Genomic DNA, 71746 nt, shown 5'->3' on the forward strand with positions numbered 1-71746 from the left:
TCGGCCAAAGGGCTTCTGGGAGGATGCTCAGGGGCGCTGGTGTCCTCTCACTGCTGATCATGTTACAGTAGGACACCAGGAACTACTGCCACCACCCTAGAACAATCCAAAAGACACAAGCAATGTCAAGGCTCCCAAGCAGAGGTATGGGAAGGACATGGGACCTGGAGGATGTAGGCTGCAGCCTCATGGCTGCCTGTCCTGTCCATGCTCTGTAGGGCTTGGCTTCTGTGACTGGTAGAAGCCCAGAAGATGAGGCCATATAGTACTTTGCCTCACCTAAGCAAGGAGTCCCTTCCCCTAGAGCGGTGGTTCTCAACCTTCCTAGTGCTGTGACCTTTTAATACAGTTCCTCATGTTGTGGTGACCCCCCAACCATAAAATTATTTTGTTGCCACTTCATAATTGTAATTTTGTTACTATTCTGAATTGCAATGTAAATATCTGGTATATGATCCCCAAAGGGATCACAACCCACAGATTGAGAAATTGCTGTCCTAGAATGATACCCAGCATGGGTACAGAACACAGATTCCCTAACACCAGGAACCTGTCCAGGAAACCCCAGACAGAGCTGCCACCAGGGACCAGCTGCAACCCCTGTGCCATCTGCCAGCCCAATGCACCTGGCAAGATGAGGCACTCATTCCAACCCCTCAAGGTGATTCTAACCTTTGAGAAGTACACAGTGGTGCCCGGGGCTGGACACAGCCCCCTTCCTCCAATCCAAGTATCTTTCCATTAAAGTCATGGGTTCTTGCTCAAGTGTAGTTTCAAGGCTCACCCCTTCCTTTCCAACTAAAGAGACCCTGTGCACCCCATGATGCAATCCTGGACACAGACCTGCCTATGGGACCCCCTGACAACATGCAGAGGAAAAGCAAGTCACAAAGAAAGCCACTTGGAGTAGCTGAGGATCTGAACCACAGGCCAGCGACAGTTGCAAGTTTGCTATGAAATGGCCTCGGTAGACAGATGCTCTCTAAGTGGTTCAGAACCTCTGCCCTGTGAGCCTCCAGAGTCCATCTGGGCCTTAATGACTTAGGAAGTGAGGGGGGTGTCCATAGGGCCCAGAGGGCCCAGGACAGGATGAGGTTCATGAGCTAGGCACGCAATTTGGTCTTGAACTCTGGAGCTCTGAGCAAGAGGCAGCTGGGGGGGTGGGGGTGTCTTGGCTTCTGTTTTCCAGCTGACAGAGAGATAGCTCTGTTTCCTCTTCCTCTCAGGCTGGAGTACACTGCCAGAACGCAAGGGGTCATGGAGAGCCCAGCAGAACCTTCGAAGACCCAAACATAGAGGGCTAGCTGTCATACGTGGGTTCGCTCACTGCCTTTCCCGGCCACACACTTCCGCTGAGCTTCCCCAGCTCACGGCCAGAACCCACGAAGAAGCAAAGATTTGAATTGAGGGGACGGCCTCGGTGCCAGAATGTCTGCTTGTTTCCAGCTGTGTCACCAACAACCTCGAGGAGGTTCCCACCCAGCTCAGGGACCTCCACCCAGAGAAAGCCAGATCTTCAATTTTGCCACAGAAAGAACTCAAGGCCCACACATCCTGGCCCTACTAAGCGCAGTTCACCTCTTTCTTATTCTGAACATCTTATCTTTGCTGTGTTGCCATTTCTTGACTCACAGCCCCAGCAAAGGTAGATGAGACCCCAGGGAGAGGGGCTTCTTTGCCTTCCCAGGTTCCCTTCGCTTTCTGTTCTGCCTCAACATGATCAGCCCCTGCTCAGGTTATCTTTCAGGCACTAGGCCAGCAGCCCTGCTCCACTGAGGCTGGATGCCTCTGACTGCAGGAATCTGTCCCCTGAGGATGGAGGCTATGCGTGCAGAGCTGAGCAGTGCAAGAACAGGGGGAATGTCCTGCATGGCAGGCAGCAGTGACAAATGACATTTGCATTTGTTCATCCCGTGGGATGCTCACCACCAAGACTGCACTCTGATGTCAGCCACACCTGGGTGACAATAACAGGTCCACATGGACCAGAACTCTGGAGAGTGGACCTGTGATGGTGAGGAGTGTATGGGCTCCAGGGTGTATGGGAGCCCTTGGTGTCTCTCACTGTCTTACTGCCCTCCCAAATACAGTTTTTTTAAAATTTTCAAAAGAAGAGAAGACCCAGAGCATTGCCCAGGCTCCAGGTGTCCCTTCAGACCCCAGATCCTATCCCTCCGCCTCCTGGCTTTAATTAGCACTAGTGAAAGTGGCCAGTCCTGGGACCGGTTCCTCCTTGGGCAGGGAAGAAGCTGCGGGCTGGCAGGTGCCGCACCCTCGCACCCCCGTACAGGCAGATGTTTTCACCGTGCGGTCAGGTTTGGGGAAGAAGTGCCTGGAAGCTCTGAGTGGTGGTTCCTTCAGGTGTCTTCAGGGCCACACCTGGGAAGTGTCGAGACGCGGCCTTGGGTCCTGCATGGGACCTGCTGAGCTAAACTGCAAAGGCCAAGCCCGAAACTCTACTCTCTGCAGTCCAGCTGCCATGGCAGGTGGGGCTGTCCCAGAGGGTCAGGAGAAGGTGGAATGTCTAACTCCGTCCTCCCAGCCAACTGTCCTCTGGGTCCTTCCCCACAGTTACTACTTGCTGTGTAATGGCAGGCAAGGCCCTAGCTGCTTGAGCCTTGTTTTCTCCAGCTGTGACATGTCAAAGGGTAAAACTTTGACCTTGTGTTACTGATGTTGTGAGGGTCTGAGCCTGTGGTCCAGCAGCCCAAACAACTTAGAATCCGAAGGTGGCTCAGACAACAATTAATAGATCAATTAAACAGAGAAAGAAGCAAAGCAAACAGGTAGAGAAAGATTCATTCAGTGTGTCTACAATGGAAGGAGGTGCAGTGCCCCCCCCACCCCATCCCTCACGCACAAATGTGTATTCGGGATTCTGAGGAGTTTCATGTTTAAATAGAGGGCAGAAGTGTGCAGAGATCATCTGTCCTGGTCCAGGTGTGGCCTGACCACTACTGACCACCACTGTCTCAGCTCCAGCCTCTCTGACAAGGCTGTGTGAAATCTCTTCCCTCTGGCCGGCACCTGCTTCAGGTTTTTCCTTCCCACAACAGGAGACTCTCCCAGCAAAGGTCTGTCGTCTCCAAGGTCTGCTAGACAAAGGGAGGACTCAAGGCCTCTTTAGGAAATCTTCATGCCTGCCAGGACGCCTCTGTACACCCAAAGGGCAATTGCATTAGATCAAATGACATGCCTCGACTGGAAACCGTGCAGCCCGATAAGTCGGAACCTCCAGACATGGCAGCCAATCGTGGGAGCCTTGTACCTGGCAGCCCCTCACTTGAGTGTTGCAGGATATTTGATCGCACTGTGAAACTCCAAGACTGTGTTCAAAAAATTAACTTTGCATCAGGTACCAGAGTCAGGGACTAGTTGACAAGACTTAGCCATAGGAAGGGTGAAGGACCTAGGAATAAGGATGAAGAAACGCACAGGAAGAAGTAGGGAGGGACTTAGAGATTTGTAGTCCTTTTTGGTTTGGGACAAGGGAACACTCTTCTCTTGCTTGGTCTCCAGCCAAAGACGAGGGTTAACCAGTTGCTTCTTGACTTCTCTGATCCAGAAGGTTTCACCCCAACATCTGACTCCTGAGTCCTCCGCTGTTACCTCCGGGGAACAGTGACTCCCGACTCCTCAGTCCTTGGGAATGAGGGGCATGAATCTGGGGGCCAATGCTAAGCAGCCCAGGCTTAGAGCACCAGGACAGTACTGAACACCCTGCACTAAGTGAATAAGTACCAAGTATCCGCACTGAGGGCTGTAGCAGTCTAAGCCACAGAGACTGAAGAGAAGAAGGGTCTTCTAAAATGGTCTTCCAGGTGGTCGATTCCCTCTAAGCCTGTTGACAACTGCCTGTTGTTTGCCCTCAGGGACTTTGGAGATGTTTTTGTTTAACCACAGCCAGCCAGTGAGACAGGAGCCACTGCTGCCCCACCGCCAGGTTGAGAATTATTAAATGGCTGTGTGACACTCAGCCCAGGCCAGTGACTTTAGTAAGAGACTCCAGGCGCTAGGGTCTGAGTCTCTCCAGGTCCTGGCATCTGAATCCCTCTGGGTGCTAGGTTCCATGACATCAAACATAATAAATGAATCCTAAGAATCTGTGCCACAGGAGAAGTGACAGAGAGCTGGTAGATACTAAGAGTTAGTCCTGTGTGCTAAGCAGGGTGCCATCCTTGACAAGCTCAGCAACCGACAAAGCTGGACAGTGGCTGAGGAGGGGTCAGGGAGAAACTCTGGAGATGTGACGTGGGAGAAGAGCATGGCGGAAGCGAAGAGAAAACTAACTCAGTGAGCAAGTAGAGGGGCAACAGGGTGACAGGCCCGAGCCCCTTGTGACTGCCTGGGGGCTGAAGGGGACATTGGAGAAGTGGACAAGGATCAGGCAACACTACTTCCACCCCACAGCAATTCCAGTCCCTCAGAGACGAAAAGAAGTACTATCCTGAGAGCCAGCAATGTCACACAGCCCGAGTGCGTATCTGTGACTCTCCCTTGCCACTGTCCTAGTGACAGTTGGAAGGTGTGTGGCTCTGAGAACAGTGTGCGAGATGTAACACATTAAAAAGAATCACAGTTCCGATAACAGTCCCAGAATGAAAGCAAAACAGCCCTGGACGGTGAGCAGGCAGACAGGGAAAGCTCTTTTCCCGCTTTCAGATTTTATATAACCTATTTACTTGGCACTGTTTTTACAACTAATTAAAAAAAAAAATTGCTAGGGAAGATGTGTTCCAACCAAGCCGGTGACTGGTGGGGGGGGGGTAGCCCAGTTTGGTTTCCCTTCCTCGTGAGGTGCCCTTCCACCTGTGTTTCGGGGTACCTCACCACTGCTGATGGAAGTGAGCCAGCCCCAGGGATGCTACACCCACAGGGAACATCCTCCAGCCGCACAGCCAGGTGCTGCAGCCCCTGGGTTCTCCAGAAAGGCCATCTTGACCCCAACAGCCTCCTGCCCGAAGCTCACACCAATGTTAGCATGGGTGGGGTTCATGTGCTCCACAGGACTCCTGACAAAATTACAGTCCAAAAGTTCCCTTGGCCTTGGCCATCTGAGGCCAGACTGTTTGGTTGTTAGAGTGCCCCTAATCCCAGATGGAGCCAGCCATCTCCTTCCCAGGTACCTGGAGGCATTTGAGATCTGGTACCAGCCAGAGTCAATGCCATCCCCTCCCCCTCTCTGACCTAGCCAGGTCCCAGCCACCTTGTGAGGGTCCCCAAACTATAGGCCACAGTCAGGGGCAGGAGCCCACGGCTCCACATCCTCCATGAACCTCCCACAGAGCAGAAGTTCCCAGAGAGTCTCACTCGGGCCTTGCTCCCCACCAACTTCTCCTGTCTTCCAGGTCACCTTCCCCATGAGGTGCTTGTGGGGCCAGGCCAGAGATTTCTGACAGCTCTCTGCCACCAGCATGCACAGGGAGCTGTTCTTTTTGGGGCTCAAAAATTTGGATTCCCTCATCTGAAGGTTAAATGTCTGCTCTGTCTGCTTTCTCAACAGACTTGCAGCACCTGGCCCAGACCTAGGACCTTTCTAGAAAGATCCCGGTTCATGCCCCCAGGACCGCCCTTTCCCCTGGTACAGTGATCTGTGATAGCTTCTGGGATCATCTGAGGGAGGCAGGGCAAGAGAGAGGAAAGGGGAGCCAGGGAGAACCCCTTGGGCTACGTCCCTGACTATTCTTGCACCATTGACAAGGGGCAGGACCACAGAGGCCTGAGCGGCTCACTATTCTTGGCCATCGTCCTCAGCAGGCCAAATCAACAGTCAGGAAATGGTGAGGAGGGGATGGAGAGTTGGTTCAGTGGTTAAGAGCACCACCTGCCCACCTAAAGGTCCTGAGTTCTGTTCCCAGCAACCATCTATGGTGGAATCTGGTACCCTCTTCTGGCCTGCAAGCATGCATGTAGGCAGAATACTGTATACACAATAAATAAATAGATCTTTTTATAAAAGGAAAAGAAAGAAATGTTGCAGAGCAGATTTATTCAGAGTGGCCTTGTAGGGAAGAGGAGAGAATCCCAGTGACCTCCAAGTCTGTCCTTTGGGGTCCTGACAGGAGGATTCTATTTAAATAGAGGACACAGGTACGCATAGCTAAGCAGTCCTGGTCCAGGTGTGGATCTTACCATCATCGCTGTCTCAGCACCAGCCTGTCCCACAAGATGGTCTGACAGGGACTATGTGAAGTCTCCCTAGGGTCTGCTATTTCAAACATCTGATAGCCAGAGAACAGTTCTTTAAAATATCTTGGTTCCCGTCAGGATAGTTGAAGGAGGCTCTGCCTGCCCTGTCCTCCAGTCTGCAGGCCCTGCCTCAGTTACGAACCTGGTCTGGCAGACTTCTTTGTCTCCAGTCCCTTCCTTTGATGAGTCCCTTGCAGGAGCCTTCTGGATCTTTCCTTTGCAGGTTAGCCTCAAGCTCTGACTCCTGCCTGTTAAACACACTAAGTTCACAGGTGACAAAGAAGACGATGTGACTCTAAAGGAAGGAGCACGTGTCCCTTGTCAGAATCTCCTCTCCTGCTGGAGTGCTGGCTGCCAAAACATCTCAGATGGATGGTTTGGGTTGGAGAGGAGACTCCACAGCTGAGCACACACTGCTCCTGCAGAGGGCTTGGGTTTGATTCCCACCACACACAAGACGGATCACAGCCATCTGTGACTCCAGTTCCAGGGTTCGGACTCTCTCTTCTCTCTGCAGACTCCTAAATACACGTGATACGCATGCATACGCTCTCACACACATATAAAAAGTATTTTTTTAAGTATAAAAAATTGAGTATCTCCTGGGCCGTCGAGATGGCTCAGCAGTTAAAGCTACCTGCAGCCAAGCTCTAGTCCCTGAGTTCAAGCCCCAGAACCCGTAGGGTGCAAGGTGAGTACTGATTCCCACAAGTTCCTCTGACCTCTGCTGGTGTGCTCTGGATGCACATAAGTTAACAAATGTGGCAAGGCTTTCTCCTTTCCTGGTTGCTTCCCCGGGATCACAGTTAATACAGAACCTCTTATTCCACAAAGGCTGTTTCTGTCACCTATAGGAGTGACTTGGGGCTCAGTGACAGCCATCTCCCTACAGTGCCCAGCCAGCATGACACACAGCTCTAAAGACAGGCCTGTGGTAGAAGACTCAGCCAGGCCATGGAGGGATCTCAGAGCCATCGGTTCTGGCTCACTCAGTAGCTGGGAAGTAGACAAAGACAGGATCTCCTGAGTAAATTGAGAGTGTGGGGATCATGGGAGAGGGCAGAAGAGGATAGGGCAGGAAGGGAGGGAAGCGGAGAAAAATATATAGCTCAATAAAAACAACAAAAAATGTAAAAAAAAAGAAAAAAAGAAACCATTTAGAAAAATAAAAACATAACAAAACAAAAAATCTGGAAAAAAAGATAGCAAGAAAAGCTATGTGACTCTAAGTAAGGGTAGGAAGCCTGGACCATCCCCTCAGCACAGGGTCCAGAACAAAGGCTTACAACCTGAACTTCCTGTTCATTCCTAAGTGTGGGCAGACATCTTTTGAATGTCATGGGTTCTGCTCAGTGGTAGAGCCCTGGCTTAGCATGTACAGGACTCTAGGTTCCATGACCAGCACAGGAAACAGAGAGAGTATGTGTGTGTATGTGTGGTAGGGAATACCCAGGTGACTCCAGAAGCATCCAGGCCTGAGACCTAATCTAACTTAGAAAACACCAACCAGGAGTCTGCAGCTGCCTTGGACTGTTTAGACGAAATCATGGCAGGAGTCCTGACAGTCTGCAGATAGGGTGGGTGTAACATTCCCACCCCCACCTCTGCTGCTTACAGTGAAGCAAACGTGAATTCTTGGGAAGGTCACACAACTCTGTGCACACAGCAAAAGTGGCCAGGGTCCCTCCCACTCTGGTCTCTCCTCAGCTTCCCAATCCTTGTCATCTCTTCGGGAAAAAAAAAATAGAGGAGACACAGAGGTACCTTGGGGGACAAAGACTTTTATATGTTGTGGAACACGCTCAAGGGTGAGAGTGAGTGTGGCCCAAGGGACCATTATGGAGGGAAATGCAGCGTGACAATGACCAGAGAGCTGGTCATGCTGTCCCACATGTTTAGGCAGGCTTCACGCTATGCTCCTGAAGTCTCTGGAACAGATGGCTTTCCTGAGAGGTGCCTTCCTGTGCAGGTGATTGACAGGCCAGTGGATTAATCCTTAAGGGACAGGCAAGGTTCATCTTCGATCTTTACCAGGAAGCTAGGGAGAAATCCTAGGATCTTTCTGGCAGTTCAGAAAGTCCTGTCTTCACCCAGGGCCAGTGATAACAACTCAGATCCCATTCTACCAGATCCAAGCCCTGCAGCTTCAGCTCCTGGTTTTACAAGTGGCTGATTGTGATTGTTGGTCTGTCCTCAAGGGCTCCAAGCCTGGTAAAATCTATCAGCCTAACATTAGAGCCCACTGGACTGAAACTTTAGAGGGGTGAACAGGTGAATTACAGGGGATGTGACGTCTCCCCAAACGAGACTATTACAACGTGGTGCAGGTGACTCCGGCCAGGACAGTGTCCTTTGGGCTATTCTTACAACTTTTCTGCATGTTGGGGCTGGAGACTTAGTGGTTTAAAGTAGTTGCTGCCCTTTCAAAGCACGGGGATTCAGTTCCAGTTGCCTATGTCGGATGACTCCCAACTGCCCCTGACTCCAGATCCAGAGAATCCCACACTTTCTTTTTACCATTACAGACAGACAGACACACACACACACACACACACACACACTTACACACACACATTTTACAATAACAACGTGAGTTAGTTTTAGGGGCCCCTCGCACACCACTTTGCTCAATGCCTGCGTTCCCTGTTACCCGCGTTGTGCCCGTCCTCTTGGGGGACACCACACAGGCCTTAACTCTCCATCCTAAGCGGTCCCAGGAGAGGCAGGTCCTGAAGATACACAGGGCTTTGGGAGAGGGAACCAGCTACGGAGGGCAGCAACTGCCTAGATAGGCCAGCCTGAGGGGAGAGAAAGCAAGTCCCACACCTGGGATCTGGCCCTGGGCTTTGGAGGGACCTGATTTAGAGTCGAGGCCGAGAACCAGCTGGAGATCAGTCCAGAACCAAGCTGCAACGTCAGTTACAGGGTGTGGGTCCTGAGGGGAAACCTAAAAACACCAGGCAGGGTGGTGGTTTTTCCACGGGGGTCTAATTCTGTCTCCCACGTGCCGTGCCCCTTCCCTTGGCACCTGGACCGGCCTTGGCTGGAGGGCCACAGAAACCTCAGCGGCTGTGTTGCAATCTCATGGCCCTGCCATGAAGCAAGGGCTGCCAGACACAGGCGGTGAGGAGAGCGCCCAAACCCCGGCAAGGCAGAGTAAGAAATCCCACCTCAAGCCCTGCTAGCCGCCCCCTACTTTGCCCCCCACACACACACACTTAGGTGAGGTGAAATTCTGAAACTAGACCTGCCCCAAGCCAGTTCCCTTTCCAGGGCCATCGAAAACTTGGTGTTTCCTCCAGCAATTCCTTTTGGGGAGTCGCTTGTTCCTTGAGGCAGGGTGAGGACGGCTGGATTCAGGAAGTGGCTGGTGTCTTCAGTGGCCAACTTCGCCTTTCACTTTTCTTATCAGTTAGGTGCGTGAGTTATCTCGGGGCTGATGCTGTGGAACCATCTCGATGGACAGGACCCCTGAAACTCTGCTCCCATCCAGGGCAAGGCATCAAGGTGGGAACCTGAGCCAAACTGAAATTCAGAAGGAGAAGCTGAAATAGGAACAAGAAGAGACGGGGATGGAGGGGGAGCTGGCTGCACACCCCCGAGGACGGCACTCTCTGTCCGAGCCAAGGTCTCCTTTTCGTAGAAGGGAATGGGCCCTCTGGTTCAAAAACCACAGCTCTTATCTCAAGGCAAACAAGAGCTAGTTTGTTCTGGAACCAAACATGAAAGACCATAGCCCAGGAATACAGATTCAGGTTTCTATAGCAGCAGGGAAAAGAAAGCCATAAGCCACAGCATCTTTCAAATGCGTTTGTGGGAACATAAGGCTGGGAGGTGAAAGTCAGTCAGGGAGTCTCCACTCTAGACTTCACATGCCACCTGATTACATTCGTAGCCTTTGTATTGGTGGGAGCCAGGTTCTGTTTGTACAGTTCAAAGAATTTACTTACAAGGGTGTTAGGTCACTCACAGAGGTGAGCAAGACAGGGTTTCTCTGTGTAGCTTTGGAGCCTGTCATAGAACTCTCTCTCTAGACCAGGCTGGCCTTGAACTTACAGAGATCCACCTGCCTATGCCTCCCATGTGCTGGGATTAAAGGCATGCATCACTACTGCCCGGCTATTAAGGTGTTTTTTAAGATGCATTTGTATTTTTATGTCTGTGCCATAGGTGTGCCAGTGCCTGAGGAGTGCGAGAGATGATCAGGTCACCTGGAGTTGGAGCTGCAGGCGGTTGGGAGCTGCTGGGAACCCAGCTTGGGTCCTCTGCAAACACACTCAACCACTCAGTCATCTCTCCAGTCCCTATCACTGAATTTTTTTTAACTTATTTATTTTACTCCGTGTGCATTGGTGTTTTGCCTGCACATATGTCTGTGTGAAGGTGTTGGATCCTGGAGTTACAGACAGTTGTGAGTTGCCATGTGGTTGTTGGGAACTGAGCCCAGGCCTTCTGGAAGAACAGCCAGAGCTCCCAGCCACTGAGCCTTCTCTCCAGCCCCCACCACTGAAATTCTAATCATCCTCAAATCTGTCTCCAAGAATGTTTAACACAGGATGGTTCTTATTTTCCTGGGAACTTCAGTTTCCAGACCTAGGCAGAATTCACTCTCAGCGACTCTGAGGAGCTGTTCCTTTGGAAGGGACCCATGGGCAGCTGCCTCACACCCTTGTCAATTCCCTTTATTAAACTTCAGTGCGGGGTGGGGGTGGGTGGGTGCTGGAGAGACAGCTCAGAGGTTGGGAGCATTGGCTGCTCTTCCAGAGGTCCCGAGTTCAATTCCCAGTAACCACATGTTGATTCACAACCATCCATAATGAGATCTGGGGCCCTCTTCTGGCCTTCAGGCGGACATGCAGACTGAACGTTGTATCCATCATAAATAAATGTTAAAACAAACAAACAAAAAAACGTCAGTGGGGTACCAATGATGCCCATCCCTCTAGGTTATTAACTGCCATTTTCATCACATGATGTTTGAATCTTCATAACGACCATGCCTTTGAGAAGCATCTGTTGAGATGTCAGTCAGATGGTTCACCTCCAGCCACACCATCTACACCTTGCTACCTAACAGCTGCCCCAGTTCTACATTGAATCTGATACAATCACTGCTCTCCTATTCCTCCCTTAAAGATGGGGAAACTGTGGTAGTCAGGCCAAGGGACCTGCCCAGAATGAACCTAGTCTAGGTCCCTGCTGCTCAGAAACCCAAACAGGTTCCTTTTTAAGAGACAGAGACTGGGGGCCTTAGGATGTGACTCAGGGGCAGAGTATTTGCAGAACATCGATTAAGCCCAGCACTCGGGAGGATGCACCAGAGTCAGGAGTTCAAGGTCATCCCTGGCTATATAGGGAATTTGAGAACAGCCTGAGCTACGTGATACCCTGCCTAAGGAAGAAAGGGTGGGAAGGCAGGAGACAGACAGACAGACAGACAGACGAGACAGAGGGAGATAGACAGAGAGACAGAGAGTAAATTTAGCATTGTCAACTGGTTTAAGTAAAGCAAGAATAGAACACTGAAGTTTAACCCCCACGAGCCTGACTGTGTCTCCAGTGACCCCTGCACCATGGGGCCTCGTGCAAGGCAGACCCAGAGGCTCATAGAACAAGAAGCGTCTTGTAGGTAGCTCTACCAGCACACAGCCCCTGGAGAAGCACTTGTGGGTGGGAAGGGGCCATGCAGGGAGTGAAAAGGCTCACCTGGGAGCCACAGAGGGATCACCACAGGAAAAGCTGAGGATGGAAGTCAGGCGCTAAGCTCACAACAGCTAGATTCTAGAATGCTTTTTCTCTTGCTCCCAAGCAGAGCAGGAACCTGAAGCCTGGAAGCCAGCATCCATGGCACCCCAACTCCTGCGCTAAAGCTCTAAGTTTCAGTTGCCCCTGGAGCTCATGAGCACCCCACCCCACAGCCCAGCTCCAAGGGCAGGAAGTGAGCTCTGAGCTGCTGTAGATCCATAGCCAAATATCTTTGGGGGAAACTGCCTTGTCCCCCCATGTCAGTGAGACCCAAGACATGGCAGCAGCTTGGAATAAACGTAAGGACACAGACTGCCATTAAAGCCGACTTTAGCTGAGATGCTGGAACCAGGCCAGGGCCAGGCTTTGGGTTGAGAGGAGACACCAACTATGAGGGGTCCCAGAACAGAGATGTCCTAGCTATTCCCTGGACAGTTGTAAGTCCCTTGCCTCGCACTGCCACTGAAGACACAGGTTTGGATCTTGACAGCTCAGATTGGTGGCTCTGTTGTAGGAGTGGACATGGTCATGGGAGGGCATCCAAGCCAAATCTGGGATCACAACCTAGAAGAGAGCCCAGAAGAGACAGACACTCCACCTGGCCAAACCCACAGCATATATCAGGGGGCTAAAGTGGTTTCCTTTGAATCTGGGGGCTGATTCTGTGGGGTCCACAGTTCTCCCCAGTGCCAGCCAGATGCTCTAGTCCTTCAGCAAATGGCTTTCTCTGGTCACCTGCATCCATCTTGCTACCCGGACAAAGGTCAGCAGTGTCGGGAAACTCACACTGGGGCTACCATGTGGACATGCTACCTTCACATGAATCTGAGAAGCAGGAGTCCCAGCATACAGAGGAGGAAGCTAGAGTGCCCACCACAGCGCTTCCGCCCACAGCTGGGGCAACAGAAATCACTCTTCTCCCTCCATCCCAACCCCACCACACGCCACCCAGCAGCATTCACAGCCACAGTTCTGGCCTCTTGAGTATAACACCTGCTGTAGCCAGCAACCAGCAGAAGCCACCTCCTTGACATTTAGCCATTTTCAGCCATCTCTGGGCTCCCTCAGCTGTTGGCTTTGAACCCCATCCCTGCTCTCTGCCTGTCCTTCATCCTCACTTCAACCACCCTATTTCAAAGGCATCGTTCCTAAGGGCATCCTCTAGTATCCACTCCCCTTAGCGCACGTGCACACACATACACACACACACACTTCTTCTACAGGCCAGGGCTGCTGTTACTACCTCCCCACAGCAGGCCCTTTGGTTCACACTTGAGAAAGACAGAAAGAAAGAAAAAAAAAAGAAAAAGGAGGAAGGAAGGAAAAAACTGAAAGCTGTGTTCAAACTTAGCACCAGTTAACTACCAAGAACACAAGACACGATTTCCTGTGTTTTTTCTGGTTTTTTAAAAGAGTTCCAAAAAAGTTTCCTCTACAAAACTGAGACCGAAATGGCAAAAAATGCAAATGTGGCAGCACTGCTTTAAGCTGTCATCTGCACCCAGCACAGGGCAGTCACAGAGACCCTGAGGGGTCCAAAGCCTAAAGAGAGAATTCCATCAGAAAACAGGACCATTCCCTGCAGAATCACCAAGACTACAGGCTCCCAGAGAGCAGGCGCTATCTCTTGACCCTGTGTGCCAAACCTGTCACTGTGCAAGGCTCAGTAGATGAGTGGGTAGATGATAGGTGAAGAGATGATGGATGGATGGATGATGGATGGATGTTTGGGTGGATGGATGGATGGGTAGATGTTTGGGTGGATGGATGGATGGGTAGATGTCTGGGTGGATGGATGAATGGGTAGATGTTTGGGTGATGGATGGATGGATGGATGGATGGATGGATGGATGGATGGATGTTTGGGTGGGTGGATGGATGGATGGGTAGATGTTTGGGTGGATGGATGAATGGGTAGATGTTTGGGTGATGGATGTATGTATGTATGGATGAATGGATGTTTGGATGGATGGATGGATGGATGGATGGATGGATGGATGGATGGATGGATAGATGTTTGGGTGGATGGATGAATGGGTAGATGTTTGGGTGATGGATGGATGGATGGATGGATGGATGGATGTTTGGGTGGATGGATGGATGGATGGATAGATGTTTGGGTGGATGGACAGACGGATGGATGGATAGATGGATGGATGGATGGATGGATGGATGGATGGATAGATGGATGGATAGATGTTTCGATGGATGGATGGATGGATGGATGGATGGATGGATGGATGGATGGATAGATGTTTGGGTGGATGGATGGATGGATGGATGGATGGATGGATGGATGTTTGGGTGGATGGACGGATGGATAGACGGACGGACGGATGTTTGGGTGGATGGACAGATGGATGGATGGATGGATGGATGGATGGATGGATGGATGTTTGGATGGATGGATGGATGAATGAATGGGTAGATGTTTGGGTGGATGGATGGATGGATGGATAGATAGGTGGATGGATGGATAGATGTTTGGGTGGATGGATGAATGGGTAGATGTTTGGGTGGATGGATGGATGGATGATCAAGTGAGTGGATGAATGGATGATCCTGTGGATTAGGTGCTAAGTGAATAGATGAGCAAGTGATAGGTGGGTTGATAGGTGGATGGATCTAGTTACATGAGCACCTGGACCCTTTGTAATCCAACTGGCTATGGGCTACAGGCCCTGGACATACACAGGGAATGCAAACAGAAAGAGTCTTACCCTCCTTGAGTGTACTGTAGAGGAGACTCATTAACAAAAGAGAAAAGGCCCTACATGCAGGTATCCTTGCCCCAGCTCTGTCAGGGGCAAGGGCGCTCTTCCATTCTGGAGGAGAGCTTTTCTCAAGGTGGCTGTTGGCAGTTGAGTCTGAAGGAGGAAGCTGTCAGCCAGCCTACCAGGGAAGGAAGCAGATTCCAGGCAGAAGAAATGGTGGGCGCTGGCTCTGGGATAGCTGGAAAAAGATGTGGATCTGGGGAAAAGCAAGAGGAAGTTAGCATGGCTGGAGCCCAGCTGGCAGGAAGGAGATGGTGCTCAGGCAGAGAGCAGGCTAGGGCTCCAGAGTATCACAGGCCATGCCCCCAGAGTGTCACGGGCTATGTCATTACAGGACTTTTGAAAAAACTGTTCAGGTTAACTTGTTGAGGAGTGCTCTCAAAAACCAGTATGAAGGAGCTTCTGGAAACCCCAGGAACTGGAGATCTACAGGGCCACAAGAAGGCCTCCCTCTCTGTCCCCTAGCAAAACACCTATCCCAAAGGCCTGTGCTGCCCCCCGTCATTAGCCTGTGAACTTGAAGAATCCTCTGTGGACAGGGAGGACAGTTTTCTGGGAGACCAAGGCCAGCACCCACAAAGAAGTCATCTGAACAGGGTGTTCCTGACAGCCCAGCCTTCATCTGAAACCTGACATCTCATGTTTTTGTTTTATTTTTAATTTATTTTGAGATAGGGTTTCACTGTGTGGCCCTGGTGGTCTAGAACTCATTATGTAAAATGGGCTAGCCTCTAATTCACAGAGACCTGCTTGCCTCTACCTCCTGAACGTTGGGATTAAATGCATGCCGTCTCTGTGCTTGGCCTCAGCACCCTCCTTTAAACAGGAGAAAAATATCACAGAGTGCCAACTAGGAACTCTCTGCAGGATATCTCAAAAACAATCAAGACCATGCGAGCCAAGCAAAGTCCAAATAAGTCATTGCCAAAGAGATGTGACCACGGTAGGATAGGGAGCATGATGGGTCCCAGAATAGGAAAAGGGGAGAGGAGACACTTGAAAAACAGAGAAGTGTGGGATTTAATTAACAAAAATGCACTAAGGTTGGTCAGTTCCCTGCAGGGGTTAGTCGTGTCAGGAGGAGTGGCCACCCTGGGCTGGGTCCATGACCCCCTTGAGTAGACACAAGATTCTATTCAAGACATGTGGTCCTAGGCTTTTGCCTCTAGTTTCCATAGATACAGAGAAGCTGAGATGGAGCTACCAAGAGTGTCACCCCGACAAGCAAGCTTGCCTCTTCTGATCAACTCAGATTCAAATGTTTGTTGCAACCCTTAGGTTGTAACCATCCCGGGCTCTGCAGTGAGCCTCTGTGGAGGTCGGTGATGGCGAATACAGGAGCCTGGCTTCAGACTGTGCCACCTATGGGTCTCTGTGTGACCCCACTGTTCCTCTGCTTCCTTGGCATTAGCACGATAACCATCTTAAGACAGTGTTGGGCAGCTAAAGGAGGTGAGCCAGGGTGGTAAATCAACCCATGATACGGGGCTCACGGACAAGACAGCCCAGTGGGAACTCTGTAGACCAGCCTAAAAGAACTAGAGGAAGACACCCAGGCTAATGTTCAGGGTGTGAGACTGGCTAGTTCTGTTCCAGGATACCAGGTTCTGTACCAGTGTCTACAACAGATCTGCAAGAGTTTGGGGGAAACCTAACCTCTCCCAGCATGGTGGCCTCTCTGAACCCACTTCCCTTCATATGTCCCACCTCCTCCTGCTCTATCCACAGGCATGTGGGAAAGTCCACAATGCAGGAGGCCAAGCAGAAGCAAGAGGAGTTCCCTGTGCAGTGGGTAAGGATGGAGACCCAAGGCTGGAGTGTTCTTGTAGCTGTTTGCTGACTTAGGGAGGGCTGGGAGAACCTTGCAGAAGCCCAATGGATCGTCACTGGCTGTTATCCAGTCACGTGACCCTACTATTGTCTCAGAGACGATCAGGGTCCATAGCAGGGTGAGGATGGGACCCTCCCTGAATCACACAGAGGAAGGCAGGGTGCTTGACACAGTCAGAGTTCCATGATAAGAGACGGACAGGCTGCAGACCTATCACCAAACACAGGGTCACCTCCTGGCCAATTCCAGGGTAAGGCGCTCTGTCATTTAAAACCCATCTCTGGGTCCTGATTTCTCTGTCTGAATAATAAGAGTGATACTCTTGAAGAGGGAGGAGATGAGCTGGAAGACACTCCCTCCCCCCCACCCCCACCCCCGCCACAGCGTCTTCCCGATCACGACTGTGGGGACCTGCCCTGAACATCACTGGGGCATGCCACTCAGGATCGTGGGGTTCGATCCATCATGCTGGAATGAATCCGTGTCCTCATGGGATAGTGGTCTAGTCAGAAGACCCTCAGGGTATTGCTACCCACTGGAGAATGATTTCAAGTAAGCGCTTGAGTCTTACTTAACAGAAGAAGGTGACCATGCATTCTGGAACCTTCCAGCCATGTCAGAACCCGTGTGGCTCACGCTCACAGGCCCCTTTCCCTCACACTGTGGTGAAGACCAGCAAGTGGCAGGCCATCATAGGAAGCTTTGTCTTTCAGGGACTGTGAGCGGGGCACTGTTTCCCCCCGCCTTGGCATTTCAAACGCGATCTGGGTGAAATGAGGCACACTGTATAGCGGGCATTTTCCTCCCACGCACCTAGGGCAATCTGGGTCCTATGGCGTCATTTACACTTTCCAGCGGCAACCAGCCCTGAGGTTAAGCTTGAAAACTTGGTGGGGAGGGGGAGAGATTTCTTGAAAAAGGCCTATGCTGCTGCCCGCACTTTTGAATGGAAACAAGTTATTGGCCATGACACCATCGTGGTCAGAGCTCACACCCCGAGAAAGGAAACGCTGCCACCTCGAACTTGAGAGTGAGGAAGACCCTAGAACAAAAAGACAGAAAATGGCAACAACCCCTGCACCAGCCAGGCCACGAACACTGGGAACTGGGCACTTGCTACAGAGCCCTGTCTGGACCACCCACACAGCTGGGAACTCAGCAGGACAGACCAGACGAGAGCTGCCAGTATGGACAGCCAGGCTGGCAGAAGGAAGTGGCTTTTTCAGCCGGCTGCCCCGAGGCAGCTGATAGCAAGAAACGCAACCAAGAAAAGTGCAGGGCTATTTTCAACCTTGGGGTTTCCACCCCAATGTCCCCAAGTACTGAGGGCAGTGTGGCTCCCCTGTAAGAAAGCCAGGCTACTGATGAAAGAGGAGCAGCTATAGGGAAGTTGAATCTGGAGGAAAAGGGACATGGTACAACCCACCGTGAAATACAGGACCCCCTTCCTCCTCCTGGGAGTCCTGGGTGTCTCTGCTGAACTACAAGGTTCTGTGCAACTTTCCTAGGGCTGTGGGACAAACAGGACAAAACAGCACACATTCATTCCCTTACAGTCCTAAAGGTCAGAATCACAAGGTGACACAGCAGTTCCTTCTAGAACCTTCTGTTTCCCTGCCATTCTCAGCTTCCAGAGTCCCCTCATTCCTTGACTCATGGTCTGGCTTCCATCTGCAAGCCCTCACAGCCGGACTAAATCCTGTTCCGTGGTGTTAGGTGTCTTCTCCGGCTCTGATCTCTATGTCCCCTCTCCATAGACTCTGACTCAGCACTGGGACATCGGCCACTATGAATAATCGAGGGTCTTCCACCGTAAGATTCTTGGCTTATTCACAGGGGCTCTGGCAACAGTCGCTTTGTTCTGACCTCAGGATCTCTAACCTGCTTTGTCCAACAGCTCACTCCAGACAGAGGCAGGGGCATTGCGGAGATTGAGAGACCCCTACAGAAGCTGCAGGCAAGTAGGAAAGGGGCATCTGGGGCAGCTGAGACACTGATTCTTCTCCCCCAAAGCTGGTCAAGGAGCTGCTGTGGGGATCCCTTGTGTCCCTTTGGAGATTCGGGCAATTTTTAAGTTTCCATTTTTGTATACTCCAGACAAAAGCAAAGCGGGGGTGTTATAGTCACCAGACCCTCAGTGCAAGGGTATATGACCCATAAGGCTTTGAGTTCAGTCCCACTCAGTAACACAGCTCCAAGTCAGAATTCAGCCCTCCACTTGTACATGCTTGTACAAGGGACCAGGAGGACCCTGCTCACTGGGCAGCCTCCACAAAAGCTGTTCCTTCCCTATGTCTCGCCACAAGTGATCCTAGACCCTGAGATTCTGCCCTTCCTCTCCTCTCCTGCCTCTCTCCTTCCACCAAGTAGGAAAGGCTGACCTAAAGCACACTATTTCAGTGGTCTCCAGGGAGGTGGTCACAGTGACGTCTCCTTCGGGGTGTGAGAGTCAATCTGACGGCTAAGAAACGGTGGAATGGCTTTCATGCTCCCAACATTTGTCGGGAGAAGGTCGAAAGGGGCTCTCCCTTCTCTCAGCAGCTCTGGGCCATTCTTGAACCCCTTCTTCACGTCACAGCTCTATGGGGATCAAAGACAGCACCTCGCGGCCCCTCCCACCACCTGCCATGTGACCATCAGAGCCACCCTACCACACAGACACAGGCAGTTGGGAGGCAGGAGGTTGTCACACGTCTGGGGCTAGCCTGAACTACTAAGACGAAGACCCTTTCTCAAAAACAAAGAGATAATAAAATGGAGTGCTACAGTACTCCAGGCTTTGGGCAGGAAGCTGGGATCAAAGCAGCCTGGCCAGTAGGCTAGCTGAGACCCTGTGTAAGTAAGCTTCACGAACGAGAGAAGTTTAATCATCTCGTGTGTGTGTGTGTGTGTGTGTGTGTGTGTAAAATATACTGTTTATAGCTACAGCTTTCAGAAGCAATCACACATCATCTACAATTAAATCAGTGTCCATAACTAAAGGGAACTGTATAATTCTACACAGTCATGCATTGCTTTAGCAATTCTAACAATTGAGTATTTATTATTCCATTATTATTGATTTGCTTTGCTTTGGTTTCTTGATACAGTGTTTCACTGTGTGGCCCTGGATGGTCTGGAACTCACCATCTTCCTGCCTCAGCCTCACAAATGCTTGGAAGACAGGAATCCAGCACCTCACCCCACCAACAATTAAATATTGACGTAGCTGACTGACAGACATACCTGAACCACTGGCGTTACAGTTCATTGACAGGAACTATTTAATATTTATAGTGTGACTATTTAATCAAGCAGTTTAATCACAAATGAGTGATAAACGGAAATGCACTTTTGGTCGGGGGCAGGGATATTTACTGAGCAGCAGGTCATTTGCTCCTCACTGTGTGATACTGAATCCCTCTTACTGATGAGGAAACCCAGAGTTGGGAGCATGAGCAGTTGGTGAGCTTGGAGTGGTTGGAACCCTAGTCTGTCCTGTGGCCACACATTCTCCCGCCACCCTCCACCAGCCTAACCAAGTTCTCATACAGCAAGCAGGTGCACCCTGGCCTTGCCCCAACCCACCCAACTCCTCCCTTTTTGTCTCTGGGGTTGGTGTCCTATGTGGGCGGTCTAAGAGAAAACAGAACACTTGCTCCCCAGTGGATCCTGCTCTGGGGTCAGTTGTCCTCGGGGTCAAGGATCTTGCACAGAGGCTCCGCCCTCTTAGTATGCTCCCAGAAAGCTTCACACCAGCCAAGCATGGGCCCCTGCCTCACTTTCCACATCTGTAAGCTGTGACTAACAGGCCTTGTCTCAAAAAAAAAAAAAAAAAAAAAAAAAACTCTTCAAAGTCATAGTGACTCATGCCTATACTCCCCTCACTCAGGAGGCTGGGGCAGGAGGATTGCAATGAGTTCAAAGTCTGGGCTACAGAGTCAGGTCTTGTCTCAATTTTTTTCATCAAAATTTTTTTTTAAATCCTGGAATCTAATAAAAATTATATTCAAGAAAAAGGAACAGACATCACTTTTATGAAAGAGTAATTTACTTTAATAAAGAATAAGATCAATACTTTTTCAATGGATACAAAAATAAATATTTGGATTACAGATTCGTGCGCCAGCACTCACAGAGGCAGGAGGTGACATGTGACACATTGTGACACGTGGCCAGCAGACAGACTGTCCTGGCTTCAAAAGAGATGTCCCTAGCTTTGGCCGAGGGGGAGAAGCAAGCCCTGGGTTCTGTTCGCAGGCGGCACACACTCTGGCGACGATGTCTGTTGAGCTGGCCCACCTCCGCCACCTTCACACAACAGCCATGAAGTTCTCTGCGTTCTCTGGCTTTTCTGGTTGCAAGGCGTGGCCTGCCGAGCCCCTCACTGGCTAGGACTGTCTTCCAAACCCTCATACTTTCCCCCATTTCTCAGAACTGCAGTCAACAGGTAAAGCTTCCCCTGCCCTTCACTGTGGAATGCTGAGCACATTAGGAGGGACCCAGGCTGGTTACAAAGGAGAACAGATCCAGGAGGTCTCTCCTGTCTCCAGACAAGAGTGGAAGGAAGAGGATGCTCCCTACTGCCACACGTGCTTGGCATCAGCACCTGCTGTGCACTGATAGCCAAACTAAATCCTTGGCAGTGGCTCACTCCTACAGGAAATGGCCCTGGAGGCGTTCCTGCAGCCCCACAGCCAGTGATTTAAATTACTTAGATACTAGACTGGACAGCCAGATTGAGGGCACAAACGGGCCTCGGTTACAGAGTCGTGCCCTAAGTTTTCCACCCTGGCTTCTACTCAGCACGCTACAGCTGGGCATTCTGCCCTGTGCTGTGTAGAACATGTACCTTTCTCTGGTATGTGGGTGGGCACCTCTAAGCCTAGAGTGCAATTTGGACATTGCTTTTCACTGGACCTTAGGGCTATATGTGGAGTGGGACAATGGAAGCGATGAGATGCCTATGGACGGGTCCTCTCCACAGTTCCTGGTCCTATCATGCCCCATGCAAACCCCTGCCAGCTGACACAGAGTCATGGGAATTGATGAGCCACAACGAAAATTCATATGAAACCCACAAGCAGTATATACACTCCTATTTATAATCTGCCCTTTACAGGAAAGGTCCAAAGTGATTGACAGAAGGCATGCAATGCAAATATTGTTTAAAAAGTGAAAACAATTTAGATAGAAGACAGAAGTTTCCTGGGAGCACCTCATTACAGAAGCTTTTTGAAAAAAAAAAATGTGTCAACTTACTTTCTCAGCCTTCTGGCCAAAAACTTAAAGAAAAGGGCCGAATAGTAAAAAGATGCATTGTGTACAACCAAGCAGAGGAAGTCACAAATCTCTACCTTCAGTCAGAGGAGGACAAAGATGGCTCTATTGGCAGACTGATTTACTGTCAAAGGGACTCCAACATGCAAAAAGAATAGCCATTAATGGTAAAGGAGAAAACTCATTAAAGAAATGTTTTAATCACAGGGTTCTGGCCACAGCCCCTGCAAGCTTCCAGCATCTGCCTGAGCAGGAGCGTGTCCATGGCTGGGCTTCTTGAGGCCCCACGGGGACACTGCCCACCCTAGTCAGGGGGGTTCACATCCTTCATAATCCTGTCACTCAAAGAATCGTGACACTTGAGTCTCGGGCAAGGTGGAATGCCCGGAGAGAGGCTTAGACGGTGATCTGTTGATTTTCTCTGAAAAAGGGTCTCTGATGTGAGGCACAAATATCTGGAAACATCCGGAAGGTCTGGTCTAGCTGGGGCTCCTCCAGGGCTGGCATCAGGGAGCCAGCACCACAGGTCTTGCCTGCTTCCTCCATCATCTGCCTGGCATACAGCTGCTCCACCTGCAAGGGCCGTGTGCCAAGTCAGAAGAGGGGTGGGAGGAGAATCGGGGCCTTCCTCTGCCACAGTCCTCCGAGCCCCTCAGTGACGAGAAGGGACTGGGCCGGCAGTACTCCTCACATTGCTCAAATAAGGGCTCAAATCGGTCACTTAGCTTAGGGCCACTGGACAGGTGAAGATTTTCTGAAGAGGGAGGAACAGAGGAAGGGAGGAAAGGAGAAGAAGGAAAACACAGACAAAGAGAGCCCCAACTCAGAACACAGAGGAGGCAGGAACTCTTTGCAGTCTGGTTCGCCCACCTCTACCCCAGTCACACAGGTGGAATATTCAGTCCTTGCTGTCTCTATTCACCCTGGGATAAAGTTGATCCAAAATAAACGAGGGTGAGGCTACCTGGGCATGAGACAGAAGCCGCTAACTCTCACCTGCACCAGAATGAGCTTGGAGCGCAAGGGTGCTGTGTCCGGAAACTCCTCCCCGAAGCACAGCACCACCCTGCTGTCGGGAAGGCGACTCTGCGAGGCATAGAACTGCTGCATTTCTGGAAGAACATAGAAATCAGTGAGCCTCTGAGCTATAGTCAGGGTCCGGGGTGGGCTGCAGCACTTGAAAGGGAACCACATGCAGCCCACAAGCTGAGGACTGGACACACAATCATGCCACCTCCCCAGGGACCCTGCCAAGGGCTTGGCTGAGGCCCTGGACTCTGCGTATCTAAGCAGCTCCCAGGCTAGGGAACAACCACGAGCTTCATTAGCTCCACACTCTGGAAAGGAAAGGCTCCAGCTCTAATATCCTGTCTACCCAAGGGAAACTTAGGCAAGGACCCCGGGCTGCTCAGGGAGACCGTGCAGGTCAGGCTTCAAAGGGTTCCCCAGCTACACCATCGCCAAAGCCCTCAATCCCTGAGGAGTGAACTCAGTCCGTGATGCAGGAGGCACAGGGTAGAAGATGGGTGTGAATTCTAAGGCCAGGGCAGCCAGATGACTCGGTACTGACCTCTGAAGAACTGGTTGGTGTCAAAGACCTGCACCACCTCGTCCCGCTCCAGCTTGTTGGGCCTGCCCTTGGACACCACCGCATTGCCGCTGCAGAACACACGGCCCTGGCACAGCCGCTTCACAAACACACCTTTGCGGTTGCTGTGCAGGAGCACACCACGCTCCAGGTGCCCAAACAACTTCCGGGTCACCTGCCTCTGCCGCTCGCTGGGGATGATGTCAGCTGTCGGGAAGCACACCAGCTCCAGGCCATCCGACCCATACAGCTTGGGAAGGCCCGGCTGGCTCAGGGATAGGCGGCAGCCCTCAAGGCAGGTGGTGGTAGCCTGGCCCACATGCTTGCCCCCATAGTAGAAGCTGATCAGCATCTGGGAGAAGGCTGTTGGGGAATGAGAACATAGGGCAGTCAGGGGCCTGGGAAGAGGGGGAGCCCCAGGCCTCCCCTTCCAAGTAGTGTTTGCTTGTGACCCCAGCACCTGAGTGACAGAGAAAGGCCAACTCTGGGGCTGACTGGCCAGCCAGTCTCTCCCACTTGGTAAGATCCAAGCCAGTGGGAGTCCCTGTCTCATAAAATAAGATGGACTGTATCCAAGAGATGATACCTAAGACCGGTCTCTGGCCTACACACACACACACACACACATACAAATATGCATTCATGCACACACACTCATGAACATGCATTCTTGCACACACACACACACACACAAAGATGCATCCATATTCATATGCATCTGCACACACAGGAACACACACATGTGAACATACACACGTGATCTAGGAAGACCTGGGAAATGTACCAAGTTCAAGCCATTGAGGCATTGCCTATGTCATTTCCCATGAAGTGCCCTGTGGCTCTGCTTTCCTTGTCACCCTGGACTCAGTGGCCTTTATTCAAGATGGGAAGACACACCACCTATGAATGTGTGACCATCACAATATCATCTTCGCAACACATGATGACCTGAGATTCCTTGGAACTCGGTGGCGTCTATTCAAGATGGGAAGACACACCACCTATGAAGGTGTGACCATCACAATATCATCTCCCCAATACACGGTGACCTGGGTTTCCCTGGACTCGGGTGGGAAACCTCTGCAAAATCCTGCACACAGCCTGTCCTCCGGGAAGTGCTCTGTCTTGGAGCTACCCAGGGGGGAACTGTGACGGACAGGCTACACCTCCACCACCCCTTCACTGTCACCTCAAGAACTAGAGTGCCATTCAGAGCGAGGACAACTGCTTCACACATGCAAGGTCCTGGGTTACACCCTCAGCACCACAAGTGCAAGCCAATCAGTAAATAGAATTTAAAAGAAAGGCGAGAACTTCAGTTTGGCACCAACAGACCACAATAATCCCAACGATCTAACTTGAGCCATGAGGTTGGAAATTTATCAACGCTGTATTTTGCTTTCGTTGGCTTTGGTTGGCTTCAGCCTCTGGCTTCCTGTATAAGAGGTGTTGCTGGTATCCTCTTACGGGCAAGAGCAGCAGCATTCCAGATAAACTTAGAGTGAAGAGACAAGAAACATACACCGCAGATGGCCCAGCAGGGCCTGAATGACAGCCAGCGTGGAGGCGGGGCTCCAATGCTGGGAGCTAGGCAAACCCTGAGCTACTGTAGGAATAAAGAGCCCAGAGCTAAGGGCTGGAGATGCTCTGTAGCTGCTCTAAACAGAGTTTTCTTTCCACCAACAGCAGCCTGAGGTGTCCTCAGCTTCTCACCAGCCCAGGCTTCCCTCTGGAGCCACAGAAACTGACAGTTCCCCAAACCTATAGTGTCCTGGAGCTGTGCAGTCACCAGCTGCACCGCTGGGCGGGCCTGTGCAAGTAACACACGCCGCTGGGGCCAACACTGCTGTGCATCTGGAACACTCGGACCCTTCCCTAGGGTCTATCTGCTAGAGCGCCCACCGCTGTCCACAGACTCTGTCGTCCCCCGCTGCAGCGACATCGTGTTCTAGAGTCACCTGAGTAAAGTCAGCTATTTGGGTTCAGGTCATCAAGCTCACATTTGGGGAAACTGGGGGCCAAATCAGCCTGGTCAGCAGTTCAGTGATAGTACCAATGCACCTATGCCTCGCTACCTGCACTCCCCACCAGCCAGGTGAGGGCCCTTTGTGTTGGCATCACCAACAAACTGATACATTCCCTCTGCACTCTGGGACAACTGAGGACCTCATTCTGATTGAATGGAGACTCAGCATTGCACCTGCCTCTCACACTGTGCCTTGTGCCCGCACTGTGCCCTGTTCCCACATATGCCTTGTGCCCACACTGTGCCCCGTGCCCACTACATACCCTGTGCTCATGTTAAGCCCACATTGTGATCTTCACCCTGTCATCTCAGAGGAATTTTGGAACCAGAACCCCTCAACACACCCAGGAATAGCAAAATGTCTCAGAGATGTGCCAGCAGGACTGGCTCAGCAACCCCATGCTATAGCATCCTGAGCTTGAAGAAAGGACAGGTAGATGGAGCGTGGGTGCCAAGCTGCCACACCTCACAAGTGACAAGTGCAGACCCAGAGGAGAAGCAGGTGACCGGCGTTCTCCATGCTGTGATGCAAGTTTTCACCCCACCACTGAGATTCTAAGAATCTGGACACGGCCTAAGCCTGCTTTAAATGCATCCGAGGACACTAGCAGCTCGCCCCACATGTGATCCCAGGCCCACCACTAATATCCTAAAATCAGGATCGGCACTATCACCATTAGCATCACCATCATCTCCACCATCAGCACCATCAGCACCACCAGCATCTCCTTCAGCAGGGAATTCCAGCACCACTTCCTCACAACTGTGTGACTTGAGGCAAGTGGCTTCACCCCTCTATCTGCTTTTCATCAACAAGGTAGAGGTGGCAACAGCACCAGCTTTGTAGGGGCTTTTGTGTGACCACATGAGCCAGGGAAACAGGACAAAATACGGTCTACAAATAAGCCTTCTGAGACTGTGCACCACAAACCCTGGTCTGCAGGGATTCTGAGGGGTGCTGAGTCAGGGGCTTTGGGCCCATCCACACACTGGATCCCTGTCGTGTGTTACTGGTCACTGCAACTGTTTTGTAGATGAGGAAGGGAGGCTGAAGAGGCAAAAGTGCAGTGCCTGCCAGTCTAGCTGTTCTGTGGGGGAGCCTAGTCTTGCTCTCCACAGCAGGCTGGCTCTGGCTCACTTTGAAATGCTAAGACATGCCAAAAAGCCTCACTGTTTAATCCATTCATTGAATATACACAGACTGGGAAACAAGCTGGCAGCCTCAAGAGAGTTGGCAGCAGGGTGGCACTGAGATATACTTGGGGGTGGATGGTAAATAAAAAGCGGCGGCTCATGTTCTAGCACTCCAGAGCCCGAGGCAAGAGAGCTGTGAGTTCATAACCACCCCTGGCTACACATTGAGACTGTCTCAGAAAAACAGTTGTTTTAAAAGCCAGACCTCTGAATTTTTCTGATAAATAGGAAGTCCATAGAACACTGGTTACCCACAGAGAGGCAGTTACCATGGGGCAGTCCTCAAGGCCAAGGCTCTCTCCACAGTGTAACATTCTCCCTCATTCCCTGCCATTCCTCCCCACCCATCTCCCTCTCTGTCACCTCCATAGCCCTGGCTGTGGCTTATCTACAGAGGCAGGGTATGTGACCTGGGTTCTGGAAGTGGAGCTCCGAGCAGTGGTGGGGACTCCTTGCTTTTCTCACATCTGCTGAGACAGCTCTACAAGGCTCAAGGACACTTCCTCCTCACAGCCTAACTTTACTGCTCACTCAGTTGGTCACAGGTCTGGGCCAGGCAACGTGGCCCCCAGAATGCATTGGTCAGCAGATTCCCAGGGCCACAGCCAAGACTGACAAGGTCAAAGGCTGAGCCCATTAACCCAGACCTCCTGTGGGGGGTGAAGGGGCCTTGAGAACAGGCAAGGAGGCAAATGCCTCCTGAAACTTGACGGAGGTAGGGTCTCTATCTACAGCCAGGTCTAGAAGGACCCCAACACGCAGGCTGGCACTAGATAAAGCATCATTTCCTTTGTATTTTTCTTACTTGCTGGGCACCCACCTCTGCCCTCATCATGGCCCCCAGGGCATGCTTCTACCTGAGCTCCACTGAGTCTGCCATGAAACCAGACAACCCCTTGGTTCCTGGGAATGTATAGTGATGTCACCAGTCCCACGGCAGGTGGCAGTGAAGATGGGACACCAGGGCAGATCCCTGCTCTGGGGCCTATCAGACTCATCACCCAGGACCTATAAAATAGGAAATAACCTATCTCCATAACCTAGAGGAAGTTGGAGTCATGGGTAGAAAAGGGCCCACAAGAGTGTCAGCCTTAACCCTGGCACCCAAAATTGTACCATAAATACCACCCACCACCATCAGCACCATCACTATCAGAATCATCAGCATGGCTATTATCACCATTATCAGAACTATTAGCTCCAGCACCACCACCATCAGTACCATCAGGACCATTATCACCACCACCATCATCATCAACACCAGCACCACCACCATCACCATCAGCACCATACCCACCATCAGCATCATCAGCAACATCACCACCAACATCATCGGCACCAGTACCACTAGTTTCAGCAGTATTAGCGCCATGTTACCATCAGAAACAACCTCTGTGGGGACAGCTTTTCTCTGGAAATACCTCTTGCCTTAAGAAACTGAACTTTTGCAGTTAGCCTGGCCCTGAAACCAGGTTAATAATTTGCCTTTAAGACCATTCAAAGTTTTGTCGCCATCTGTCTCCCTACTCTGTTCTCTACCCATTTAACATGCCTTTAAGAAAACAATGTAACCAATCTTACTATACCTTGGATTTCCCATGCAATTAGCTTTTAAAACCCAAGCTAAATAGTAGTTTTAATCTTAAATTATGTACTCTCCCATGCCCATGCCAGAATAGTGTGAGTGAGTGTGTGTGTGTGTGTACATGTATGTATGCATGTTTGTATACTATGGTAATCATTTGCTGAAAGCAGCCCATAGATTAAAACCAACCCTAAACAAAACAAATATCCTATAAGTGTTAGAAGCAACATGAGGAGAAAAATTAATAACATATCAGCTGGGCAGTGGTGGCACACACCTTTAATCCCAGAACTCGGATGTCAAAGGCAGGTGAATATCTGTGAGTTTGAGGCCAACCTGGTCTACAAGAGCTAGTTCCAGGACAGGCTCAACAGCTACAGCAAAACCTTTTCTCAAAAGCCCAAAAACAAAAACAAAAATCAATAACATATCAGCTATTCTGGATCAGCAGGGGTCGGCAAAGTAACTTTTTCCCTTATAAAACTCTGCTCAAGATCTCTCTTAAAAAAAAATAATAATTCCCCAGTCTTTTCACACACTATGCTAAATAAACACAGAGCAAAGCACTTTAATAGGGTCAGAGAGACATCAGGCCCACACAACAAAGTAACACTGACCCAAAGACAACAAGACAGTTAGAAGGCACAAGGAGAGAGGTAAAGAATTCAAAGATACAATCTACAACATCAACATTAGCATCTGCACCAGCATCATCACCATCAGTATCATCTGCATCATCATCACCACCAGCATCACTGCATCATCATCACCACCAGCATCACTGCATCATCATCACCACCAACAACACTGCATCATCATCACCAGCATCACTGCATCATCACTATCAGTATCATCTGCATCATCACCATCAGCATCACTGCATCATCATCACTATCAGCATCACTGCATCATCATCACCATCAGTATCATCTGCATCATCATCACCATCAGTATCACTGCATCATCACCATCAGCATCACTGCATCATCATCACCATCAGCATCACTGCATCATCACCATCAGCATCACTGTATCATCATCACCATCAGCATCACTGCATCATCATCACCATCAGCATCACTGCATCATCATCACCATCAGCATCACTGCATCATCACCACCAGTATCATTTGCATCATCATCAGTATCATTTGTATCACCATCAGTATCATCTGCAAAGCAGGCTACATTATCTTCTGCACTGCTGCTTCTGAAGACCCTCTGGACCAACTGTGGCTACCTCAGGAAGATGTTCAGCAAATCTGGGCCACTTGTCTGCTCCCAAAACCACATAGAATAAAGAAGAAAAAACAGTCTTCGAAGCCTATCCCCAGGTCACACTTGTCCATAGAATCTCATGACTCCACCCAGGTCATGAGACTGTTTTCAAACAGAGCCTATGCCATGCCCACCCACCCAGAACACCCTAGTACCTGAATGATGTGTGTCATAGGCAGCATACCCGGTCACCAGTGGCAGGCCTGTAGGCAGAGAATAGAAAGTATAATCCCACCTGGGCTGGTTCTGTGAGCAGGGAGTGACTCAAACGTCCCTGGGGTACGGATGGGACACTAATAATGTTGGTGTTGATGCTGATGGGCAGATCCCACTCTATGTGAGCTCTCAGGCTCACAAACACAGAAACCCACCAGGGCAAAGTGTTTCCTTGGTGCTCTGGGATCCTGTCCTTGTGCCAGAAATCCACAGGACCATGATCCCTTCCTACCACAAGGATCTGGCCCAAATTTCATTGGACTGTACGCAACAACAGGGCTTATCTCACAGGGGAGCCGTCCCAGGCAGCTTTTCCTCTCAACACTGCGTCCCTTGCAAGACACTAACACCCACCGCCTAAAAACCTCATAGGCCTCCAGGGCCAGCTAAGACATCCTGGAAGCTCCTGTCTTAGCAGGAAAGAGGTAAAGGAGGAAACCAACGTGCCTGTGAGCCAAAAAATTTGCTCACACACTATAGCAGGGGCCCCGGTGAACGGCCCTCTAAACATCTACAGCCTGAATGTACCCACCAGATGCTAACAAAAGGGTGAAGCCCTTATTTAACTTTCTAATTCCCCTGGCACCGCTAAGACATGTAACTGCCCATTGTGGTTCCAAGCTATTGCCCTGACTGGGCTCCCTTCTCTCCAGAAGTCCTGGGTCTCTCAGGGTCTGGGAGTGTCCTGATCATCTGAATGGAACAGTGAACTTATGTGAGCTGGGAAGGAGAAGTAGGGTGGCTCAGAGCTGGGGCCTCCCTTGAGTCTTGGGGATGTTGGCAGACTCCTCCTCTCAACTTCCTGGGGGTATGGGAGGAGAGTGGCCATGCATAACCACCTATTATAGACCAAGATACTTGTGCCTTCCTGGGAGCTTGCACCTGGCTAACTCAGCTCATGGCTGTGATTTTTTCACCTATCTGGACTTAGTAACCTTCCACAGGACATAGGGCCTAACAGTGACAAGTACCCCCAACCATAACACGAAGTGCCTAATGGCTGGCAGTGCTGGCCACATACACTCACCTGCATTGGGCTGCTGAACCCACCAGTCAGGAAGGACCTGGCTCCTGCCGGCCTCTGGTGGGGATGGGCTCCTTTTGGTCAGACCCATGTACTCATCCACAGAAGGCTATAGGGCCGGGTGACAGAAAATAACCGTTGAGTCACGGGTCTCCAGCACAGCCCTCCCCAAAGTCCATGTTTGTAAAACCCAATATCATATACACAACGGAAGCCACAAAATCTGTCACCTTTATCTCATGAGACAGAACCTGACCTTCACTTTGCAATTTCTAAGACCCTAGACTAGAAGCCCAGTGGCTGACAGTCTAACCAAGCTTGTCAAGGCTATGAAAAAGCTCACTGATCTTTCGATGCCAGGAGACATGGCCCAGCTCTAGGGCAACCGGTACGGTGACGCTGAATGAATCCTACTGTGCAGTGAGACCCTCACTCAGAGAGTCACATCCAATTACAAGAGGTCCTAAACCTCCTTCACTTGTGACCCTTGTGTGTCATCATATTCATGTAATTGCTTCAGTGAGTTGGCCAAAATATATATATATATACTGAAAACAGGACACAGGACCAAGACCACCTAGAATGTCACAACTGCCATTTGCCAAAAAGCTGGGCTGCACGAGGCAGGTGTTGTTGGCTATCTGCACTATCCCACGGCCAAGCTGCAGGGTGCACAGCCATTGCTAACAACAATCTTGGTTTTGTTTCAGGGACGTCATGGTGCTGGGGATGGAAGGCAGGACTTTGGGCACGTGAGGCAAGCGCTGAGTAGCTGAGATGACAGGTCTGGGTCACCTGTCATCTAAAATGCCCTCCTCTTCCTTTACATGAGCTGAATAGGGTTCTGTTAGCTATGAAAGCCCCACCTTGTGCAGACATTTAAAATACAATAGAGATGCTAAAAAGAGACACACAAAAGGCCATCTGTTTAACTTAAAGAGATCCCATTGCATCTTCAATTATAGGCCACCAACCATGCATGCATCATCAGTGGATTATTTTAAGATCTTGGTTTCGTGTGTGCTGTTAGGAGCTAGACCTTAGGCTTCATGCACCACAGGTGAGCGCTGGGTCACTAGCTAGTCCCCAGTCCAATTAGTGGATCCAAAGGGTCTCAGTCATCCAGTTCCAATGGACATTCAGGAATAAACTTTGTAGGTTAAAAAGCAAGCCATATAGTTACCAAGAGGGCCAATAGGAAGACCAGGAGTGATGGAGAAGGTCATGTTCTATCCTGGAAGCCGGCTGAGAAGCAAGGCTAAGACCACATAGTGACATTTCAAATCTGCTATTCAACATGTTTAAGTAAGCTTGGAGCTTAAGAAAGCTTTGCCAGAGGCTCACAGGAGGAGACAGGACATGCAGGACCTGACCAGGACAGGGAGGCTGGCCTAGGGAGGTCGCCAAGGAGTCATTCACGCTGCCTCCTCAGCTAGAATTGTCACTTTCCTGGAGAGCCTGAGGCACTCAATGCCTATGAGGGGTAAAAGTGATGTCTGTCCCTCCCTGGAAGGTGTTCCGGAGGCCGCACTCACCTCCTTGATTAGCTCATCGATTTCAGAGCGACCACACTCCATCTCCGTGACATCGCTCATGCAGCCTGCAGGTACCACGCCCAGCTTGCCTATGGGAAAGGGGATGAACACCATGACCCAGGGCGGCCAAGCACTGCAACCTTTTATAAAATGCTGAGTTAAGGAAACAGAGGTGGTAAGCGTCCTCCCTGGCTTTGACCAGCAGCTGCTAGAAGGTTTGGGAAAGACTCAACCGTGCCTTCTCATGGCCTGGTCATCTGATCAGCTAAGTCAAAAGAGAGAAGTGGGTGCTGGGGGTTGTACACACGAGGCTTTTAAAGGACAAGGCTCAGACTCTGGTTTCTTCCTCCTATCTGAGCCTTGCCTGGTACGTTTTATACCAGACATTCACTGCCTACATATTGAAGATAAGCTTGCTAGTCTGGATATTTGAAAACATCTAGATATTTACTGGAAAATATCCTGGCAGATGGGGAGCCAGGTAGCAGAAAATCCCTTTGTCCCCTCCAAATATACATGTATGTGTCTGCACACCTCTGCCACATGGCAAAGTCACACCTGTGCCCTGTTTCACAGCCCCCACCTGCCTCCTGGGGGCCCAAAGCTTTATCTGCTGGCATCTGAGCCCAGGTGGCTTCTCGCCCACTTTGCTCCTCTTCCCTGATCAGAATTTGCCTTAGAAGATTAGCATCCATAAGATACAGCATGATCAACAAAGCCCCTCCAGGCTCCCCACTCCCAGGGACCTGTGTAATCTCCCTACCACTTCACCCAATGTAGGGGCTCACTCAGAAGCCACTCCTGGCGCAAGAAGAAAGCGAGAAGATCCCCTGCTCCCCTCCCCCCAGAGAGGCTGGCAAATCACTCAGGTTCATAGTACAGTGTACCAGGACAAATGCTACGCAAATGCTGTGTTCCTCTGCTCAGGAGCCTGCTGCGCCTTCACCCCCAACACTGCAGGTGATGGGGCTCCACCCGTGCTATAAACAAGTCAGGGCCATCTACCAGGTCAAGCCCGGCTGAGCCTGGGGGAGCAGGGCGCTGAGAGAAACTTCCCTATTGCTTCGAATCGTTTTGAAGACACACAGTCTAGAGTTGGGAGTAATTAAGGCTGTTGGACCTTCCAGAGGCTGCGCAGAATGAACCAGGCCCTGGGAGCCATAAGGCTCTTCCAAGGAAGGTTGCTGAATAAGCCTTGCCACGGTCACCTTATTAGGACTCCGAGTCAATGCAACCAGGTATCCATCTGCAGGTGACTAAGCTACAAATGACCAGGTCACACAACACTGCCAACCACGGTGCCACCACCTGCACCCGTCAAGCATCAGTTGGGTCGGCTTCCTCTTTGGGGGATTTTTGTTTTGTTTTGTTTTGCTTTTGAGACAGAGTCTCACTCTGCAGGCCAGGTTGGCTTTCATGCAATCCTTCTACCTTGGCCGCCTGAGTCCTGGGATCATACACACATACCAACACACTTCCTACCCCTAACAGACTAGACATGTCATATTTAGTATTTCATATTCTCCGACAGACTTTGTCACCATGTCAGCTCCCTGGTGGGTGTCAGACAGGTCCGATACCGGCTCTCTGTCTATATGTTTAAGTCCTGATTTTTTACTTTTTAAAAAATTGTATGCCTGATGTTCAATACCTCCCACCAACATGTGAGGACAAACCCAAAATTTATGTCCAGCCCCAAGAATTGTTGCAAGGCTTCAGCTATTAGCAGACTGCCTGTAAGTTTCCAAAGAAGAAGTCACAACTCCACAAGATTCTTTACGCCTGTGTGGAGTGGCTGTGAAAACCAAAGCTTTCAAAGACCCTCACAGACTCACGATGGAGATTAAACAGCTCTGATTCTGCACAGAACACGGGGTTTAAAAGGATTCTGAGGTTAGCACTGAGGTCGACACATTCTGATTGATTAGTGATGTCTCACCAGAGCACAGGCACACACCGTGTGGCAGGTTTCCGCTGCCCCTGCTGTCATCCCTTTACAAGTGCTTTAAGGATTTTACTACTGGAAGGGACCTCAGGAATGATGATATCCCCGACAGCAGTCACACTCTGAGACCATCAGTGAGGTCATTGCTGCTGTCTTGTCTAACTGGAGAACTCTTCACTCAACCTTAGCCCACACTTTCATCGCCCACTAGATAGACCTTCCCCAGCCTCCTCTGTAAACTTCTAGTCAGCAAAAAGGAATTCTGCATCCCATGCTCTGCTACAGCAGACTATTCGGGGGAGGGTACACCAAGCTCCGGGGGCTCTGCTGGGTTCCCGCTCTGACTATGACCCAGAGTGCTCTGAGCCTTGACCCAGGCTACCCTTCCCTGCCTCCATATGGCCACTCCCTCGGCAGGAAGCTGCCACTTGACAGCACATGGCGTGTGAGATCAGCAGATCAGCTCTCTGGGTCTGCTTACAAAAGAGAACAACTTTGTTTAGCTAAAGCAGGCACCCAAACCCTGTGGGTGGCACGCCTGCTCTGTGGAGACCAAAGGCTAATGGGGCAGAAGAGGGAAGGTGAGGGAGGGTCCTGGAAGGCTTCCTGGCCCCAGCGAATAGTTACATTTTTGCTCTTCCTCCGGGACAATTCGGTAAACTTTATATGGCTCAGAAATGTCCAGCTGGGATCGATCAGTCACTTCCTCAAAATCTGGGCTCTTGTTCAAAGCACAGCGTAACCTCGTCTTCCACGTGGCTGGCTCAGCTTTGTCCCCCTCTTTAAACTTCCCTTTAAAAACTGCCCAGGCCTGAAGAAAGAAAGAGAAACACAGTCAACACAGAGGGACACAAACCACAGAGTTCAGCATAAAACCAGGACTGCAAACCCCCTCCTCCCCAAAGACTTTCTTGGCCTTCGACTCTTGTTCAAGGTCAGCACTCCATGGGACTTCAGGGAGACCACTTTGTCTACTGTATCCGAACAAACCAGAGCAACACTCTGCAAAGCCAGAATTTGAACCCATGCCCCCGGCTCCTCACACCCTGGGATACATCTTTGGCAAACTCCTTCTCCAGCTTGAGGTCATGAAGCTTGAAGAGAAAGGTGCGCATGGCTTCACCAGTATGCTCAAAACAAAGACTTTCTGCTTTTTCAGATAAAGCCCTGAGCATGAAAAGGGAACCATGTGAAACAGTTTGAATGTGACCACCGTTCTTTCCTTTTAATAGAAATTTTGTTTTGCATTTTTTGCCTGATCCTGGCCATTTAAAACGCAATGGATTGCTCTCCCTGTTAAATGTCTCTGTTTTTCTTCTGTGTTTTTTTTAATAGCTAATTTTGCTGACCTGTCTAAAGCTTATGATGTAAGCAAATACCAAAAATTCAAAGCAGGGGCTCAGTCAATACAATGCTTGCCATGCAAACATGTTTAAATCCCCAATGCCCACAGAAAAAGCTGGGTATGTGTGTTTGTGATCCCAGCACTGTGGACACAATAACAGAAGGATCCCTAGGGCTCGCTGGCAGCCAATCTAACCTAATCCGTAAGCTTCAGGTTCAGTGAGAGACTTTGTCTAAAGATCTGAGGTAGAAGGTAACAAAGACACCCAACCTGGACCCCTGGCTTCCAAAGTCACACACACCAGGGCACATGCACATCCATGACTCCAGGGAACTCTGAGGTTCAAGGCCAGCGCTCTCTGAACTGTTGATGCCAGATTCTGTATCTCTGCTCGGCGAGAAGCTGGAAGAACATTCCTACCACTGAGCCTGAGTGGCCACTTCCTCTCTGACATAGTTGTTAACCCACTTTTAGAAATATTTTTTAAATAGATGGTTTCCAACTCTGGCCTTTATTGTAAACTGCATTGCTGGCCACTTACTGGTTTGTGGACTGTTGTGAATTCAAAGGCAAAAAAGAACAACTGGCGGACTGTAACAGTGATGTCAGGGTTGTTTGTGATTACTAGAAGGTTCTGCCTCTTTGCCACTGATGCTCAGAGTGGTCCCCACAGTGAGGACCACCCAACACACTGTCTAAAGCATTTTCCAGCAGTACCTCCCCTGGAGATAGCCATCCAGGACATCTGCCACAGAAGTAAAGACCCCTCTCTAAACCACTGAGTGAGCCCATATTCCAACAGCGCCTGAGGAGGCACAGAGGCCACAGCAGCGCTGTAGTCAGTGAATCCATGATGGAACAGTCCTGCCTCAACAGCGCCGCCCTGTTCATTCCTTCATTCGGGGCTCACGCTTCCTCCGCGAGGAAGGCCTGGAGGCTGCTACCATCAAACCAGACTCCACAGTCAGGAAGCATCCTGACAGCAAGGGCCTGCCCTGAGCCTTGCTACATCTGGCCAAAGACCAGCTCTACAGGACTGTCTTGGCTGCCCAGTCTCTCGGGGTCACCCAGCGCTGAAGCTCCAGAGTGGGTCATGCTGGGACTCACTGCTTGGAGTTTTTCTTGGCTGATGTTGTGTTGCACTTTAAAAAGCAACATCAGGAATGTACCTCAGCTGATAAAAGTGCTTGCCATGAGTACATGAAGCCTTGGGTTCAATCCTCAGTACCACATAAACCAGGTATGGTGACCCACACAAGCAATCCGAGCATTCAGGAGGTAGAGGCAGGAGGATCCTGAGTTCAAGATCATCCTCAGCTACATAGCAAACTTGAGATCAGCCTGAACTATGTAAGTCCCAGACTCGAAACAAAATAAAAATTAGCTCCTGTTTCTTCTTCAAGGCTCTCTGTGTATTGGGTGGTGTGGTCGCTAGACCTATGACCAGTAGGGCCCAGGGAATCTCAGCCCTTGCCTGATTGATGTAAGCTCAGAGTCTTTTCATTCTCCATCTGTGGTCTACACAGGAAGCAGGCCCCAAGACAGCACTGGACTCTCTGGGATAATCCCTTTCCCTCCCCCCCAAAAAAGCAGGCATAAACCTTTTCCTTCACAGCCACATTTTTTTTTTTAAAGATTTTAATTGTCTGAGAATAGCAGGTTTCCTACTTCACCAAAAAATCCCTAACATGGCTCTATCTGCCCCAAGTCTCAACACAGGGTCCCTTCAACAGTCAAGAGGAGTTTGGCTGATGATGCAGAGACACTCCACCCCACACAGAACAGCTCAGAAAAGCCTCTCTTTGCTCTGTGTCTCCTGGACTGTCCCCCCTCCCCACCCCCACTCGCCTCCCCATCTGGTGGGCACCCGTTTATCTCCCACCATTCCTGCCGAGATTGTTGTCTCATTTCAGATTGCCACACAGAGCGGCTGCGTAACCAACGGAAACACTGGGAATCTTGCGTATTCTTCTCAATGCTGTTGAAACGGCTTGTTGGCCATGAAGAGCGTTGCATAAGATGCATAAATCTGGGGCTTTATTTCAGGACTCCTGGTTTGCTGAAACAGGGAACTGGCTGAAGAGAGACTTACTGTCTCCTGCAACAAGTGAGACCCCCGGTCCAGCACTCTGCCTTTTCTCTGGAAGAATCATGATGGTTGTCCTGCCAAGACCCTGCACCTCAGGTTAAGTGTCAATGCTCGTCATCACCAGCTCAGTTCGGGTTCTCATTGGAAAGGGGAGACTGTGCCCCAGAGTGCAGCATTCAAGGCAGTTTGGGCAGTCGCAGCCGGCTGGGCTCCCCACTTGATCCCAGTCTTGAGTCAGTTCTGGTCCTCAGCAGTTCAATTTGCCTTCCTCCCCAACCCCAGCTCCCCTGAACACACAGAACTAAAGGCAGTGGTTTCCAGCCTGGGCTCTGGGTCAGGCCACCAAGGCTGCAGCTGTTCACAAAGTAGAAGTCTGAGCTGACCACGACCTGTAGCCCTGAAACTCCCAGAGTGAAATGCAATGCCTAGGGCCTTAGAAGCACCCGCTTTGACTGTGGCAACCCACAGGGGGTCCTGACCCAGCCTGCCTGCAGAGCTGGGCTGGGCTGATCCTTAGGGAGAAACCACCCTACTTCTCAGTACAATAAAGGGTTAAGACCTTGAACCACCTGACCCCAAATGCTGGCTTTATCACACAGGGGCTATGAGACCTGGAGAAGCCACATCTCCTCCCAGCGCCACTGCAGAATGTCAACAGGAATATCACCCGCCACACAGGATGAGGTCAGAAAAAGAGAAGACTAATTCAAGCTGGCTCTCACCCCAGGTGTCTGACCTGCTCTCAGTGGCAGCACTGACTCCTCTCAGAAGGGGAAACAGCAGGGGCAAGGTCAGGACGCCTGCCCCTCAAACCCTGACCCAGAAGCAATGATGGAAGCCTGTCACCCTTTCCGCTGGCCCTGTCGTGCCAAGCAGGAGCCTTCCATAGTACACCGAGCGGAGCCTGGCAGTATGTCAAGGCACGGGGGTGCAGGATGGGTGGGGAAAGCACACTTGACTTCACGGGGGAACACGCTAGAGCCAAGCACTCTTCAGTGTTTCCCTTTAAAAACTGGGTCAATTGTTTAGTCGTCAGGACACTCTAGAGTCAGGGAGAAATCTGAAACCCCCGCGTGGGGATGCAGGTGCCTTTTACCTTGAAGATGGAAGCATCTACTTCCTGATTGTAATCCTGCTTGCCGGCATGCTTCCAAGGGATACGGAACATGGTCTTCTCGTCGCTTTCCCATATCAGCCCCGGGTACAGGCTGCTGTCAATCTGTTCAATCAGCCACTGCCGGAGCCGACGCCCGCCATTCCGGTCACACATCCTTGGAAAGAAACAAATCTCTTACTATAATAAATGCGCCTTTCATGAGTCACGGTGACCCCAGAACGGACAGGAAGATCAGAGATCCACACAAAGGTGCTGGCTTGGGAGAAGTCTGGGTCTGTGCCAAAAGAAAACAGTAGTGCCCCATGACCCTAAACCCAAACGAAAACTGAAAGCCTGCAGGACCCAGAGCTGCCTGTCCGAAGGTGCGCCCCACCCATGGCTCTGGCTGTGTGTCCCAGCTCTCCCTGATCTCCTGTGTTGGAAAGACACTGAGGGCACCTGCAAAGCAGCCGCTCTTAGACGATGCTGTACTTCGCTACGAAATGCCCACCGCTCTGAGAATGAGCCTAACCACTGATACCCGGGGGCTGTTGTCCCTGGCAGACTTTAACCCCGGCACCTCCTGAGAAAGGGGGTACCCTCAAGGGTACCTCTTACAGGTTGTCCTTTCCTCGCTGGCGTGGTAACAGGAATATAGAACAGTACAGGGTCTTATTCCCACTGGGAATGAGTCAGAGCTGAAGTCATATTCCAGTTAGGTGACCTTAAAGACACTTAACCTTGCTGGGGATTCAGTCTGGGTGATGAGCGTAAAGTACCTGCATCAGGGCCTGTGCCCTAGAGGACTCCTCCAGTAACACAGATCCTCAGGGACTCTTATGACCAACCCTAGACGAGAGCAAGGCACGGTACAAAGCCAACTCAGGGGCTCTGTTTCCAGGCCCTACCATCCCCAGACACCTGACGGCATCCTTGGACATTCTCGCCAGGTAAACATTCCCTGCCGTGTGGGGAAAGAGAGCATTTGCGCCCAGAGTCTTGCAGCCAGCGTTTACTAGAACAGCCTGGAAATCCCCAAGGCAGTTGGACAGACGCCCACCCCAAAAAACTAGAACACAGCATTTCTAGCCTTCCAATTAAAATGTGACCTCTTCGGGCAGGAAAGAAGTCATCAGCAGTGAGGAGACATGATATCTCCAAGGACATGATTACGTCCAGAGCCAGCATGGCCCACAAAGCAAAACGGCAGTCAAGAGTGTTGGGAAGAGCTGCACAGGTCAAAAACTCCAGGCCACTGTAGGTGGCAGCGGGAGCAAGAAAGCAGAGTCCTGAGAAGAGGGAGGTGAGATCTCTTCAGGACTGGCTTAGCTTTTCTACCCAACAGCCCCAGTGGCCACCTGTGGGCTTAGAAGTGGGTGAGGGCTGAAGTGAAGATGGTCTCTGGTTCTGTTTTTGTTTTTATTTTTGAAACAGGGTCTCATATCCCAAGCTGCTCTCCAACTCCCTGGGTAGCTGAAGATGACCTTGAACTCCTGATCCTCCTGCCTCCATTCCCCACTTTACAGGGACTAAACCCAGAGTTCGTGTGTGCTAGGCAAGAGCTCTTGCCACCTGAGCCACATCTCAAGAAAAAAACTGCACTTTGGCTGGGAAATCCTGACCTCAGTCAGCAAGAGCTCTTCTCCTTGGGAAGCCATTTGATTCTCAGCCTGAGGACCTTCACCAGAAAAGCAGGGGACGAGGGGATATGTCAAGAAACCCAGAATTCTAAAACCACTGTGTTAACAAATGACGGACCAGAAAGGAAGACCTGAGTAGAGAAATAAAATGCCACCAGATAGCCCCCAAAACAAGTAGGGTGCTAGCTCCCACAGCTTGCTCTAGGGAAGACAGAGGAGACTCTCCTGACTTGATAGTATCTTATGAGGTCTGTGAGGATGAATGTGGGTGGGAGCGGAGTGGAGGGCTCAGGATACAGCAGAGGAACTGGTCTCTAAGGAGATGTCAATCAGAAGCCATCTCAACTTCCCTCCGGAGATGGATTTGTAAACCACAGGCCCTGGCACCTGAGCCCTGAAATCTAAAGAGAATTCACTGGCAGGGCTAGACCTCTTTCCAGAAAAAAAAAAAAAAGAAACAAAGAAACAAAGAGAAAAGCCCAGCACTTTTTCATCAGGGCTCTTCCGATGACCAACACCCCAGAACCATGAAGGACACCTGCCATAGAGGGTGACAGAGAAAAGAACGGGGTTGCTGGAAGGAAAGGTGAATCACAGATCGTGAAAGTTGGGAGGTTAAAAATCCTCTAACCCAGCTTCCTCTTCGCTCAAAAGAGGAGAAACTTGGAGGGACAGCCATCCCCCGGGCACGGCACAAACCATCAGCACTGTCCCCAGCTCCCAGAAGTGATTTTATTCATTCTACAGACAGAAGCTTCAGCTGGGATCTGAATCTCAGCACACGGACAACCCTTTCTATTTCCTCCACAGTCACCTCTGAGGTCCTAGGCAGGCAGAGCCTGACCCCTTTATAACTATGGACAATAATAACTTACAAACACGCTCACATGATCGAAGCTTCCTCTTCTTGATGTTAAGGGAGCATTCCCTCTCTTGGCCCAGTCCTGTCTACAGCTAACCCACAGCCAGAGCACTAAGTCCTGGCCAGGCTTCTCACGCGGCAGTTGAGGCAGAGGCTCGCCCCACACAGATGTCAGCATCTGCACCAGCCATATGTAGCAGGGCTCACCTCACGCCATCTCCTTCCTTCAGCCCTGGGCACCACTCTGGCTACTACAAAGCGGAAATATCCATCACGGCCATTTCTCTGGCGCATGCCCCAAGCTTCCTCTAGCCACTGAATTACTCCCAGATCTTCATGAAGGAGCCTTGCCATAGCTTAAAAGAACAACCTAGAATTGTCATGTGACTGTTCTTAACTTTGACTTTAAAAGAAAAAAGTGGGGGCCATTGGTGGTTCAGCCTGAAATCCTAACTCTCAGGAAGATACGGCAGAAGGATCTCCAGATTTTTCAAACGAACCTGGGCTACAGAGTGAAACCCTGTCTCGAAACAAATAATAACAATAAAAAAAAACAAGCTAGGGGAGAGAATTTTAAAATTCTAGAACATTTATTAGTTTCTACCCCCTGAATCCCGTCCCAGCTGTGGCTATGGAACCCTTCTCACCAGGAGCAGTCTTCCCTACAGCCTGGGGCCAAGCTCACAGCAAACCAGTCCTGGCAGCTGCGACCCACACGGAACAGAACTTTCCTGCCAGGGTCAGCTGGGCTAAGGCGCAGTCAGTCCTGCACCACTGGGCAATCAGACAGCCACTAGTTAGAATCAACGCCTGTCGACCCCTGGGCGAGCCCACGCTTTGGATAGTTCACTCTTGGTAACCGGGCTGCCTGCCGCGCGGAGATTGGCAGGTCTTACATTACAGGGGGTCACTGTTTCTCTTCATCGTGAAGTTGCCCATCAGGCAAATTTTAAGAGGAAAGGCTGGGGGAGAAGGTGGCTGTTGTGGTGATCGCTGTTTTAAGAAGCCGTCAGTCTTCGGGAACAGGCACCTGCTAACGTGCTGTACACTTCGTCTGGGAACGAGTGGGAGAGGCAGCCCCGGCCTGCGCGCCCTCCCCGACCGCGTCCTACCTGCTGCTGATTCCCACGCTGCCCGCGCCTCCGCGACCGGCCGCGGGCTACTGGATTGACGCACGCGCCCCTTTAAGGACTGGGCGGGGGCGAGGGCGGGTCCCACTCGTGCGGAGCGACGGTCGCACGAACCAATGGTGCGCGGCAGGGACGCGGGCACCACCCAGTCAGAGCGTCCCGCTAGGTCCGCGTTCTCTGAAGCGCTGGCCTTTCCGAGAAATCACTTCTGCGAGTCCTGGCGCCCCATTGAGCCCTTTTTCTCCCTTTACCCCGGGGGCGGCGCGGGAGGGGGCTGCCCCAAGGAAGGGTTGGGGGACAGGGGCGTCCTCCCAAGGTCAAGACGGCTGGTAGTGCGCACAGTTTATTCTTGCGGTGTGGCTAAGGTTCCAGGGCGCCCCTGTCTCAAGCACGTGTCCGGGGGCTGCCCTGGGTGTCACCTGCCCGGATTGGGGTTGCAGAGCAAAGGCCGGTCCCAGAGCTGCGTGGTGGACGACAGCTAACTTCCACCGGCCCTGGTGGAAGGATGACCACCTGAAACTGCCCTGGGGGCCCGGGAAACCTCGGGCGTCGCACGCGTTGGGGCTGGGATGCCACCCTGGAAGGCTCCGCAAACATTCTTTGTCTTGTGCCCCAGTGGTGTCAGGAACCGGGCCTGTTCCCAGCCTAAATAGGAAGTGAGGGCGAGGAAAATTAAGTGAGGTAACCGACTTTTACTGCCTACTGCCAATCACTCAGCTGTGGCCACGTTTGCCGGACTCATTCATCTGGGTTTTCAAAGACAGGGAAATGTTGGAATCAGGACAAGGACTTTTAATTGGCCCCCAGATACAAGAAGTACACGGCTAAGTTTCAAATAAATACAAATTCAAGTAAGAATTTTCCAGTCTTCTAATTCTAATTTATCCTAATGAACCTGTTGGTACACCTGAAGGGCACTTGTGAGATATAGATTGTCACTTGTTAATTCTGTGGATCAATACTGTCCAAAAGTCAAGTGGAGTTCCCTGGGGCCAAAGAATTACAAATAAAAACTACTTTTCAAAACTCCAACTCGAGTAGTGTGGGAGTGTTTTAACGTGTTTTCTGTGGTGAAGTCAGAGTCCAGAAATCAGAGACGTTCTGCAAATTCCCACAACAGACCCCCGTATGAATTTTATACTCCCTTCTTTTCCCAAATATGCCCCTTATGAATTTTTGATGCAGATTTTCCCACCTACAAATGTTGTCAGAGGCACAAAACTCAAATGTCCAGCCAGCCTGCCTGCTTCTTAGCTAAAGGTAGAGAGCGCTAAGGGAAACCAGCCCCAGCATGTGGTCCTGGCAGCAGGTGTCACTGCACACTGCAGGACACCAGTCTAGCCTGCCTGACAGCTGTCCCCTGTCCACTGTCCTGAGGCCACGTGTGCTTCAGGAGCGGCTGCCTAGTCTATGCTTGCCAATGTTTTCACAGAAGTCCGACACATATTCCCTGACAGCACAGGTTTCCTCTCGGACCTAAGAGAATCCAAGCCTACAATGGGCACTGACTCGTGGGTGGACACTGGCAGGGTCTTTGCAGGTAGAAGCATGAAAGTGGTGTCTCCAGAGAGCCATGTGTAAAAGTCCTACATGTCAGAGGTGGTCACTCAGGAGGACTGTGGGATCCTGCCTCTCACAGCCTCCAAGGAGACAGAGGGACCTTGGAAGACAGGCATAGGTATATCTCTCTAATGCTGAAGCTAGGTCACAACACCACAGAGAAGAGGCATCTGCCGGGCTTACCTCAGGAAAAGAGCCCCCAAAATGTTCTGAGAGAGGCTATCACCACCTCCCAGCTCCTCAAGGAAGGCAGCTGAACATGTTTTCTAGATCTACAGGGCACACCCTCCCAGTAAGACCTACTCACTGCTGCACACAGGGTACCGGACCTCTTCTGAGGGCCCCTGGTATGAATATTCTCACCAAATCTGTCTCTCTGTCCCTCTCTCTCTCTCTGTCTCTGTCTCTGTCTCTCCCTGTCTCACTCTCTGTCTCACTCTCTTTCTCTCTCTTCCTGTCTCACTCTCTCTCTGTCTCTCTCTTTGTCTATCTGTCTCATTCTCTCTCTGTGTATGTCTCTCTCCGTCTCACTCTCTCTGTCTCACTGTCTCTCTCTCTCTTTCTCTCCCTGTCTCACTCTCTCTGTGTCTCTCCCTGTCTCACTCTGTCTCTGCCTCTCTCTCTCTCAAACACACACACATATGTCCTCTTGTCACCTAAAAGAGTGTCTCCTCCCCACTCACTATCTGTGGCCACTGGACCAAAAACAGGCATTCCCCACCCATAGGTGTCAAAGGGCTATGGTCAGGGTGTCAGTAGGGCCTTCTGAGGACTCCGGGAAGAATCTGTGCCTGGAGGGCCCATCTCCCAGAGGAATTCTTGGCTTCTGGCCTTATTCATCTCCAAAGCAAGCAATAAGCAGACGAGTCCTCCTCATGTCTGATCATGTCCCTGGCTCTTCTCTGCAACCTCTGTGTTCCACGAAGAGCTTTGTGACTGCATTAGGCTCAGCTGGATGATCCAGGGTCATCGCCCTAAAGTCAGCTGACACCAGCCCTTGGCATCATTCCCGTTTCTGTGGATTTTGACTTGGGCATCCTTGAGGGACCATTGTTCTGCCCACCACTCCATCCTCAAGACCCAGCTTCAGGCCTTTTTTCTGTGCCAGCCTTCACAGACCTTAATTTTTAAAACTCAGATTCCAGTGACACTGCCATCTTTAACAAAGCACATTGCACATCTTTTTGTTTATTTTAAATTTGTGTCCATATGGGGGGAGGGGTGCACACACGCTTGTGAGTACAGGTGTCAACAGAGGCCAAAAGAGGGGAGCAGATTCCCAGGAGCTGGAGTTACTAACAGTTGTGAACTGGGAGACATAGGTGCTGGGAACCCCAACAGACTTTAGGTGGTGGAGCAGGCAGATGAGAAAGGCTTTGAAAGAATGCACTTTACTGGGGCTCACACACCATAAATAAAAACAATAAAATATGAGTTGACATTCGGACTGTGGGAGGAGGCAAAGCTGGAGAGGCAGTGTATGGTCTAGAACATCTAAGCCAGAGATGGTAGGGCTTGCCGGGCACCCCAGTGCTCAGGAAGCTAGGGCAAGAGGACCGGAGTTCATGCTCAGCACCCTGAGCATCTGTCTCAAAAAGAAAAAGAAAGGGCTTCTACTCAGAACATTTTTTAAAATTCCTGTGAGTCAATAAGAAAAAGGCAAACTGAGCGTGGCGACAGCTCTGTGGCGGATCCCTTGCTTGACCTGAGCAGGGGCCCTGGGTTCGAGAGCCAGCACCCTGAGAAAACAACTTCCCATGTTAATCAGCGCCTGCCCATTCCTCCACTTCCGGAGGAGAATCCTGTGCTCTGGGAGTTCCCAGAGGCCAGTTCATCTCTGTCTGAACAACCTGGCTCAGCAGTGCCTGGACTGTGGCATATCAGTCACCCTGGCTTTGTTTGCAGAAGAGTCCATGGCCATTGCGTCTGTCTCCTGCTGCAGCTGCTGTGCATCCACGGTTTATCCCTTCCAGCCCAGGCAAGTGTTCAGGATTGTTTTTTCCGAGATTATTTATTTGCATAAAGCTGACCGCCTCTGGGGTCATTAATGACCTCAAAATCTCTTCCTGAGGAGAGGGACACCAAACAAATGCCAATTTTGAGCTGATTCCGCTTACTGGAATATCAGCAGTAAATCGGCTTAACTTACTAAGCCCTGAATGCATAAGGCTTGTCTCCAGCAAGCAAGCAGCCAAAAAGAGAGAGAGTGGAGGAGGGGCAAATAAGGAAAAGAGGGAGAAAGGGACAGCAGGAAAGAGGAAGGGAGGAAGAAAAAAAAGGTTAAACAGCCACAACACTAAGAGTAGCCTAGAAACCTGGCAAAAATGGTCAAAATCACACTCGGGAACACAGATTAAAGCTGGCAATAAGGCGATGCTGCCCACTCCCCAGAACGACTAGATCATAAAGCGACAGTTCAGACGCTGGCGAAGATGTACAGCGATGGAACTGTCATTCCTGGCAACAACTTTGGCAAGTCAGATAGAGCCTCCTCTAAGCGAGGAAAGCCAGCTCTGCTAGACACATGCCAGAGAAGTAATGGCAGGGAGCCCACAGAGAGGGGGTACAGCTGCATTTACACACCCCAAACTTCAGATCTGAGGGCCAGGGCCATAGCTCCGTTGGTAAATTACATAGGCACAAAACCCTGGATTTGATCCCCAGCTGTATAAACCAGGCAGGCTGGTACGTCCCTACAATCCTAGAACTCGGGAGACAGAGGCAGGAAGATCAGAAGTTCAAGGTCACCCTCAGCTGTGTTAGTAAGTTCAAGGCCAAACTTCTGTATAAGACCTTGTCAAAAAATAAGTCTTCAGGGGGAAAAGAATCACAAGTTTCTCAGATCAGAGTCAGGACAAACGCTGTGGTAGTTTGAATAAGAATGGCCCCCAGAGGCCCATATATTTGAGTCACCAGGGAGCGGCTATTTGAAAGGAGGAGAAGGATTAGGAGGTTCAGCCTTGTTGGAGCAAGTGTGTCTGTCACAGACGGTGGATTTGAGGTTTCAAAAGCCCATCCCAAGCCCAGAGTCAGTCCCTCTCCTCTCCTCTCCTCTCCTCTCCTCTCCTCTCCTCTCCTCTCCTCTCCTCTCCTCTCCTCTCCTCTCCTCTCCTCTCCTCTCTTCCCCTCCCCTTCCCTCCCCTCCCCTCTCTCTCCCCTACCCTCCCTCCCTTTCCCCTCCCTCTGCCTACAGATCAGGATGTAGCTCCCAGTTACTGCTCCAGCACCTACCTTCTTCACCATGTCCCCTGCCAATGCTGATAAGGAACTAAACCTCTGAAACTGTAACCAAGCCCCAGTTAAATGTTGTCTGTTCTAAGCGTTGCCTTGGTCACAGTGTCTCTTCACAGCAATAGAACTAGGACAAACACCAAACCTCAACAACCCTCTTGGCTCAGCCCTTGGATAAGACACTGCAGTAAACACAACAGGCTACTCGGTATTCCGCCACAGGATGGATCTCTGACACCGGGCTCGGGGAAGGATGCAGACAGAGGCACCAGAGTGACAGACTAGCACCTGTAGAGATAGAAGAGAGCCCCTATGGGAGGGGGTGGGGATGCATGGGAATCGAGACCACTGGACTCATCGGGTTTCTTTCAGATCTAAAAATCAGGAAAAGGAAACACTGGAGATGCTGCGCAGAGTGGGGGCTTTCTGCATCCACCTGAGCGGTGTGGACGCAGGAGTGGACATGCATGGCAAAGCCATCCTGCTGTGCACTCGAGCTGACAGGACACAAATACACAAAGGTCCACGGCTGAAGGTGCCAATCAGCCAGGGGCAGAATATTCCTAGGACAGGAAAGGAGACATGAGTCCCAGGCTGCAGGTGCAGAGCTTCGGGTGACTCACCTGGGAAAGGCAAAGAGAACATCAAAGTTTATAGTTAATCCCAAAAGATAAGGAAGGATTAATTCATTCTTTTGCTGAACTCCGAGCATAGGACCCCAGCTTATCAGGGTGCTCAATGCCATATGCATGCATTTGTGTGTGCATGTGTATGTGTCTGCGCATATGTGTGTGTGCGTACTCATGTGCAAATGGATTTTTTTTTTCCATGCAAGAAGCACCTACCAATAAAAGTGGGATTGCTTCAAACTAGCTTATTGGGACTTAGCAATGGCCCTAGAAGAAGGTATTCAGAACTGGGGCAAAACTTACCTGTGCTGCAAGGGAAGACCTTTGCCCTGTTTTCTTAGCCCCAGTTTTCTTTTACTAGATCCATCTGTTCTATTTGCTCAAGGTGGACTTGGATGATAATTGACTAGTCGATAACATTGCCCCATCTATTTCTTTACTCTAGAGAGGAAACAAGTCAACCCTGAGATCCACCTGTGTTTAGCTGTAAGTCAAAACCCACAACTGTCGAGGGCACAGTGGTTCACTTATGAGATGCTTATTACATGCCCCAAGTGTGCTAGATATCATGTTAGGGGCATGCCTGCAAAAAAAAAAAAAAAAAAAAAAAGCATCAAAGCAGAAGAAGAGTTAAGATAAAGGGAGAAGCCCAGCAGTGGTGGCGCACGCCTTTTATCCCAGTACTCCTGAGGCAGAGGCAGGCAGATCTCTGTGAGTTCAAGGTCAGCCTGGTCTCCAAAGCCAGCCTGGTCCAAGACAGCCAGGGCTGTTACACAGAGAAACACTGCAAAGGTGGGGGGAGGGTCACTTGTGTTTATTACCAATGGAAAGGCCTAGAACAGTCCAGTAAAGAGCAGGTCTCCCAAGTAAAGGGATTGTAAGCATAGATGAGAATATTAGCATATTAGGAACCATTGCCTAGAAATAGCAATTTACTGAAAATACAGATTTTTGCTGGGTATGGTGTTGCACACCTGTAATTCAAGCACTTGGGGGTGGATGTAGAAGAATCTAAGTTCAAGGTCATCCTCAACTACTTAATGAGTTAGAGACCAACCCAGGCTACCAGAGCCCCTGGCTCCAAAAGAATACCCTTCTTTAAAGAGTCAGAGGCAACTTTAGTGTCCCTGTGTCAGCGGGCGGAAGGGGTGGTGACTCAGCCCATTACCTCCAAGTCAACTTCTTCACTGTTGCCTGGTGGGTCTTCAGTGAGCTTCAGTGAGGACAGTACAGCCACCCTGAGTGGCAATTTCTCCTGTGTCCCTTCCATGATGTTCTCTGTACTTACAGGGCTGGCAGCAATGCTGCAGGGGACTTCCCACCAAAGACTCCTGCAAAGAAGGCTCACAAGGCATAGCTGGCATCCAGGTTCTGAGGTTGTGAGGGACCCATGGGCTCTCAGCACTCTAGAACTCAGTGCAGACGAAAGGGAGCTGCTGTACTGAGCAGTCTTAAATGCTAATAGCAGTTTAATAACTAAATAGTTTAATAACTAAACTCTGCAACTCCCTCCCCCCACCTTGCAAAACACTTGCTTAGGCAAGTTTTTGTTATCCCCACTTCATAGATGGAGAAACTGAGGTTCAGCAGGCTCGGGCCTCTTGCCTTCAAATCCCAAGCTCTCCAATCCTCCACCATGTCCCGCTCAGGGGACGCAGGTGCAGCCCAGAGTACGGGAGTGTAATTCACACCTCTGTTTCCTCTTCTATGAAGTGAAAGCTTTGAGCTCAGTCGGGTCTAATAGCCTCAGCCAGTTCAGGCTTGGTGGCACATACCTATTGTCACAGCCCGCGAGAGCGAGGGGCAGGAGGATTTCAAGTTTGAGGCTCCGTCTCGTAATGACAAAAGAATGACAGCAGTTTTGTCCAGCCTATGGTTTTATGTAAAATCTACAAACTGAAAAGGAGCCAACCAGATACCAGGCGAGGAGAGGCTGGGTACAGGACATGCATGGCTGACGAGGACAAGCAAGTCATTTCCTTCCTGGCACCTTTCTTGTTCTGTGCTCCTCACTCTTACCCCTGTGACCCGCTCATGCAAATAAACGCATGGTCACTTGGGAGCCAAGGTGGGACACCTGCTTGGCCTCTGCTCAGGGACTGCTCAGAAGTCAGGCTTGAGGCAGGTGTGAGCGGGTCCGCCGGTGGTGGAACTCCTTCGCTCCGCTCGACGACCACTTTGGGGTTTCTCCTGGAGCTCAGGGGTTAAAAATAATCCCTTTGTGAGACAGCTCCAGGGACTGTTTGGATGTAGGCAGACAGAAACCTGGTGTCTCAGGGAAATTGTGAACACTGGGCGGGGGGGGGGGGCATGCATGCTGCTCCTCAGAGCTAACCTGCCCTTCGCTGGTTGGAACAGGCCGGTGTTTCCTCCAACCTCTGGAGCTCAGATTCCTTTCTCCCCTGGAGTTCCTTCTTGGCTCTATGACCTTACCATTGAGTGGACTCTGTTATTAGCTATTTCAACATACAAATTTCCACAAACGTCTCACACAGCTGTTAATTGCTCAGTGCACACCTGTCAGGAGCAAGGTCCTTTTTGCTTCCCTGCAGCAGCATGCCAGCCACCTACCAGGACCTTGAACCTGTTGGACAGAGTGGCCACGTACCTGTAATCCCAGTATTACAGAGACTAAGGCAGAGAATTGCCTCAAGTTCATAGTCAGCCTGGGCTACAGTGAGAGACTTTGTCTAAAGAAAAAAAGAAAGCCTACATCATAGAAAGCAAAGCGGGACTCTCATTCCACAAGTCAAGGGGTAAAGATGATTGACACCTAGCCTGATGACTTGTGTTTGAACACTCATGATGGGAGGAGAAAACCTACTTCAATAAGAAAAAAGAAACTTGAGACCATATTTGAATTAATCCAGATCAAAAAAATGGTGGTGGTGGGACTTTTTTATATTAAAAAGTATGATTTATTTTCTATATAATTATGTGTCTGTGCATGTGAGTGCAGTTCCCAGAGAGGCCATCAGAGGGCAGCAGACCCCTCTGGAGCTGGAGTTATCAGCACAGTGTGGGTGCTGGGAACTAAGCCTGAGTCCTCTGAAAGAGCGACAAGCGCTCTTGACTGCTGAACCATCTCTCCCACCTAAAATATAAATTTTTAAGAATGAAAATTATGCACCATCATTTATAAATACAGATTTCAAAATCTGTAACAAAATATCAGAAAGATCTAGTTGGACACTCCAGCTTCTCTAGAGTGACTGGTTGAGGCTGCACTGAAGGTGCAGAACATTTGTCTCCTGTGACTGCGACACAGTGTGGTCAGTCAAAGTGAAACAAACAAGACACTGTGCTGGGCCAAGTGCTTACCATGGTCAAAGTCATCTAACAAAACCCTAGAGAGACACCAGGGATGGTGACACATTCTGCTATCCCTGCACTCAGGAGGCTGAGACAGGAGGATCATGGGTTTGAGTTCAGCCTGGGCTACATATTCTGACCCTGCCAAGTGTGTGTGTGTAATATATATATATATACCAATCTGCCACATGATACCCAGGGGTTTCCATGGAAACATGCAGAATGTTATGTTACTACGAGTAACTAAAGAAAACTTGACCAAGTAGGTTTGTGTCCATGGGAAGAATTCAAGTGACTTTAAAGAACATGGAAGATGAACCCCACAGACGTCTAGTCTTACACAAGTCTGTTGGAAGCGAGAATATGAGGACAGTCAAAGTTAAAAGCTTAGGACAGAATCTGGAGAGATGGCATAGCTGGTTAAGGGTGTGTATTGCTCTTGCAGAAGACCTGAATTCAGATCCCAGCACTCACAGAAGGTAGGTGGCTCACAACTGCCTGAAACTCCAGCACCCTCTTCTGGCTTCTGTAGGTACTACACTTACAAGCACATACACACAGGAAATCGAAAATAAATTTCTAAAAGCACAACTTAAGATAGATGGAGGAGCATCAGGATTGGCTCAGAACCTATACGTTGGGTATGTGAAGACTCACACATGACAGAGGCGTGCTTGACATCATCAGAGGAAAGGAAGACTGATTGATCAATCACGTACTAGTCATGGGGAGATTCTTAAAGAATAGTTCATACCACACAACAATCACACAGAGAAAGGTCCAAGGACAAAAAGCAGTGTGCCAACATCCTTAGGAGGGAACGTGGACCAACAGTTCTAGGATTTCAACGTAGCAAACCAGTTCTCAGACAAGAAACCCTCAGGGTGACATAACCCATAAAGGAAATCAGTGACACGGTAAGGCTTCTGTGCTAACAAAAAAGAAAAGAGAAGCCAGGCAGTGATAGTGCACACCTCTAATCCCAGCACTCGAGAGGCAGATTGAGTTTGAGGCCAGCCTGGTCTACAGAGCAAGTTCCAGAACAGCCGGGGGCTGTTTCACAGAGAAATCCTGACTTGAAAACCAAATAAATAAATAAATAAAAAGAAAACTGAAAGTAAACAAGCCCCTGACTGGAAGCTATTTCCAACAAACAGTATAAACAGACTATTCTCCCAAAAGTACAAGGATTCCTACAAGCCAGAAGAACACATCAAACAATTAACTTGACAAATGTGCAAAGGGTACGGATGAGGACAGGTGAGAGGGCTCATATGGTAAAGGCGACTGCACACAGGCCCCGGGACCTGAGTTCAAATACCACACAGCGGGTAGGCAACAGGACAGAATCCTGGGAGGTGTCGTCATTCTCTAGCTTTGGGTTCTAGACTACAGTAGAGCACACAAACTGAGCATGTACACATATGCGTTCATTCTCGCTCTGTTGTTGGCTGTCATGTGACCTGACACACAGACTTCCCCACCATGATGCTCTGTAGCCTGGAACTGCGAGCTAACATTGCCCTCTCTCCCTTGAGTGGCCTTTTTCGGGGGGTTTTCTGAGAGCAGCAGGAAGGAAACCAAGACAGCGTGTTTCACTCCTCTGAGGGTGAAGGTGCTCAGTCATGTGATTATTTTTTATTTTTATCTTTAAAAATTATTTAGTGTGTGTGTGCATGTACACACATGCATGTGTATGTGTGTACACGAGTACATGCCACCCATAGTGGGCAGATCTTCCCACCTCAGTTAACATAACCAAGACAGTCCCCGATAGGTTAACCCAGTCTAGATGACCTTCACTGAAATTGTCCTCCCAGGTGATTTTACTTTGTGTCAAGTTGATGATTAAAACTGACCATCACACCAGGCAGTGGTGGTGCATTCCTTCAATCCCAGCATTCGGGAGGCAGAGGCAGGCAGATCTCTGTGAGTTGGAGGCCAGCCTGATCTACAAAGCGAGTTCCAGGACAGCTAGGACTGTTACACAAAGAAACCCTGTCTCAAAAAATTAAACATAAATAAATAAATAAATAAATAAATAAATAAATAAATAAATACATAGAATTGCCAAGGAGACAAACCTCCAGGAGGTCTGTGAGGGAGTCTAGACTGGGTTAGCTGAACAGGGCAGATCCCGCCTGAATGTGAGAGCATCATCCCATGGGCTGGGAGCCTGGACAAAAAGAAGGCAAGCTGGGTGGCAGCAGTTACTCCTCTCCGAAGCCTCTGCATGTGGCCCGACCTCTGGACGCTCTGAATGTGCCACTGCCTCCCTTTAGGGTCCCAGCATGCGGTTAGGGCAGAAACTGAGAGACGTCAGTGGGGTGTCCTTGAGGGCCACCACAGAGACACCATGAGCAATGTTTGAGAACCATTATGGAAGATCACAGGAGCAGCTGAACCTGAGGACCATCACGGGGAGTCACAGAGTGAGCATCCCTCACCAACATCAAGGCAGGAACTCCTCCAGGAGGCCTTGTCTTCCCTGGCTGCCGACAGGACAAATGAACGCATCACACCATTCAGCTAAATTTCCTGTGGCACTTGCTCTCCCTGACTGTGACCCTGGGAGTTTCCAATGAGGCAGTTCTCTGCCTGGCTCCTGGCATCACCCAGAATCTTCACCCACGGGACTGCTCCCCAGTGCAGGAACCAGTCCCCTTTCACACTTCCAGTTCTATATGGCTTCAATCTTATTGTAACAATAAACACTACGCAAATTCTGCATAGAAAAAAAAGCCCTGAAAACTCGGTCTCCATAGCAACCCAGCTTTCCGGGTGTCATGTGGGTCAGCCTTACGACTACAAGAAGGCGCACTGAGCTGTGTCCTCCAGATAGGGAAATGACTTCACTAAGATGCACTGAGCTGTGCCCACCAGGTGGGGCAATGCCTTGGCAGGTAGACTGTCAATCAGGTTGAGTACTAACCAGCCCTTGTGGGTCTGGGATAGAAAACACACATGCAGGGTCATAGTTAATTTTTAATGACTGTGTTGCTTTAAAAACTAAGATCAAGTCAGACATGGTGGTGCATGCCTGTAACCCCAGCTCTTAGAAGGAAGAGGCAGTAGGGCCAGGAGTTCAAGGTTATCCTCAGCCACATAGGGAGCCTAAGGCTAGCCTAGGCTACATGAGACCCTGTCTCAGAAAATGAGAGAGAGAGAGAGAGAGAGAGAGAGAGAGAGAGAGAGAGAGAGAGAGAGAATTATGATGGCACGTCAAACTGAAATCGAATCTTACTTTCCTATCTCCAAAGCTACAGAACTACACAGTCTTCACCCAAGGCTTTTCACTTCTCTATTCTGGTTTTTACTTGAAGAAATTTAAAAATTATGTCATCTAAAAACACTGAGGTCACTGTACCCTCACTCCGCAGACACTATCAGCAAAAAACAAAGAGGAAAAGGAGAAAAGCGCACGCAAGGCTTCTGGGACAGACGAGTGGCTACACAGTTCGGAGGAGGTGATGGCAGCTGAGACCTGAGAAGATAGAGACATGGACTGTATGAGCTGAGGGCCCAGCACCTCCAGCAACGGGCACCATCATGGGTGAAAGTGATTTGGAGGCTACAAAGCCTCTGTCTGATGTGACCCAGCGGTGACTTCCAGTGTCGCAGGAGAAGTAGCGAGTGTGAAGGCAGGGGTGTCGGACTTCACACAAAACCACCCAGAGGAGCTTTGAAACATCATCCCCAGTGGCGAGGGATTTTCCTCCCACCAAAGCAGCCTTGTGTAAGGGACAGGCTGCCGAGAGAACTGGAAGAGGTCGAGGTAGTTGATGATCTCAGCTTAGTGGCACCTAGAATTACCTGGAAGCTGCCTCTAGGCATGTTCGTGGGGTCATGGGTTTTGCTTGGGTGGAGTCTTTTGTTTCATCAAGACAGAGTCTCTGTGTATAGACCTAGCTATCCTGAAACTTGCTATGTAGACCAGGCTAGTCTAGAACTCAGGGATCAGTTTGCCTCTGTCTCCTGAGCGCTGATTAGTTAAGGTGCGCACCACCATGCCGGACTTTGTGGGTGTTATCTTGATTGCCTCAGTTAAGGTGGGAGAACTGTCCTCCTGGGGGTGGGTTTTTCCTGACTGGGGTCCTGGACCCTATAAATGGAGGTCAGCAGGAGCAGCAGGCGTTCATTGCTCGCAGCTTCCTGACTATGGATGCAATATGAAGAACTGCTTCAAGCTCCCGCCACCGTGATTCCACCCCCCCACGCGCCATGATGGACTGTACCTTGAACTGTGAGCTGAATAAACCATCCCTCCTTCAAGATGCTTTCGTTGGAGTGTTTACAAGAGCAACAGGAAAGTCACTAAGACAGACGGCAAATCAGTCCTGCCAGGGTTGGCTGGGATGTAATCCCTGAGAGTGAGAGAGACACCTGTCAGGCCTTGTTGTAATCTAATCCTGAAGCGGGGACGGGGTGGGGGGTCTTCATCTTTCTGTTTGCAGTTTTCTGTTTGCAAGTGTGTAAACAAGTTACCACAGAACTCATGTGTGGAGCCAAGGGAGACGCCTCAGGAGACATGCTCCAAGTGTGAGGACCAGAGTTCAGATCTCCGGACCCGTGTATGTGCCCAAGAGGAAGACAGGGGAGTCCCTGAGCAAGCTGGCTGGCAACACTAGCTGTATCGGAGAGTTTGGGGTTTCAGTTGAGAGACCTTGCCTCTCTATGTAAGTCACTTGTACAGAGAAAGGCTTTCAGGGAGGTGCACCCGGCCAGATCTGACAGGTGGGGAGCCCGCCTCAGAGACATGACTCTTCAGGCTGATTGAGGGCAACACTGGCATCAGTACTAGGCCCCTAATGTTCATGCACAGGGACACACACACACCATGTGTGTGACCAAGTAAAACAAGGATGACAAACACACAACAGGAAGTAATCAGAAAGCAAAGACCTCCCCTCCCCTGACCTCATCACTAAGCTTCCTTCCTGGGCACCAAGTCTTCCTGCCCTTCCAGCATGGCCACCTCCAGCCACACGGTGCATGGCCACCTCCAGCCACACGGTGCATGGCAGCCGGTCCTGGCTGAAAGGTGTGGCATAGTGCCAGCCAGCACAGTGGACTTCAGAGACTAAATATGAGCAGAAAGAATGTAAAACAGGGGTGTGGGGACATTCCCGCCATGAGGTGGGTCACCACACTGATCACCAGGGTCAATGCGACTGACCTGGGTGGCTAAGAAGCTACCTGCTTCCTCCCTCACCGTGGCTCCATGTGTGTGTCCTGCTGAAGCTGCCTGCATGGTGGACAAAAAAACCTTCCCTGAGCGAGGAGGACAGATCTTCCATCAAGGGGCACACAGACAGCTATGCTCCTCGGCTGGAACTGTCAATCTCCCCAGGGTGTGAACTAGCCGACAATAACGTTATGTTAATAATAGTAAAGATTTGGGGGAGGGGTGAGTGGGCTCTGATACCAAAGTGGGTTTTACCCTTTTTGTTTGCACTTTTTAACCGTGGCTTTTGGGAAATGTGTATTTCTGGGGAGCTATGTAGATATTAGTCAGCTCACTAATCTGTGGAGTAGACACCACCATGTCCTGAAGGTGAGAAAATGAGGGTGTCACCCAGAAACAGAGAGGCAGGTCTGGGGTCAGAGGCCAGGGCCCCGAACCCAGCACTGGGTCCCTGGATGTCCGGGGTTCCTGCCCCAGCAACAAGGTGTGCTGACCACTTGGGTGTCTATTGTCAGCAGAGCCAAGGGCTAAAGGGTAAGAATGCAGTGTTGGGGAAGGAGACTTAGTCTGACAGACAGTGGAACCTTCATCCCTACTGCAACTTACCCCAGGCCCTACCCCTACCATGCCAGGAAACCAGACCTTTCCAGTGAACGACAGCCTGGAGGGAGAGGGTAGGATTCCGCCCTCTCCCTGGAGCACAGTTGTATTAAGTGGTTCCCCTGTGCTATCCGACGGAACATTATAAGACAGTGAAGGTGTTGGGTTGTGTGTCTTTGTAAGCTTACGCATGATTAGACGATAAAGCAGAAAACATTCAGGGTGTCTTTACCTGAACTTTCTAGCACCCCTACAAATACCTCAAACAAGACCTTGCTAAAGTCAGACCCTCATCAAGGGCTCCAGGGCCTTCATCTAGCATGACTGCAAAGAAAGGCAGCAGGATGGCAATCCCCACCCTGAAAGACACAGGACATCCTCAGCACTAGGAGACGCTGAGGGAAGTATGGCACTGCCTTCCTGGTCACCGTCCCCAAGCAGCTGAGGTCACACACGTCCGATGTGCCACTCTGAGCTACGTGTATGTTCCTTATCTTCATTTTTCCTTGTTTTTCCGAGACAAGACCTTGATTTGTAGACCAGGCTGGCCCATCCTCTCCCAGGGGAGCATTGAGACTGCCAGCACACTGCCATACCTGACTGTGCTGTTTCCTAGAAAACCCCTCACCCATTTGTCATACAATCAAGGTGGTTTTCTGTGTCACATTTACCCTTAACAAAGCTGTCACTTGGCAGGTGAATCATCAAGGGCGCAATGACCTGCTGAGCATGCCACCTTCCACAGGACTCCTTGGATGGTTCTTGGGGTACAGGTCTCAAAGGCTGGGGTGCACTGGTAGGGTATGTCCAGCCTCATGATTTTCAATCCACTCTGTGTTTGCCTTGAGTGATGACGTGTGGCTTTTCTTCATTCCTTCTCAAAGCTCTTGCTTCAAAGATGCTGACTTGAACGGGTACTCCAGCAGGGAGCTGGGCTCCTCTTGCTGATCCCAGACCAGGCTAAGCGTGACCTGGGAGATGGGCTTCCTCTGAGTCACACGAACAAGGGTAACTGTGGGTCACCTATGGTGGGAGGACATTATGCCACGTGACACAAGCCAAGCAGAAGAGCAAATACTGGCTGGCTGGGGTGCAATGCAGTTGATGGGGCACTTCCCTAGCACGCACAGGGTCCTGGGTTTTATCCTCAATGCTACTTAGACAAGGCACAGAGATGCATGCCTATAATCCCAGCACAGTGGAGCTGGGGGCAGGAGGATTAAAAATCCAAGTCATCATGCTCTGCTAAGGGAATTAAGGTCAGCCTGGGCTACAAGACCTTGTTTAGAAAAAGACAGCAAAGAAAACTGAATACCATTGCAGTGATTCAAGTACTGAGAACAGGTGAATTCACAAAAACAGGAGAGCAAGGACTTTGAGGGCTGGGGAGGGGCTGTAAGGGCTGGGGAGGAGCTGTAAGGGCTGGGAAGGGGCTGTGAGGGCTGGGGAGGGGCTGTGAGGGCTGGGGAGGGGCTGTGAGGGCTGGGGAGGGGCTATGAGAGCTGGGGGACTGTGAGAGTTGTGGGGGTTGTGAGGGCTGGGGGGGATATTATTTCATGGAAACACTTTCAGTTAGGTATGATGAAGAGCCCTGGCGACATGAGGTGGCACTGGTGCAGCCGTGTAAGCATGTGAAGCGAATGCTGCAGACCTGAACCAAAAATGGCTAAGTCGTTAGGTTTATATTATCAGAAAATTAAAGTATTTCGGCTAAAGACGGGAATAGATTGTCTGTGAGGTTTAAATGGCAGACATTAACACCTCAGAAAAGAACCCTCCAGTCCTGAAACACTGAGTCAGCAGCCACCAGGGACCGCAGGACAGGAAAGCAAAACTACTATTTCCTGGAACTTGTGAAAAGAGTCAGTAAATTTAGATGTTAAAGTATTTCCTCTCTGTTAAAGAATGGAAGGACGGCACCATCTGTCAAGAGCTCTGGTGTCTGAGAGAACAGTAAGGTCAGGCCCCACGTGGCCCTGCACAATGCCCCACTGTCTCCTGCTCTTTACCACGCCTTTATTTTAGGGCAGCTCCCTAGTAAAATTGGTTTTACTTTTTATAAAGATAAAATATTAGCATAGGAAACTTTCCTGATGTATAAAGACATATAGAAGCAAAGAATATTTTTCTAGAGAGTCGACTGTCCAGTATAAATTCACTGATAAGGGCTTTCCAAACCCCTTGCTGGGCGAGTGAATGTCGACATGAAGAGTAGACAGAGTGATGAGGGAGGAAGTGAGGGCAAGAGAAAGAAGAGAGAGAGAGAGAAGAAAAGGAGAGAGAAAGAGGGGGAGGAGAGAAAGGGAGATGATAGATAATAAATAGATGATAAATAGATAAATGATAATAGAAGATAGATAGATAGATAGATAGATAGATAGATAGATAGATAGAGATAGATAGATAGATAGATAGATAGATAGATAGATAGATAGATGGATGGATGGATGGATGGATGGATGGATGGATAGATAGACAGACAGACAGATGACAGACAGATAGATGATGGATACATGATAGATAGACAACAAATTGATTGATTGATTGATTGATTGATTGATTGATTGATTGACAGGCAGACAGATAGATGACAGAAATACTAAAATTTTCTGCATTTAAAAATCAGATTATTTTTGCCTTTAGCTTAGCATGGTGAATGACCATGCCCTGTTCTATGTACATAACTGTCCCAAAAACTGCTCACTGTCCCATTGTGTAAATAAACCATAATTCATTGACCAATCCTTGACTATCAGACAATGTAGTTCTTACTGGTTTTTCCTACAATAAACAACATTCTGATCATCCTTGCCATGTGACCTCACAAGCGTAGCGTGTCCAGGTGCTTCCTGCAATCAGTCTCTAGAATCTGTGTCACCGCGTGGGCATGCTCTGTTTGTGTCACCGCATGTGCATGCTCTGTTTGTGTCACGGTGTGGGTATGCTCTGGCTGGAGACAGCTGTGCTCTGAACATCTGGGTTTCTCCCAGATTCGAAAAGACAGCAGAAGATGATCCCAAAGTGAAGTCATGCAGATGTGGAGCCTTCAAGGCTTGATTGGGTCACCAAGAGTCCCACCCTAGGGCCAGAACCTATAAAAGAGGTCTGAGGGGACACTTGATGCTTCTTCCACCTGTGTGAAGACAGGAAAGACACTGTGACAGGATTGACTGGGGTGATGTTTTCATGATCTGTGACTGTACCAAAAAAATCATACAGCCACCCCTTTAAATAGGAATGTGAATTGATTGTTAAAAAAAGAACGCAAGAGTGGATGCAGAAAACCCAGCAAAGCTGACTTCAAGGCAAGGAAAATGGTTGAGGGCAAAGACACTAAACATGATGGCTCAGGGCAAGCTCACTGGGAAGCTGTACCAACCATCAACATGTACACACCTAAGAATATTGCTTCAAGATACAGAAGCAACAGGAGGAAGGGAAGCAGGCACATCCCAAACCTGTGCCTAGAGAGCTCGCTGCTTCTCACTCCTTAACTGATCAAAGAAGCACACAAGAAATCATCAGTGTCTTAGTTACCATTCTGTTGCTGTGAGAAAGACACCATGGCCAAGGCAACTTATTAAAGAAAGCACTTGTTTGAACTTATGGCTCCATAGAATTAGAGTCCTTGGTGTCAGGTCAAAGACATAGCAGCAGGAACAGCTGAAAGTTCACATCTCAGCCACACACAAGAGGCCGGGAGTGCGCAGGGGGTGGTCTAAGGCTTTTGAAACCTCCAATGCCACCCCCAGTGACACACCTCCTCCAACAAGGCCACACCTTTTAACCCTTCCTAAATAGTCCTGAAAACTGGGGACCAAGCATTCAAACATGCGAGCCCCTGGAGGCCATTCACAGTCAGAGCGGTACAGGTGGGGACACGGGAGACCTGAGCAGCCCTAGCTACTCGGCCCGATTACCATGTGAAGAGTGTTTCACCCAATAAAGCAATTCCTTTCCAAATTTATTGAATTTTCTAAAGACAGACATTGTCCTGAGTCACATGATTGAATTTTAACAAATTTAAAAATAACTGCATGCCTTAGGACTCCACCACTCTAGAGGATCAAGGTTTCAAAGTCATCCCCAGCTACATAACAAAGTTGAGGCTAGCCTGAGCTACATGGGGATCAATCTCAAACAAAAAAAACAAACAAAAGAAATACTGAAATCATATGGTGTGTTTCCTCTAAGCAAAATTTATGGGGATTAAATTAGAATCAATGACAAAAAGATATTTAGAAAATTCCCCTAAATATTTGGAAATTAAGCAACATACTTCTAAATAATTCCTGAGCCAAAAAGTCAGTCACATGGGGAAACTATAAAACGTTTTGAGTGGAATGAAAATGAAAACATAACTTATCAAATATGTGGGCCTCAAGGAAACCAGCACTGACAGGGAAGTCGACAGCATCAAAGACTTGTGTTGGGAAAGGAGACCGTTTTCAAATAAACGCCTAAGCTAACCCCTTCAGAAACTACAAAAAAGCACAAGTCAAACTCAAGGGAAGCAAGGGGCGTAAAACATAAATAGACAAAACTAGAAACATAAAAAAAAATTCCCTGACACCAAAGGGATGATTGTTTTCTGTTTGTGCTGCCTGAGGTTAAACACAGGGTCTTAGGTGTGTGAGGAAGAGTCCACCGCTGGGTCACAGCTCCAGCCCCAGGAGCCCATGTTTTACAGTTTATCAGTATATCAAGCCTGGTGTGTGGTGTGCCTTTAATCCCAGCACTCTGGAGGCGAAAACAAGCGGGTCCCTATGGCTCTGAGGACAGCTTGGTCTACAGAGTGACTTCCCGGCCAGCCAGGAGGAAGTACATCAAGGGAACCTGTCTTAAAGGAAAAAAAATGAAAAGAAAAGAGGGAGAGAAATAAAGGAAGGAGGGAAGGAAGGAAGGAAGGAAGGGAGGGAGGGAGGGAGGGAGGGAGGGAGGGAGGGAGGGAGGGAGGGAGGAAGGAAGGAAGGAAGGAAGGAAGGGAAAACTTTAAAACTTATGACCAGCTTGAGGGGAAAGAAGATAAATAGGTCAGAAATCATCAAAATGAGAGCTGTCATAAATGCCCAGAGGCAGGAGACAGGAATGTTGCTGACAGTTCTATGGTACATATAACAGCTTAGGTGAAACTGAGCTATTTTGTTGTTTTATTTTGTTTTGTTTTCCAAGATAGGGTTTCTTTGAGTAGCCCTGGCTGGAAATTGAGTTATTTCTATACATAGACTAGCACTACTCAAGATGAAGTAGATTGTCTAAGTAGTCTTGTTTCTACTAAAGGAGTCCAACAAATTTGATTTTTAAATCCTCCAGAGAGGAAATCCCAGGGCCTTCGAGAGGTAGCTCAGTGTTTATGAGCACAGAGCACAGTTGCTGCTATTCCAGAGGACCTAGGTCAGATTCCCAGCACCCATTTGACAGCTCACAACTATAACTCCAGCTCCAGGGGATCTGACCCCTCTTCTGGCCTCTGTGGGCACTGTACATGTGCGCATACACACACACACACACATACACACACACACACACACAAAAATAAACATTTTTTTAAGTATTTAAAAAATAAAAAGGAAACCTCGGGCCCCAATGTATTTTATTTGAAAATCCTACCGTTTGTTTAATAGAAGAACAGAGACCAGCCTGGTCTACAAGAGCTAGTTCCAGGACAGGCTCCAAAATCACAGAGAAACCCTGTCTCAAAAAACCAAAAAAAAAAAAAAAAAAAAAAAAAAAAAAAAAAAACAATAGAAGAACAAATTAATCTTTCATTATCTCTTCTAAGAAAACAAGAGGAGGGAACATGCCCCAAGTCAGTCTATGCATGGCAGACCACTCGGGAACCTCTCTGTGTGCCTCAGCTTTCTGCCACTTAGCTACATGTTCTGCTTGTGGTGGGACCAGAAGCCATGGACCATGACCATGGGTCTGGATGGGAAGCTGCTCATCCCATAGCCACCAGGAAGCCACGAGAAGGACGAGAGGCCACGGCCATGGACAGGATACTCCCTTAAAGACACACCTCCACTGACACGCTTCCTCCAACGAGGCCCCACCTTCTGGGCCCCCATCTAGCTATGAATTTACCAATGGGTTAATTCATTAATGAGGCTGATGTCCTCAGGATCCAACCATGCTTGATGATATTCCTAGCTGAACACCACACCTTTAGCACACGAGCCTTCAGGAACATTTCATACCACAACACTTATGAGCATGGACACAGAAGTCCTCAAAACACTAGAGGCAACAGTAGCTCAGAAATAACATCAGGTGACACCAGGTGGCACTGAGTACTGGGAACAGCAATGGAGTCAAATTAGAAAATCTTCAGTCGGGTGGTGCTTCAGGCCTGGAGTCGCAGCTCTGAGAAAGAGGCATTCAAGGACATCCTCAGTTACGTAGAGAGTTTGCGGCCAACCTGGCCTATGTGACCCGGTTTTTAAAAAAATAGAAACAGGCTTGGCAGAGGGCTCTGGCAGAGGGCCCTGTCAGTACAAGCCTGAGGACCTGAGTTCTTTCTCCAGCTCCCTGGGAAAAAGACACAGCATGACCCCTGTGCGTGGGAGACAGGGGGATCCCAGGGACTCACTGACCAGCCAATCTCACCAAATCAGTGAGGGATCTTGTCTCAAAAATTAAAGGTAGAATCAGGTGTGGTGGCGCACGCCTTTAATCCCAGCACTCGGGAGGTAGAAGCAGAAGGGTCTCTGTGAGTTCAAGGTCAGCCTGGTCCGTGAGTTCCAGGACAGCCAGGCTACGTGCTGAGACTATGTCTCAAAAAGAAGATAGTGAGCAACTGAAGACTCCCGATGTCAACCTCTGACCTCCACACTCATGTGCACATACATGTGAGTGTGTACACACAGAACCCAAGAAGCTAAGAGAGAAGGCTTACTGTGGGTTTGAGGCCAGCCTGTGCTACATAGTAAGTTCTAAGCCAGTCTAGGCTACAGAGTAAAACTCAGGACAGACAGAGACTGAGGCAGGATGATGGTAGGGTTAGTGCCAGCCTGGGATACACAGAGAAAGTTGTCTCAAAACTCAAAAGGGCCGGGCGGTGGTGGCGCACGCCTTTAATCCCAGCACTCGGGAGGCAGAGGCAGGCGGATCTCTGTGAGTTTGAGACCAGCCTGGTCTACAGAGCTAGTTCCAGGACAGGCTCCAAAACCACAGAGAAACCCTGTCTCGAAAAACCAAAAAAAAAAAAAAAAAACTCAAAAGGGAAGAAAAGGAATTTAAGAGAGACAAGAGAGGGAAGCACACATTGTCTCTGTAGATGCAGGAAACACATTGGACTAAATCTAATCACCACCCCTCAATGTAAATACAGTCTCAGCAAACTAAGAACATAAGGAGATTTCTTCTTTTTATTTTTATATGTGTTGGTGTTCTGCCTGCATATACGTGTGAGGGTGTTGGATTCCCTGGAACTAGAATTACGGACAGGTATGAACGCCATGTGGGTGCTAGGAATTGAACCTAGGTCCTCTGGAAGAACACCTGGTGCTCTTAACCACTGAGTCACCTCTCCAGCCCCTAGGGAGACTTTTTCCCCTTGGACAAATTGCTTATTAACTTTTGCATTAGTGTGAATATCTTTTACTACACCCAAGGAAACTAGGATTCAGGGAGGCAGTAAAGCGGCAATGGAGTTCAGGTATCTGGTCTCCCCAAAGTACCTGCCATTCTACCGCTGATTCTTGAATGGTTGCTGACTGGATTGGCCCTCCACTGAAACCATTCCATTCCATAGCCAAAGCAAGAGCATTGGCAGCATCAACATAGCCATGGACACATGAACTCCCAGAGACTCCAGTGGCAAAGGACTGCCTTACCGTCATCCCCGCCCAGCTCTTAGGAAAGAAGAGGTAAAGAGACCCATTCAAGGTCAACACTGGCTACACAGGGAGTTTGAGGCTAGCCTGGGGTACATGAAAGCCTACCTCAAAAACAAAACAAAATAGTGACTCTCATTGCATTAGAAATTTTAAAGCAAATCCTACAGGAGCTAGCCACAGCTGCACACACTTCCCTGGCCTTCTTCCCAGGTGGGGTTTATAGAGAGATTTTGCTTCTCGAAAACAAAGGCTCGCTGGTCTTTGTTTGCAGCTGTATGAACTGGTAATTTGTGGAGGACCGAGGTACTTTCAACACTGAGTTCTCCTGAAGAAGAAGTCATCCTCAGACTCCCGAGTGTGGAGGGCCTTTCAGTTCTTCCCCGCAGCCGTGCGCCGTCTGCACTGGTTTTCCTGCTTCTGTTTGCTGCTCTTTGTTCTGCAACCCTCTGTTTCCACACTGGCGTCATCGCGAATACAATCTTTTTGCTTTGGTGCTTCAAGGCGACCTATCTCTGAGCCCTCACTCTCCTAGTGACTTCTCTCACTCTGGCTCGTTACTAAGATTAGCTACTACCACGCCGAGACACATGCTTCCATCATCCACCGCGATGGCATTTCCCTCAGTCTGCCTCAGACTTCCCCTCTCAGCACGAGGGATGACTCACATATTAAAAGTGTCCTGACTTTTCTGAGTTTCTCCCACATGTGAGAGGTGAGACGGCTGCTCGCTGTCCTCAGCATCTCGTTCCCCTAACCTGAGAGCAGAAGCCTGGGGCATTCACAGTACTCTGTCTGCCTTTCCATCTTCCATTCACTAACCAGGAGCAACTTGGCCAGATCCAATATTGAAAAGAAGAGAAAACGAGGCTCCTCCGCACCCCTGCCTTCCCCTCTACCCTACCCTGTCTACTCCCACCTCAGGTAAGTCAATCACATCTGAGCCTACCCTGTGAACTACACTGTGACTGTAGTCACGACCCCTAAGGTGTTTCCTCAGAAGCCGAAAGCACTTACATGAAACTCCAGGCTCCAGAGGTGACTCAAGAATGTTCCCACCTGGTCATTATGGATGGAGAAAAATGCCCGTCATCTAGAAAGCAGCGGATGCTGGCAATGATGTGGGGTAAAGGGGAACCCTGATTCCTGGCCGGTGGCAGCACGGACTGGAAATCAGTGTGGAGGTGCCACGGAACACTAAAATTAGAGCTGCCATATGACCAGCTGTGTCATTCCTGGACACATGCCCCAAGGCTGCTACATCCCACCATAGAGACATTTGCTCACCCATGCGTATTACAGCTCAATTCACAGGCACAAAGAAATGAAAGCAGCCTAGAAGGCCATCAACTGATGGACAAATCATTAAAAAATATGGTAGATGAGTGCGATGGAGCATTACTGCTGTCGTGAGAGACGAATTACTAAAATTTGCGGGGCAAAAGTGGATAGCACTGGAACATGCATTAAGTAGGCGACCAAGCTCAGAAGGACAACTGCCACCTGTTTTCCCTCATGTGTGGGCCCTATTTCTGTGCACGTGAGGATCTCTGTGAGAGTAGATGTGGGTACATTCTAGGAAACTAGAAACAGGTCCGTGAGCCGGGATAAAAAGGGCTTGCGGGAGAAGAGGGGTGAGAGAATACATGTGATATACCAGCCAAAACAAAGAGAGAATACATGTGATATACCAGCCAAAACAAAGAGAGAATACATGTGATATACCAGCCAAAACAAAGAGAGAATACATGTGATATACCAGCCAAAACAAAGAGAGAATACATGTGATATACCAGCCAAAAACAAAGAGAGAATACATGTGATATACCAGCCAAAACAAAGAGAGAATACATGTGCTATACCAACCAAAGCAAAGCATGTGTGGAAAGACTGCAGGGAAACTGGCTGCTTTGTTGAGACAGACGGGGGTTGGGGTGGAGGGGACAACGATGATGACAATGGACAACATGACAGGCAAGTGCAGAGAGTGGGTGACAGTCAAGAGCCACAGTCCAGCTCCTGGAAGGATCCACTGGAGGTGGAAGGAAAGGGACAGTGTATAAGAATCAGCCCCACACCCCCCTTCTCCCCCCCCCCCAGACAAAGGAACAATGGTTGCGGTGTGAGCCTGACAAAGAGCCATCGAGTTCGGCCAGCTCCAATTCTGCATCACGTAGCCACCGCGTGGCGTTGACAGGTGGTTGCCCTCAGTAAGGACAAGCTGAATGCTCGGGACACTCCCAGGCCTGGCTTCATGTTGAAACTTCTACAGAAAAAGGGAGCAACTGAGACGGGAGTTCCATCATGGGAGTCTGAAAACGAAGAAGTGGCTTCAGGAGAGCCAGAGCTGTGAGGTCACAGTGGAAAGGGCCCAGAGGTGACCACGTAACTTCCAGTCCTGCAGGAATCCCCTCAGGACAGCCGGCCCTTCTGAATTGAGCTGCCTAGAACACACTTGCTAACTCACTGAGTATTCTGGGTTTGGATGGTTTAAAGCATTTTTGCGAAACTCTCTCTCTCTCTTTTTTTTTTTTTTTTTTTTTTTTTGGATTTTTCGAGATAGGGTTTCTCCGTAGCTTTTGGTTCCTGTCCTGGAACTAGCTCTTGTAGACCAGGCTGGCCTCGAACTCACAGAGATCCCCCTGTCTCTGCCTCCCGAGTACTGGGATTAAAGGCGTGCGCCACCACCGCCCTGTGGCCCTCCACATTTGTATGTGTATGTTGTGGAGCAATGCAGAAGGCCGCCTTTCTGTCTACCTTAGCTATCTGCTCTATGACATGCAATGCATTTATTGGTATTCAATGAATTAACAGACGTTTAAAGAATCTTTTGAATGTGGCACATTGCTGTGTGGATTTGACTAGAAAACTCTTTTCTATAGAAATTCTATTCACTGTAGGAGAGTAATCATCTAAGGTCAAGATCCAAGAGAATTACTTCAGCAGGTTTCTTAAAGAGTGTGTGCGCGTGCGCGAGACACACACACACACACACACACACACACACACACCAGATTCTCTGGAGCTGGAGTTACTGGAGGTTGTGAGACACCGTGTGGGTGCTGGCAAATGAACTCGGGTATTCTCAAAGAGCAGCGAGGGCTCTTAAGCGTTGAACCATCTCCCCAGCCCCCATGTTAGCACTTTCAGCAGTGCAGGGCCTACAAGAAGGCCTTGGGCCGTTAAGACTGTCTACTGTGGCCTCGCAAGAAATCTCGCGAGATCTAATATTTCGCACATCAAGTCTCACTGAAACGGAATTCTAAGCGGACCCGAATCCTCTTCTAGTTGCTCTACTTCTGTTTGCCTCCCTGTTTCCCTGCTTCTCTGCTGCACTGCCTCCCAGGGAAGCTGTGATGCTCGCCCATCGCGAGTCAGTCTTGAGCTGGGTGTGTTCAGAGTCCCACAGGGCTGTTAACCCTGAGCATGCGCAGTCACATGAAGGTGACCAATACAATGCCGCAGAGGACTGTGGAAAGGCCAGCTGAAGTGAGTCCTCCCCTCAAGCCTCCCCTGAGGTGAGGCAGCTGGAGGAAGTCAAGCATCAACTTGCAAATGTGCTTTGGAGAAAGTGAGGCAGGGGGTCAACGACAGAACAGAGACCGGGAAGAACTGTTTGTGCCGATGAGAAGGGCATAATGCAGAGCATTACAAATAACATCGCGAGTCAAAACCAAGAAACAATGTCAATGATCTGAAAACACTCTGCATCCAAGTGGATTTTGCACGGTTTTGTTGTACATGTGTGGAATCCCAGCTTTCAAGAGGCCAAGGAGGCTGACAGGCTCAAGCCAAGCTGGTCTACATGAGAAGATTCTGTCTTTAAAAAATAAATAAATAAGTAAAATAACAAAAGTAAGTACGCCAACGGCAGATGAGTACATTAAAGTGTTAGTCAGCTGGGGATGTAACTCAGTGGTAAAAGTATTTGTTTAACATCTTGGAGGTCCTGGATTCAGTCCTCAATACTCCCTAAAACAATTATTGGTCATTAGGCAAATACAAACTAAATTAAAAAGAGACACCCCGTAAGATCACATGCCTGGCTAACATGTAAATAAGTTATTGATGGTAGCAAGGGCCGGCAAAGCAAGGATGGGGCGGCACAAGTTCTGCGCACTGCCAGTCAGAGGACAACACAGTCCTCGGAACTTTGCAAGCAGTTGACAGTTCCCTGGAAGGGGAAACCTCTGCATGACCCAAAGATTCTAGCGATGGGTATTCATTCACCCAAGCACACAACCTGGAAAACAGCGGATGGCCACACTGATGCCGGGAGAGCAATGCTGATAACACCTTTATTCATATGCTTGTCCAGAACAGGAGACAACCAGAGAGCTATCAGCTGGCGAGTGGGCAGATAAGCAAGTCCTGGGGCAGAGGAAGAACCAGCTCGAGATACAAGCGACAGCATGGGTTACTCTTCAAAGCAGCGTACTGCGCTTAAAGGCCTAGAAGACTGCACGTACGGCTATTTAAAAGGCACAGCCAAGAGGCTGGAGAGACGGCTCAGTGATTAAGAGCACTGACTGCTCCTTCACAGGACCCAGGTTTCGATTCCCAGCACCCGAGTGACAGCTTCCAACTGTCTGTAATTCCAGTTCCCTTTCTGGCCTCTGAGAACATCAGGCACACACAGAGTTCAAAGGTGGACATGCAGGCAAAACACCCATACACAATAAAAAATAATAAACATAAATAAAAGTCTCAACCAGAGTAATAGAAAGCAGGTCAAGGCTCTGGAGGGAGAGGTAACCTCCAGAGGGGTTAGGGAACCCCAGTGATCATTTAGATAATCTGTCTGCAAGGATAGATGGAAATACAGCCTCATACATTTCTCCAGATTCATCAAATTGTGAATTTTATCACCTTGATTACACCCGGATGAAGCCGACACCCTACACAACATTCAGAGAAGCACTGGATCCAAGCACTGTGGTCGTGGAGAGACCAGTGGGAAGGAAGGTTTCTGTTTCTGTGGCCGTAGGATTTTCAGAGTTTTCCTCAAGCCCTCCCACCCTCACCACTCTCTCTGACCATTGCTGTTCTCCTGGGACATCAGCTGGGACTCTCCGGGACTCTGGTTAAAGGTGTTTGACCACATGCTCAGAAAACCATTGGCTCTCAGCCACCTGTCAGCATGTCATTTTCAGGCTGTGCTGGCAATGGGCATCCCAGACTTGAAGCCTTATCCTTGAGTACATTCATGCAGATGCTGGCCTTCATCCTTTGCCTTCTGGTGGTACCTGGTGAATTATTCCATCAAGGCACCCCTGAGGGGAGTGTGTTCCTGCAAACCACAGATGGGAAGAGAAGAACAAAACAGCTATTTGCCCTTGTCAGAGCTTAGCTCCCCAAAGGCAACAGGCAACCTTAGAAATGGCTTGGCCAGCAAGAGACCAGGTGGGCCTGTTGCTGGACCGCTTACTACAGGACAGAGAGCCAGCCAGCGCAGCAGGAGGCAGGTTTCACCATCTACCCTTGGAGATCTCTAAGGACTTCGCTTTTCCCATAAATGCCAACAGCCAATGAGACCCAGACCTCCCTGAACTACTAGATTAAGTCTCTTCTTTTTTATTCCAGTTTCCTTAAATCTTCCTCCACTCCCTACCCACTTCCCAACCCTGAACCTCTTACAAGTGCAGTCGCCCCGCTTCTGATCTGTCAGAGACCCAGTGGAGACACTGGTGCTCAGGGGTGACAGTGCCAGAGCTCTCCCATAGGAAGCTGCCCTGCTGCAAAGCTTGAGCAGCAGCTTTGGGCTGATGTTGGGGTCATCTGCCTGCTCTGTATCATCCCAATGCCCTTTCACCAGCTGGAGGATTGTCCAGCCTCCCCCACCTGTCTTAGCCGTCAACTCGATACAGCCTAGAGTAGTCCATTGCCCAGATCAGTCTGCCCTGTGGCCAAGTTGGTGAAGGATTGATGTGAGAGAGCCCAGTTCACTGTACCAGGTACCATCCCTACACAAGTAGTCCTGGCCTGTCAAAGGAAGCTAGCTACACATGAGCGTGGGAACAAGCCAGCAAGCAAGCCGGTAAGCAGTGGTCCCCTGTGGCTTCTGCTCCCAGTTCCTGCCCTGGCTTCCCTCGGCTAGCATAGAATGGATTCATCCCTTTCCTCCCGGAGCTGCTTTTGATGAGAGCATTTCATCACAGCAGCAGAGGGAAACTGAGATCTAGCTCACCCTCCCCTCTCCCGACTCATACCGAGGCAGTCCAGGAGCTCTGTCAAAAGCCCCCATGTGGAAATCCCTAGGAAGGGGCTCCAGCCCATTGAAACTGTGGAATACAAGAGAAACTGACACCAAAGGATCCAGAGCATGAGATACCACTTCCTACCAACGTGACCTGTCATAGCAGGAAACGGTGGGGGAGTCCCTCATGACTCACAAATGCCACCCACATAGCCGAAAAGACACACCTGTGAGGATCAGCACGTGGTGCTGACAGAAACTCGGTGCCTGCTTCTTCCCTGCCTGCCTGTTTTCAGAGGGAAGGTCCGACCAGAAGCGGTGGGACTCACTAAGTCTGATGGGAAATCGCTACTGAGCCTATTAACTCGGCTTGTTGCTGTGTTTCTGTCCCATCAGACCTGGTGAAACCAACTGAGTCTCCTGAGGACCTGGATTCCCAGCAGGCTCCCACCCACTTCATGTGGACCATGTAGCAGTTGCTCATGAGACTTGTGTAAATGTGAGGGAAGGCTTTGGGGAGGGGGGGGTCCTGTGAACAGTGGGCCCAAGTATAAGATGATGTCTAGACAAGCTTCAAGACATTACCCTTCCTCTCCAATACCTCCTGTTATAGGTTCCTTTAAGTCATATTAAACTAAGGGCACATTCGGAGGCTGAGGCAGGAGGATTATTAAGTTTGAGGCTGGGCTACATAGTGAAACCCTGTAGTGTTTTGTTGTTATTTTGTTTTTTAAAAAAAGAATAGCCTGGGGCTGGAGAGATGGGTGAGCGGTTAAGAGCACTGACTGCTCTTCCAGAGGACCTGGGTTTAATTCCCAGCACCCACACAGCAGTTCACAACTGTCTG

General features: G+C 49.8%; 1 protein-coding gene across 1 annotated transcript; it reads right to left on the minus strand.

Moving 5' to 3' along the window:
• Positions 1-20562: 20562 nt before the first annotated feature.
• Irf8 (interferon regulatory factor 8) lies at positions 20563-42397 on the minus strand. Its single transcript, XM_057753724.1, has 9 exons — positions 42334-42397; positions 38720-38894; positions 34817-35000; positions 32245-32333; positions 30713-30818; positions 29625-29672; positions 23369-23749; positions 22795-22910; positions 20563-22371 (listed from the first exon to the last, which is right to left on the minus strand). Exons 2-9 carry the CDS (start codon positions 38891-38893, stop codon positions 22195-22197), a joined length of 1275 nt encoding a protein of 424 aa, XP_057609707.1. The 5' UTR covers position 38894; positions 42334-42397; the 3' UTR covers positions 20563-22194.
• Positions 42398-71746: the final 29349 nt, after the last annotated feature.

This window comes from Chionomys nivalis, chromosome 21, assembly GCF_950005125.1.
Source record: "Chionomys nivalis chromosome 21, mChiNiv1.1, whole genome shotgun sequence".
Classification (NCBI taxonomy): domain Eukaryota; kingdom Metazoa; phylum Chordata; class Mammalia; order Rodentia; family Cricetidae; genus Chionomys; species Chionomys nivalis.

Bases quoted from the DNA above. Each gene is read 5' to 3' on its own strand.
- Irf8 (XM_057753724.1), bottom strand. From the start codon at position 38,893: ATGTGTGACCGGAATGGCGGGCGTCGGCTCCGGCAGTGGCTGATTGAA. The intron at 29,673-30,712 runs GTGAGTGTATGT...CTCTGCCTACAG, and splicing joins GGTTCAGCAGCCCAATGCAG to GCCTGCCACTGGTGACCGGG. The intron at 23,750-29,624 runs GTACTAGGGTGT...ATTCCCCAACAG, and splicing joins CTATGACACACATCATTCAG to CCTTCTCCCAGATGCTGATC.